General features: G+C 42.6%; 1 protein-coding gene across 1 annotated transcript; it reads right to left on the bottom strand.

Annotated features, from left to right (window-relative positions):
- Positions 1-23,582: 23,582 nt before the first annotated feature.
- On the bottom strand, positions 23,583-70,898 carry LOC142717127 (uncharacterized; the record flags this gene model as incomplete). Its single annotated transcript, XM_075848732.1, has 10 exons — positions 23,583-23,768; positions 23,861-23,948; positions 33,427-33,519; positions 34,315-34,426; positions 41,985-42,082; positions 43,824-43,947; positions 44,032-44,196; positions 44,663-44,889; positions 70,526-70,637; positions 70,801-70,898. Coding segments are annotated over 10 exons (1,130 nt in total), but the record flags the coding sequence as incomplete, so codon positions are not given.
- Positions 70,899-72,089: the final 1,191 nt, after the last annotated feature.

The following is a 72,089-nucleotide window of genomic DNA, read 5'->3' as shown; positions in this document are numbered from 1 at the left end:
AGAGGCTCTGTCACCACATTATAAGTGTCCTATCTCCTATATAAGTAAAGAGGCTGTCACCACATTATAAGTGCCCTATCTCCTATATAAGTAAAGAGGCTCTGTCACCACATTATAAGTGTCCTATCTCCTATATAAGTAAAGAGGCTCTGTCACCACATTATAAGTGTCCTATCTCCTATATAAGTAATGAGGCTCTGTCACCACATTATAAGTGTCCTATCTCCTATATAAGTAAAGAGGCTGTCATCACATTATAAGTGTCCTATCTCCTATATAAGTAAAGAGGCTCTGTCACCACATTATAAGTGTCCTATCTCCTATATAAGTAAAGAGGCTCTGTCACCTCATTATAAGTGTCCTATCTCCTATATAAGTAAAGAGGCTCTGTCACCACATTATAAGTGTCCTATCTCCTATATAAGTAAAGAGGCTCTGTCTCCACATTATAAGTGTCCTATCTCCTATATAAGTAAAGAGGCTCTGTCACCACATTATAAGTGCCCTATCTCCTATATAAGTAAAGAGGCTCTGTCACCTCATTATAAGTGCCCTATCTCCTATATAAGTAAAGAGGCTCTGTCACCTCATTATAAGTGCCCTATCTCCTATATAAGTAAAGAGACTCTGTCACCACATTATAAGTGTCCTATCTCCTATATAAGTAATGAGACTCTGTCACCACATTATAAGTGCCCTATCTCCTATATAAGTAAAGAGGCTCTGTCTCCACATTATAAGTGCCCTATCTCCTATATAAGTAAAGAGGCTGTCACTACATTATAAGTGCCCTATCTCCTATATAAGTAAAGAGGCTCTGTCACCACATTATAAGTGTCCTATCTCCTATATATGTAATGAGACTCTGTCACCACATTATAAGTGTCCTATCTCCTATATAAGTAAAGAGGCTGTCACCACATTATAAGTGTCCTATCTCCTATATAAGTAAAGAGGCTCTGTCACCACATTATAAGTGTCCTATCTCCTATATAAGTAAAGAGGCTGTCACCACATTATAAGTGCCCTATCTCCTATATAAGTAAAGAGGCTCTGTCACCACATTATAAGTGTCCTATCTCCTATATAAGTAAAGAGGCTCTGTCACCACATTATAAGTGTCCTATCTCCTATATAAGTAAAGAGGCTGTCACCACATTATAAGTGTCCTATCTCCTATATAAGTAAAGAGACTGTCACCACATTATAAGTGCCCTATCTCCCATATAAGTAAAGAGGCTCTGTCACCACATTATAAGTGCCCTATCTCCTATATAAGTAATGAGACTCTGTCACCACATTATAAGTGTCCTATCTCCTATATAAGTAATGAGACTCTGTCACCACATTATAAGTGTCCTATCTCCTATATAAGTAAAGAGGCTCTGTCACCACATTATAAGTGTCCTATCTCCTATATAAGTAATGAGACTCTGTCACCACATTATAAGTGTCCTATCTCCTATATAAGTAAAGAGGCTGTCACCACATTATAAGTATCCTATCTCGTATATAAGTAAAGAGACCCTGTCACCACATTATAAGTGTCCTATCTCCTATATAAGTAAAGAGGCTCTGTCACCACATTATAAGTGTCCTATCTCCTATATAAGTAAAGAGGCTCTGTCACCACATTATAAGTGTCCTATCTCCTATATAAGTAAAGAGGCTCTGTCACCACATTATAAGTGTCCTATCTCCTATATAAGTAAAGAGGCTCTGTCACCACATTATAAGTGCCCTATCTCCTATATAAGTAAAGAGGCTCTGTCACCACATTATAAGTGTCCTATCTCCTATATAGGTAAAGAGACTCTGTCACCACATTATAAGTGCGCTATCTCCTATATAAGTAAAGAGGCTCTGTCACCACATTATAAGTATCCTATCTCGTATATAAGTAAAGAGACCCTGTCACCACATTATAAGTGTCCTATCTCCTATATAAGTAAAGAGGCTCTGTCACCCCATTATAAGTGTCCTATCTCCTATATAAGTAAAGAGGCTCTGTCACCACATTATAAGTGTCCTATCTCCTATATAAGTAAAGAGGCTCTGTCACCACATTATAAGTGTCCTATCTCCTATATAAGTAAAGAGGCTCTGTCACCACATTATAAGTGCCCTATCTCCTATATAAGTAAAGAGGCTCTGTCACCACATTATAAGTGCCCTATCTCCTATATAAGTAAAGAGGCTCTGTCACCACATTATAAGTGCCCTATCTCCTATATAAGTAAAGAGGCTCTGTCACCACATTATAAGTGTCCTATCTCCTATATAAGTAAAGAGACTCTGTCACCACACTATACGTGCCCTATCTCCTATATAGGTAAAGAGGCTCTATCATCACATTATAAGTGCCCTATCTCCTATATAAGTAAAGAGACTCTGTCACCACATTATAAGTGCGCTATCTCCTATATAAGTAAAGAGGCTCTGTCACCACATTATAAGTGTCCTATCTCCTATATAAGTAAAGAGACCCTGTCACCACATTATAAGTGTCCTATCTCCTATATAAGTAAAGAGGCTCTGTCACCACATTATAAGTGTCCTATCTCCTATATAAGTAAAGAGGCTGTCACCACATTATAAGTGCCCTATCTCCTATATAAGTAAAGAGGCTCTGTCACCACATTATAAGTGTCCTATCTCCTATATAAGTAAAGAGGCTCTGTCACCACATTATAAGTGCCCTATCTCCTATATAAGTAAAGAGGCTCTGTCACCACATTATAAGTGTCCTATCTCCTATATAAGTAATGAGGCTCTGTCACCACATTATAAGTGTCCTATCTCCTATATAAGTAAAGAGGCTGTCACCACATTATAAGTGTCCTATCTCCTATATAAGTAAAGAGACTGTCACCACATTATAAGTGCCCTATCTCCCATATAAGTAAAGAGGCTCTGTCACCACATTATAAGTGTCCTATCTCCCATATAAGTAAAGAGGCTGTCACCACATTATAAGTGTCCTATCTCCTATATAAGTAAAGAGACTGTCACCACATTATAAGTGCCCTATCTCCTATATAAGTAAAGAGGCTCTGTCACCACATTATAAGTGTCCTATCTCCTATATAAGTAAAGAGGCTCTGTCACCACATTATAAGTGTCCTATCTCCTATATAAGTAAAGAGGCTCTGTCACCTCATTATAAGTGTCCTATCTCCTATATAAGTAAAGAGGCTCTGTCACCTCATTATAAGTGCCCTATCTCCTATATAAGTAAAGAGGCTCTGTCACCTCATTATAAGTGTCCTATCTCCTATATAAGTAAAGAGGCTCTGTCACCTCATTATAAGTGTCCTATCTCCTATATAAGTAAAGAGGCTCTGTCACCTCATTATAAGTGCCCTATCTCCTATATAAGTAAAGAGGCTCTGTCACCACATTATAAGTGTCCTATCTCCTATATAAGTAATGAGACTCTGTCACCACATTATAAGTGCCCTATCTCCTATATAAGTAAAGAGGCTCTGTCTCCACATTATAAGTGCCCTATCTCCTATATAAGTAAAGAGGCTGTCACTACATTATAAGTGTCCTATCTCCTATATAAGTAAAGAGGCTCTGTCACCACATTATAAGTGTCCTATCTCCTATATAAGTAAAGAGGCTCTGTCACCACATTATAAGTGTCCTATCTCCTATATAAGTAAAGAGGCTCTGTCACCACATTATAAGTGTCCTATCTCCTATATATGTAATGAGACTCTGTCACCACATTATAAGTGTCCTATCTCCTATATAAGTAAAGAGGCTGTCACCACATTATAAGTGTCCTATCTCCTATATAAGTAAAGAGACTCTGTCACTACATTATAAGTGCCCTATCTCCTATATAAGTAAAGAGGCTCTGTCACCACATTATAAGTGCCCTATCTCCTATATAAGTAAAGAGGCTCTGTCACCACATTATAAGTGTCCTATCTCCTATATAAGTAAAGAGGCTCTGTCACCACATTATAAGTGCCCTATCTCCTATATAAGTAAAGAGGCTCTGTCACCACATTATAAGTGTCCTATCTCCTATATAAGTAAAGAGGCTCTGTCACCACATTATAAGTGTCCTATCTCCTATATAAGTAAAGAGGCTCTGTCACCACATTATAAGTGTCCTATCTCCTATATAAGTAAAGAGGCTGTCACCACATTATAAGTGTCCTATCTCCTATATAAGTAAAGAGACTGTCACCACATTATAAGTGCCCTATCTCCCATATAAGTAAAGAGGCTCTGTCACCACATTATAAGTGCCCTATCTCCTATATAAGTAATGAGACTCTGTCACCACATTATAAGTGTCCTATCTCCTATATAAGTAAAGAGGCTCTGTCACCACATTATAAGTGCCCTATCTCCTATATAAGTAATGAGACTCTGTCACCACATTATAAGTGTCCTATCTCCTATATAAGTAAAGAGGCTCTGTCACCACATTATAAGTGTCCTATCTCCTATATAAGTAATGAGACTCTGTCACCACATTATAAGTGTCCTATCTCCTATATAAGTAAAGAGGCTGTCACCACATTATAAGTGTCCTATCTCCTATATAAGTAAAGAGACTCTGTCACTACATTATAAGTGCCCTATCTCCTATATAAGTAAAGAGGCTCTGTCACCACATTATAAGTGCCCTATCTCCTATATAAGTAAAGAGGCTCTGTCACCACATTATAAGTGTCCTATCTCCTATATAAGTAAAGAGGCTCTGTCACCACATTATAAGTGCCCTATCTCCTATATAAGTAAAGAGACTCTGTCACCACATTATAAGTTCCCTATCTCCTATATAAGTAAAGAGGCTCTGTCACCACATTATAAGTGCCCTATCTCCTATATAAGTAAAGAGGCTCTGTCACCACATTATAAGTGTCCTATCTCCTATATAAGTAAAGAGACTCTGTCACCACATTATAAGTGCCCTATCTCCTATATAAGTAAAGAGGCTGTCACCACATTATAAGTGTCCTATCTCCTATATAAGTAATGAGACTCTGTCACCACATTATAAGTGCCCTATCTCCTATATAAGTAAAGAGACTCTGTCACCACATTATAACTGCCCTATCTCCTATATAAGTAAAGAGGCTCTGTCACCACATTATAAGTGTCCTGTCTCCTATATAAGTAAAGAGGCTCTGTCACCACATTATAAGTGCCCTATCTCCTATATAAGTAAAGAGGCTCTGTCACCACATTATAAGTGTCCTATCTCCTATATAAGTAAAGAGGCTCTGTCACCACATTATAAGTGTCCTATCTCCTATATAAGTAAAGAGGCTGTCACCACATTATGAGTGTCCTATCTCCTATATAAGTAAAGAGGCTCTGTCACCACATTATAAGTGTCCTATCTCCTATATAAGTAAAGATGCTCTGTCACCACATTATAAGTGTCCTATCTCCTATATAAGTAATGAGACTCTGTCACCACATTATAAGTGTCCTATCTCCTATATAAGTAATGAGACTCTGTCACCACATTATAAGTGCCCTATCTCCTATATAAGTAAAGAGACTCTGTCACCACATTATAAGTGTCCTATCTCCTATATAAGTAAAGAGGCTCTGTCACCACATTATAAGTGTCCTATCTCCTATATAAGTAAAGAGGCTCTGTCGCCACATTATAAGTGCCCTATCTCCTATATAAGTAAAGAGGCTCTGTCACCTCATTATAAGTGTCCTATCTCCTATATAAGTAAAGAGGCTCTGTCACTACATTATAAGTGCCCTATCTCCTATATAAGTAAAGAGGCTCTGTCTCCACATTATAAGTGCCCTATCTCCTATATAAGTAAAGAGGCTGTCACCACATTATAAATGTCCTATCTCCTATATAAGTAAAGAGACTCTGTCACCACATTATAAGTGTCCTATCTCCTATATAAGTAAAGAGGCTCTGTCACCACATTATAAGTGTCCTATCTCCTATATAAGTAAAGAGGCTCTGTCTCCACATTATAAGTGTCCTATCTCCTATATAAGTAAAGAGGCTCTGTCTCCACATTATAAGTGTCCTATCTCCTATAGAAGTAAAGAGGCCCTGTCACCACATTATAAGTGCCCTATCTCCTATATAAGTAAAGAGGCTCTGTCACCACATTATAAGTGTCCTATCTCCTATATAAGTAAAGAGGCTGTCACCACATTATAAGTGTCCTATCTCCTATATAAGTAAAGAGCCTCTGTCACCACATTATAAGTGTCCTATCTCCTATATAAGTAAAGAGGCTCTGTCACCACATTATAAGTGTCCTATCTCCTATATAAGTAAAGAGGCTCTGTCACCACATTATAAGTGCCCTATCTCCTATATTAGTAAAGAGACTCTGTCACCACATTATAAGTGTCCTATCTCCTATATAAGTAAAGAGACTCTGTCACCACATTATAAGTGTCCTATCTCCTATATAAGTAAAGAGACTCTGTCACCACATTATAAGTGTCCTATCTCCTATATAAGTAAAGAGACTCTGTCACCACATTATAAGTGCCCTATCTCCTATATAAGTAAAGAGGCTCTGTCACCACATTATAAGTGTCCTATCTCCTATATAAATAAAGAGGCTCTGTCACCACATTATAAGTGTCCTATCTCCTATATAAGTAAAGAGGCTCTGTCACCACATTATAAGTGTCCTATCTCCTATATAAGTAAAGAGACTCTGTCACCACATTATAAGTGCCCTATCTCCTATATAAGTAAAGAGGCTCTGTCACCACATTATAAGTGTCCTATCTCCTATATAAGTAAAGAGACTCTGTCACCACATTATAAGTGTCCTATCTCCTATATAAGTAAAGAGACTCTGTCACCACATTATAAGTGCCCTATCTCCTATATAAGTAAAGAGGCTCTGTCACCACATTATAAGTGTCCTATCTCCTATATAAATAAAGAGGCTCTGTCACCACATTATAAGTGTCCTATCTCCTATATAAGTAAAGAGGCTCTGTCACCACATTATAAGTGTCCTATCTCCTATATAAGTAAAGAGGCTCTGTCACCACATTATAAGTGCCCTATCTCCTATATAAGTAAAGAGGCTCTGTCACCACATTATAAGTGCCCTATCTCCTATATAAGTAAAGAGGCTCTGTCACCACATTATAAGTGTCCTATCTCCTATATAAGTAAAGAGGCTCTGTCACCACATTATAAGTGCCCTATCTCCTATATAAGTAAAGAGGCTCTGTCACCACGTTATAAGTGCCCTATCTCCTATATAAGTAAAGAGGCTGTCACCACACTATAAGTGCCCTATCTCCTATATAAGTAATGAGACTCTGTCACCACATTATAAGTGTCCTATCTCCTATATAAGTAAAGAGGCTGTCACCACATTATAAGTGTCCTATCTCCTATATAAGTAAAGAGGCTCTGTCACCACATTATAAGTGTCCTATCTCCTATATAAGTAAAGAGGCTCTGTCACCACATTATAAGTGCCCTATCTCCTATATAAGTAAAGAGACTCTGTCACCACATTATAAGTGTCCTATCTCCTATATAAGTAATGAGACTCTGTCACCACATTATAAGTGCCCTATCTCCTATATAAGTAAAGAGGCTCTGTCTCCACATTATAAGTGCCCTATCTCCTATATAAGTAAAGAGACTGTCACCACATTATAAGTGTCCTATCTCCTATATAAGTAAAGAGACTCTGTCACCACATTATAAGTGCCCTATCTCCTATATAAGTAAAGAGGCTGTCACTACATTATAAGTGCCCTATCTCCTATATAAGTAAAGAGGCTCTGTCACCACATTATAAGTGTCCTATCTCCTATATATGTAATGAGACTCTGTCACCACATTATAAGTGTCCTATCTCCTATATAAGTAAAGAGGCTGTCACCACATTATAAGTGTCCTATCTCCTATATAAGTAAAGAGACTCTGTCACTACATTATAAGTGCCCTATCTCCTATATAAGTAAAGAGGCTCTGTCACCACATTATAAGTGCCCTATCTCCTATATAAGTAAAGAGGCTCTGTCACCACATTATAAGTGTCCTATCTCCTATATAAGTAAAGAGGCTCTGTCACCACATTATAAGTGCCCTATCTCCTATATAAGTAAAGAGGCTCTGTCACCACATTATAAGTGTCCTATCTCCTATATAAGTAAAGAGGCTCTGTCACCACATTATAAGTGTCCTATCTCCTATATAAGTAAAGAGGCTCTGTCACCACATTATAAGTGTCCTATCTTCTATATAAGTAAAGAGGCTGTCACCACATTATAAGTGTCCTATCTCCTATATAAGTAAAGAGACTGTCACCACATTATAAGTGCCCTATCTCCCATATAAGTAAAGAGGCTCTGTCACCACATTATAAGTGCCCTATCTCCTATATAAGTAATGAGACTCTGTCACCACATTATAAGTGTCCTATCTCCTATATAAGTAAAGAGGCTCTGTCACCACATTATAAGTGCCCTATCTCCTATATAAGTAATGAGACTCTGTCACCACATTATAAGTGTCCTATCTCCTATATAAGTAAAGAGGCTCTGTCACCACATTATAAGTGTCCTATCTCCTATATAAGTAATGAGACTCTGTCACCACATTATAAGTGTCCTATCTCCTATATAAGTAAAGAGGCTGTCACCACATTATAAGTGTCCTATCTCCTATATAAGTAAAGAGACTCTGTCACTACATTATAAGTGCCCTATCTCCTATATAAGTAAAGAGGCTCTGTCACCACATTATAAGTGCCCTATCTCCTATATAAGTAAAGAGGCTCTGTCACCACATTATAAGTGTCCTATCTCCTATATAAGTAAAGAGGCTCTGTCACCACATTATAAGTGCCCTATCTCCTATATAAGTAAAGAGGCTCTGTCACCACATTATAAGTGTCCTATCTCCTATATAAGTAAAGAGGCTCTGTCACCACATTATAAGTGCCCTATCTCCTATATAAGTAAAGAGACTCTGTCACCACATTATAAGTTCCCTATCTCCTATATAAGTAAAGAGGCTCTGTCACCACATTATAAGTGCCCTATCTCCTATATAAGTAATGAGACTCTGTCACCACATTATAAGTGCCCTATCTCCTATATAAGTAAAGAGACTCTGTCACCACATTATAACTGCCCTATCTCCTATATAAGTAAAGAGGCTCTGTCACCACATTATAAGTGTCCTGTCTCCTATATAAGTAAAGAGGCTCTGTCACCACATTATAAGTGTCCTATCTCCTATATAAGTAAAGAGACTGTCACCACATTATAAGTGTCCTATCTCCTATATAAGTAAAGAGGCTGTCACCACATTATAAGTGCCCTATCTCCTATATAAGTAAAGAGACTCTGTCACCACATTATAAGTGCCCTATCTCCTATATAAGTAAAGAGACTCTGTCACCACATTATAAGTGTCCTATCTCCTATATAAGTAAAGAGGCTGTCACCACATTATGAGTGTCCTATCTCCTATATAAGTAAAGAGGCTCTGTCACCACATTATAAGTGTCCTATCTCCTATATAAGTAAAGATGCTCTGTCACCACATTATAAGTGTCCTATCTCCTATATAAGTAATGAGACTCTGTCACCACATTATAAGTGTCCTATCTCCTATATAAGTAATGAGACTCTGTCACCACATTATAAGTGCCCTATCTCCTATATAAGTAAAGAGACTCTGTCACCACATTATAAGTGTCCTATCTCCTATATAAGTAAAGAGGCTCTGTCACCACATTATAAGTGTCCTATCTCCTATATAAGTAAAGAGGCTCTGTCGCCACATTATAAGTGCCCTATCTCCTATATAAGTAAAGAGGCTCTGTCACCTCATTATAAGTGTCCTATCTCCTATATAAGTAAAGAGGCTCTGTCACTACATTATAAGTGCCCTATCTCCTATATAAGTAAAGAGGCTCTGTCTCCACATTATAAGTGCCCTATCTCCTATATAAGTAAAGAGGCTGTCACCACATTATAAATGTCCTATCTCCTATATAAGTAAAGAGACTCTGTCACCACATTATAAGTGTCCTATCTCCTATATAAGTAAAGAGGCTCTGTCACCACATTATAAGTGTCCTATCTCCTATATAAGTAAAGAGACTCTGTCACCACATTATAAGTGTCCTATCTCCTATATAAGTAAAGAGGGTCTGTCACCACATTATAAGTGCCCTATCTCCTATATAAGTAAAGAGGCTCTGTCACCACATTATAAGTGTCCTATCTCCTATATAAGTAAAGAGGCTCTGTCTCCACATTATAAGTGTCCTATCTCCTATATAAGTAAAGAGGCTCTGTCTCCACATTATAAGTGTCCTATCTCCTATAGAAGTAAAGAGGCCCTGTCACCACATTATAAGTGCCCTATCTCCTATATAAGTAAAGAGGCTCTGTCACCACATTATAAGTGTCCTATCTCCTATATAAGTAAAGAGGCTGTCACCACATTATAAGTGTCCTATCTCCTATATAAGTAAAGAGCCTCTGTCACCACATTATAAGTGTCCTATCTCCTATATAAGTAAAGAGGCTCTGTCACCACATTATAAGTGTCCTATCTCCTATATAAGTAAAGAGGCTCTGTCACCACATTATAAGTGCCCTATCTCCTATATTAGTAAAGAGACTCTGTCACCACATTATAAGTGTCCTATCTCCTATATAAGTAAAGAGACTCTGTCACCACATTATAAGTGTCCTATCTCCTATATAAGTAAAGAGACTCTGTCACCACATTATAAGTGTCCTATCTCCTATATAAGTAAAGAGACTCTGTCACCACATTATAAGTGTCCTATCTCCTATATTAGTAAAGAGACTCTGTCACCACATTATAAGTGTCCTATCTCCTATATAAGTAAAGAGGCTCTGTCACCACATTATAAGTGCCCTATCTCCTATATTAGTAAAGAGACTCTGTCACCACATTATAAGTGTCCTATCTCCTATATAAGTAAAGAGACTCTGTCACCACATTATAAGTGTCCTATCTCCTATATAAGTAAAGAGACTCTGTCACCACATTATAAGTGTCCTATCTCCTATATAAGTAAAGAGGCTCTGTCACCACATTATAAGTGTCCTATCTCCTATATAAGTAAAGAGGCTCTGTCACCACATTATAAGTGCCCTATCTCCTATATAAGTAAAGAGGCTCTGTCACCACATTATAAGTGCCCTATCTCCTATATAAGTAAAGAGGCTCTGTCACCACATTATAAGTGTCCTATCTCCTATATAAATAAAGAGGCTCTGTCACCACATTATAAGTGTCCTATCTCCTATATAAGTAAAGAGGCTCTGTCACCACATTATAAGTGTCCTATCTCCTATATAAGTAAAGAGACTCTGTCACCACATTATAAGTGCCCTATCTCCTATATAAGTAAAGAGGCTCTGTCACCACATTATAAGTGTCCTATCTCCTATATAAGTAAAGAGACTCTGTCACCACATTATAAGTGTCCTATCTCCTATATAAGTAAAGAGACTCTGTCACCACATTATAAGTGCCCTATCTCCTATATAAGTAAAGAGGCTCTGTCACCACATTATAAGTGTCCTATCTCCTATATAAATAAAGAGGCTCTGTCACCACATTATAAGTGTCCTATCTCCTATATAAGTAAAGAGGCTCTGTCACCACATTATAAGTGTCCTATCTCCTATATAAGTAAAGAGACTCTGTCACCACATTATAAGTGCCCTATCTCCTATATAAGTAAAGAGGCTCTGTCACCACATTATAAGTGTCCTATCTCCTATATAAGTAAAGAGGCTCTGTCACCACATTATAAGTGCCCTATCTCCTATATAAGTAAAGAGGCTCTGTCACCACGTTATAAGTGCCCTATCTCCTATATAAGTAAAGAGGCTGTCACCACACTATAAGTGCCCTATCTCCTATATAAGTAATGAGACTCTGTCACCACATTATAAGTGTCCTATCTCCTATATAAGTAAAGAGGCTGTCACCACATTATAAGTGTCCTATCTCCTATATAAGTAAAGAGGCTCTGTCACCACATTATAAGTGTCCTATCTCCTATATAAGTAAAGAGGCTCTGTCACCACATTATAAGTGTCCTGTTTCCTATATAAGTAAAGAGACTCTGTCACCACATTATAAGTGCCCTATCTCCTATATAAGTAAAGAGGCTCTGTCACCACGTTATAAGTGCCCTATCTCCTATATAAGTAAAGAGGCTGTCACCACATTATAAGTGTCCTATCTCCTATATAAGTAAAGAGACTCTGTCACCACATTATAAGTGCCCTATCTCCTATATAAGTAAAGAGGCTCTGTCACCACATTATAAGTGCCCTATGTCCTATATAAGTAAAGAGGCTCTGTCACCACATTATAAGTGTCCTATCTCCTATATAAGTAAAGAGGCTCTGTCACCACATTATAAGTGTCCTGTTTCCTATATAAGTAAAGAGACTCTGTCACCACATTATAAGTGCCCTATCTCCTATATAAGTAAAGAGGCTCTGTCACCACATTATAAGTGTCCTATCTCCTATATAAGTAATTAGACTCTGTCACCACATTATAAGTGTCCTATCTCCTATATAAGTAAAGAGGCTGTCACCACATTATAAGTGCCCTATCTCCTATATAAGTAAAGAGGCTCTGTCACCACATTATAAGTGTCCTATCTCCTATATAAGTAAAGAGGCTGTCACCACATTATAAGTGCCCTATCTCCTATATAAGTAAAGAGGCTCTGTCACCACATTATAAGTGTCCTATCTCCTATATAAGTAAAGAGACTCTGTCACCACATTATAAGTGTCCTATCTCCTATATAAGTAAAGAGGCTCTGTCACCACATTATAAGTGTCCTATCTCCTATATAAGTAAAGAGGCTCTGTCACCACATTATAAGTGCCCTATCTCCTATATAAGTAAAGAGGCTGTCACCACATTATAAGTGTCCTATCTCCTATATAAGTAAAGAGGCTGTCACCACATTATAAGTGTCCTATCTCCTATATAAGTAAAGAGGCTGTCACCACATTATAAGTGTCCTATCTCCTATATAAGTAAAGAGGCTCTGTCACCACATTATAAGTGTCCTATCTCCTATATAAGTAAAGAGGCTGTCACCACATTATAAGTGTCCTATCTCCTATATAAGTAAAGAGGCTCTGTCACCACATTATAAGTGCCCTATCTCCTATATAAGTAAAGAGGCTCTGTCACCACATTATAAGTGTCCTATCTCCTATATAAGTAAAGAGGCTCTGTCACCACATTATAAGTGCCCTATCTCCTATATAAGTAAAGAGGCTCTGTCACCACATTATAAGTGCCCTATCTCCTATATAAGTAAAGAGACTCTGTCACCACATTATAAGTGTCCTATCTCCTATATAAGTAAAGAGACTCTGTCACCACATTATAAGTGTCCTATCTCCTATATAAGTAAAGAGACTCTGTCACCACATTATAAGTGCCCTATCTCCTATATAAGTAAAGAGACTCTGTCACCACATTATAAGTGTCCTATCTCCTATATAAGTAATGAGACTCTGTCACCACATTATAAGTGTCCTAGCTCCTATATAAGTAAAGAGGCTCTGTCACCACATTATAAGTGTCCTATCTCCTATATAAGTAAAGAGACTCTGTCACCACATTATAAGTGCCCTATCTCCTATATAAGTAAAGAGGCTCTGTCACCACATTATAAGTGCCCTATCTCCTACATGATGTGATCGGCGCTGTAATGTTGGTGACAGTAATGCTTTTTATTTAGAAAAACGTTCTATATTTATCACGTTAGGAGCGATTTTAGCTTTATGCTAATGAGTTTCTTAATGCCCAACTGGGCGTGTATTTCCATTAGACCAAGTGGGCGTTGTAAAGAGGAGTGTATGACGCTGACCAATCAGTGACCAATCAGCATCATGCACTTCTCTCCATTCATTTAGTCACCGCATAGTAAGGGTATGTTCACACAGCTTATTTACGGACGTAATTCGGGCGTTTTCCGCCTCGATTTACATCCGAAAATGCGGCTCGATAGCATCGGCAAACATCTGCCCATTGAAAGCAATGGGTTTTACGTTGGTCTATTCCCACGAGGCGTAAATTTACGCGTCGCTGTCAAAAGATGGCGCGTAAATAGACGCCCGCGTCAAAGAAGTGCCTGTCACTTCTTCAGACGTAAATGAAGCCGTTTTCCATTGACTCCATGGAAAAACAGCTTCATTTACGTCCGTAATTGACGCCGCGAAAAAGCGCCTCAACATGCCATGTCGGCTGAAATTACGGAGCTGTTTTCTCCTGAAAACAGCCCCGTAATTTCAGCCGTTACGGACACTGCCGTGTGAACATACCCTAACACTGCGTTGTTCACTATGTGCTGTCTTAGGCTATGTTCACACGGGGTATTTTGCCGAGTTTTTTTACGCAGAAACCGCGTCGCAAAACTCGGCAAAAACGGCCCGAGAACGCCTCCCATTGATTTCAATGGGAGGCGTCGATGTCTTTTTCCCGCGAGCAGTAAAACTGCCTCGCGGGAAAAAGAAGCGACATGCCCTATCTTCGGGCGCTTCCGCCTCTGACCTCCCATTGACTTCAATGGGAGGCAGGAGAAAGCGTATTTCTCGCTGTTTTATGCCCGCGGCGCTCAATGGCCGCGGGCGAAAAACGGCGCGATAATCGCCGCGAAAATCGGCGTGCAGGGAGAGGAATATCTGCCTCAAAGTTCCAAACGGAATTTTGAGGCAGATATTCCTCCCCCAAAATACTCCGTGTGAACATAGCCTGTTTAGACAGCCCAGCCAGGAAGGGATGTCTATTCACAATCCCGACACTTCGTTAACGTATCTGTGGTACTTACAGCAGAGCAAGCGTAATCTCCCTGTAACCTGTGATTTATAGCGAGATCTCGCTATTTAAGTAATAGTACGTCCTGGTAAAAACTGCCATTCCGCCCCCATCCCATCTGTGAGCAATGACAACTGCTGTCACAAACAGCAGTTGTCACATCTCCTTCCCCAGGGTCCCCGCCGATTAACTCCTTAGAAGCCGCGTTCAATAGCGTTTGCGGCTTCTAAGTGGTTAGAACACAATCGACGGCCCCGCAAAGTGATTACATATGCCCTGATGTACTCCGCATAGTTTACATATATCCTGATGTACTCCTCACAGATTACTTATACCCTGATGTACTCCGCACAGATTACATATACCCTGATGTACTCCTCACAGATTACATATACCCTGATGTACCCCGCTCAGATTACATATACCCTGATGTACTCCTCACAGATTACATATACCCTGATGTGCTCCTCACAGTTTACATATATCCTGATGTACTCCTCACATATTACATATACCCTGATGTACTCCTCACAGATTACATATACCCTGATGTACTCCTCACATATTCCATATACCCTGATGTACTCCTCACATATTACATATACCCTGATGTACTCCTCACAGATTACATATACCCTGATGTACTCCTCACAGATTACATATACCCTGATGTACTCCTCATTGATTACATATACTCTGATGTACTCCTCACATATTACATATACCCTGATGTACTCCTCAGATTACATATACCCTGATGTACTCCTCACATATTACATATACCCTGATGTACTCCTCACATATTACATATATCCTGATGTACTCCTCACAGATTACATATACCCTGATGTACTCCTCACATATTACATATACCCTGATGTACTCCTCACATATTACATATACCCTGATATACTCCTCACATCTTACATATACCCTGATGTACTCCACACAAATTACATATACCCTGATGTACTCCTCACAGATTACATATACCCTGATGTACTCCTCACACCTTACATATACCCTGATGTACTCCTCACAGCTTACATATACCCTGATGTACTCCTCACAGCTTACATATACCCTGATGTACTCCTCACAGCTTACATATACCCTGATGTACTCAACCCAGCTTACATATACCCTGATGTACTCCTCACAGATTACATATATCCTGATGTACTCCTCATAGATTACATATATCCTGATGTACTCCTCACAGTTTACATATACCCTGATGTACTCCTCACAGATTACATATACCCTGATGTACTCCTCACAGATTACATATACCCTGATGTACTACTCACAGATTACATATACCCTGATGTACTCCTCACATATTACATATACCCTGATGTACTCCTCACATATTACATATATCCTGATGTACTCCTCACAGATTACATATACCTTGATGTACTCCTCACATATTACATATACCCTGATGTACTCCTCACATATTACATATACCTTGATGTACTCCTCACATATTACATATACCCTGATGTACTCCTCACATATTACATATACCCTGATGTACTCCTCACATATTACATATATCCTGATGTACTCCTCACAGATTTTATATATCCTGATGTACTCCTCACAGTTTACATATACCCTGATGTACTCCTCACAGATTACATATACCCTGATGTACTCCTCACAGATTACATATACCCTGATGTACTACTCACAGATTACATATACCCTGATGTACTCCTCACAATTTACATATACCCTGATGTACTCCTCCCAGCTTACATATACCCTGATGTACTCCTCACAGATTACATATATCCTGATGTACTACTCACAGATTGCATATATCCTGATGTACTCCTTACATATACCCTGATGTACTCCTCACATATTACATATACCCTGATGTACTCCTCACAGATTACATATACACTGATGTACTCCTCACAGATTACATATACACTGATGTACTCCTCACAGATTACATATACCCTGATGTACTCCTCACAGATTACATATACCCTGATGTACTCCACACAGATTACATATATCCTGATGTACTCCTCATTGATTACATATACTCTGATGTACTCCTCACATATTACATATACCCTGATGTACTCCTCAGATTACATATACCCTGATGTACTCCTCACATATTACATATACCCTGATGTACTCCTCACAGATTACATATACCCTGATGTACTCCTCACATATTACATATACCCTGATGTACTCCTCACATCTTACATATACCCTGATGTACTCCACACAAATTACATATACCCTGATGTACTCCTCACAGATTACATATACCCTGATGTACTCCTCACAGATTACATATACCCTGATGTTCTCCTCACATCTTACATATATCCTGATGTACTCCTCACAATTTACATATACCCTGATGTACTCCTCACAGATTACATATACCCTGATGTACTCCGCACAGATTACATATATCCTGATGTACTCCTCACAGATTGCATATATCCTGATGTACTCCTTACATATACCGATTTACTCCTCACATATTACATATACCCTGATGTACTCCTCACAGATTACATATACACTGATGTACTCCTCACAGATTACATATACCCTGATGTACTCCTCACAGATTACATATACCCTGATGTACTCCACACAGATTACATATATCCTGATGTACTCCTCACAGATTACATATACCCTGATGTACTACTCACAGATTACATATACCCTGATGTACTCCTCACAATTTACATATACCCTAATGTACTCCTCACAGCTTACATATACCCTGATGTACTCCTCACAGATTACATATATCCTGATGTACTCCTCACAGATTGCATATATCCTGATGTACTCCTTACATATACCCTGATGTACTCCTCACATATTACATAAACCCTGATGTACTCCTCACAGATTACATATACACTGATGTACTCCTCACAGATTACATATACCCTGATGTACTCCTCACAGATTACATATACCCTGATGTACTCCACACAGATTACATATATCTTGATGTACTCCTCATTGATTACATATACTCTGATGTACTCCTCACATATTACATATACCCTGATGTACTCCTCAGATTACATATACCCTGATGTACTCCTCACATCTTACATATACCCTGATGTACTCCACACAAATTACATATACCCTGATGTTCTCCTCACATATTACATATACCCTGATGTACTACTAACAGATTACATATACCCTGATGTACTCCTCACAGATTACACATACCCTGATGTACTCCTCACAGATTACATATACCCTGATGTACTCCTCAGATTACATATATCCTGATGTACTCCTCACATATTACATATACCCTGATGTACTCCTCACACCTTACATATACCCTGATGTACTCCTCACAGCTTACATATACCCTGATGTACTCCTCACAGCTTATATATACCCTGATGTACTCAACCCAGTTTACATATACCCTGATGTACTCCTCACATATTACATATATCCTGATGTACTCCTCACAGATTACATATATCCTGATGTACTCCTCACAGTTTACATATACCCTGATGTACTCCTCACAGATTACATATACCCTGATGTACTCCTCACAGATTACATATACCCTGATGTACTACTCACAGATTACATATACCCTGATGTACTCCTCACAATTTACAAATACCCTGATGTAATCCTCATAGATAACATATATCCTGATGTACTCCTCACAGTTTACATATACCCTGATGTACTTGTCACAGATTACATTTACCCTGATGTACTCCTCACATACTACATATACCCTGATATACTCCGCACAGCTTACATATACCCTGATGTACTCCTCACAGTTTACATATACCCTGATGTACTCCTCACAGATTACATATATCCTGATGTACTCCGCCCATCTTACATATACCTTGATGTACTCCGCACAGCTTACATATACCCTGATGTACTCTGTCCAGCTTACATATACCCTGATGTACTCCGCTCAGATTACATATACTCTAATGTACTACGCAGATTACATATCCTGATGTACTCCGCCCAGTTTACATATACCCTGATGTACTCAGCACAGATTACATATATCCTGATGTACTCCTCACAGTTTACATATACTCTGATGTACTCCGTCCTGCTTACATATACCCTGATGTACTCCGCTCAGATTACATATACCCTGATGTACTCCTCACAGCTTACATATACCCTGATGTACTCCTCACGGCTTACATATACCCTGATGTACTCAACCCAGCTTACATATACCCTGATGTACTCCTCACGTATTACATATATCCTGATGTACTCCTCACAGATTACATATATCCTGATGTACTCCTCACGTATTACATATATCCTGATGTACTCCTCACAGATTACATATACCCGGATGTAATCCTCATAGATAACATATCTCCTGATGTACTCCTCACAGTTTACATATACCCTGATGTACTCGTCACAGATTACATATACCCTGATGTACTCCTCATAGATAACATATATCCTGATGTACTCCTCACATATTACATATACCCTGATATACTCCGCACAGCTTACATATACCCTGATGTACTCCACACAGTTTACATATACCCTGATGTACTCCTCACAGATTACATATATCCTGATGTACTCCGCCCATTTTACATATACCCTGATGTACTCCGCTCAGATTACATATACCCTAATGTACTACGCAGATTACATATCCTGATGTACTCCGCCCAGTTTACATATACCCTGATGTACTCAGCACAGATTACATATAGCCTGATGTACTCCTCACATATTACATATACCCTGATGTACTCCTCACATATTACATATACCCTGATGTACTCCTCACAGATTACATATATCCTGATGTACTCCTCACAGATTACATATACCCTAATGTACTCCTCACATATTACATATACCCTGATATACTCCTCACATCTTACATATAGCCTGATGTACTCCTCACATATTACATATACACTGATGTACTCCTCAGATTACATATACCCTAATGTACGCCTCACAGATAACATATACCCTAATGTACTCCTCCCATTTTACATATATCCTGATGTACTCCTCACATATTACATATACCCTGATGTACTCCTCACAGATTACATATATCCTGATGTACTCCTCACATATTACATATACCCTGATGTACTCCTCACAGATTACATATTCCCTGATGTGCTCCTCACATATTACATATACCCTGATGTGCTCCTCACATATTACATATACCCTGATGTACTCCTCACATATTACATATACCCTGATGTACTCCTCACATATTACATATACCCTGATGTACTCCTCACATATTACATATACCCTGATGTACTCCTCACATATTACATATACCCTGATGTACTCCTCACATATTACATATACCCTGATGTACTCCTCACATATTACATATACCCTGATGTATTCCTCACAGATTACATATACCCTGATGTACTCCGCACAGCTTACATATACCCTGATGTACTCCTCACATATTACATATACCCTGATGTACTCCTCACAGCTTACATATACCCTGATGTACTCCTCACATATTACATATACCCTGATGTACTCCTCACAGATTACATATACCCTGATGTACTCCTCACATATTACATATACCCTGATGTACTCCTCCCATATTACATATATCCTGATGTACTCCTCACAGATTACATATACCCTGATGTACTCCTCACATATTACATATACCCTGATGTACTCCTCCCATATTACATATACCCTGATGTACTCCTCACATATTACATATACCCTGATGTACTCCTCACATATTACATATACCCTGATGTACTCCTCACATATTACATATACCCTGATGTACTCCTCACAGATTACATATACCCTGATGTACTCCTCACAGATTACATATACCCTGATGTACTCCTCACATATTACATATACCCTGATGTACTCCTCACATATTACATATACCCTGATGTACTCCTCACATATTACATATACCCTGATGTATTCCTCACAGATTACATATACCCTGATGTACTCCTCACATATTACATATATCCTGATGTACTCCTCACATATTACATATACCCTGATGTGCTCCTCACATATTACATATATCCTGATGTACTCCTCACATATTACATATATCCTGATGTACTCCTCACATCTTACATATACCCTGATGTACTCCTCACATATTACATATACCCTGATGTGCTCCTCACATCGTACTCCTCACATATTACATATATCCTGATGTACTCCTCACAGATTACATATACCCTGATGTACTCCTCACATATTACATATACCCTGATGTACTCCTCACAGATTACATATACCCTGATGTACTCCTCACATATTACATATACCCTGATGTACTCCTCACATATTACATATACCCTGATGTACTCCTCATATATTACATATACACTGATGTACTCCTCACAGATTACATATACCCTAAAGTACTCCTCACAGATAACATATACCCTGATGTACTCCTCCCATTTTACATATATCCTGATGTACTCCTCACATATTACATATACCCTGATGTACTCCTCACAGATTACATATATCCTGATGTACTCCTCACATATTACATATACCCTGATGTACTCCTCACAGATTACATATTCCCTGATATGCTCCTCACATATTACATATACCCTGATGTACTCCTCACAGATTACATACACCCTGATGTACTCCTCACATATTACATATACCCTGATGTGCTCCTCACATATTACATATACCCTGATGTACTCCTCACATATTACATATACCCTGATGTACTCCTCACATATTACATATACCCTGATGTACTCCTCACATCTTACATATACCCTGATGTACTCCTCACATCTTACATATACCCTGATGTACTCCGCACAGCTTACATATACCCTGATGTACTCCTCACATATTACATATACCCTGATGTACTCCTCACATATTACATATACCCTGATGTACTCCTCCCATATTACATATACCCTGATGTACTCCTCACATATTACATATACCCTGATGTACTCCTCACATATTACATATACCCTGATATACTCCTCACATATTACATATACCCTGATATACTCCTCACATATTACATATACACTGATGTACTCCTTGTTATCGTTTCTTTCTTTTTAAATATAAATAAATTTTGAGCTAAAACGACTTTATTTCCACTGCTCAATTCTAATACAATCGATGTAACACTTGTGGTGTCAAAATGCTCACTGCAGCCCTAAATGCTCGCCCTGAGGGGTGTAGAATCCAAAATGTGGTCATTTGGGGAGGGTCTCCATACCTCCGAACACTCCCAGATTCCAGGTGGTATCCCGATCGGCCGCTGGCATGTCCCGGTGTCAACTGCATCTACGTTCTCAGGACACAGACCAGGGCCAGCGTCCACACATGGTCGAATCGGGCAAATGCCGGGGCCCCCTGCTCTTATAGGAGGGACCACTCAGCTGACGGGTGCTTTATGCTGCCCAGCTCAATTTCACTTTGCACAAACTGGGGGTCTTTCATATTTGTTCTCCCGTTTCTGCCGCCGCGTGAGTTGCTCCGCAAAGAGTCCAATAAGTCACATGGCACACTAGGGCCACATATGTCATATCACTAAACACTGCAGAATCGGGGTAATAAATATTGAGCTGTGATTCTCTGTTATCATCTGCTGTGTTAGTGAAATAAAGGAATAAAATTATATCTGCAGAATAAGAGAAACATTCGGACATTTCACCCCCACTTTTTATGGGGGGGGGGGTAATATATTGTCCCTTGTTGGCATTACTTTATCTGTCCTTCTGTTTTATGTCGTTAGAAAATGTATAAATTTACCAGCAATTGTTTATATTTTCAAGAAAAATTCCAAAAAGCCTCCAGACAGATACAGAGTGATATATTCTGCAGATTATTACACCACTGACCTGTCTACAGATCTGCAGAACATTGCTCTGTCCTCTACTGATAGATACAGAGTGATATATTCTGCAGATTATTACACCACTGACCTCTCTACAGATCTGCAGAACATTGCTCTGTCCTCTACTGACAGATACATAGTGATATATTCTGCAGATTATTACACCACTGACCTCTCTAGAGATCTGCAGAACATTGCTCTGTCCTCTACTGACAGATACAGAGTGATATATTCTGCAGATTATTACACCACTGACCTCTCTACAGATCTGCAGAACATTGCTCTGTCCTCTCCACCTCCTGACAGATACAGAGTGATATATTCTGCAGATTATTACACCACTGACCTCTCTAGAGATCTGCAGAACATTGCTCTGTCCTCTCCACCTCCTGACAGATACAGAGTGATATATTCTGCAGATTATTACACCACTGACCTGTCTAGAGATCTGCAGAACATTGCTCTGTCCTCTACTGACAGATACAGTGTGATATATTCTGCAGAGTATTACACCACTGACCTCTCTAGATATCTGCAGAACATTGCTCTGTCCTCTCCACCTCCTGACAGATACAGAGTGATATATTCTGCAGATTATTACACCACTGACCTCTCTACAGATCTGCAGAACATTGCTCTGTCCTCTCCACCTCCTGACAGATACATAGTGATATATTCTGCAGAGTATTACACCTATAACCTTCGGACCCCCATAGAACACAGGTTCCCTGGATAAATTCCCCAATCTAGAAATGAAAACACTAAAAATGGTAAAAATAAATCTGCTTATTATAGAATCTGGTAGAATTTCTGTGCGGTTTTCTGTGTCTCCGGCCCTTTAACATGCGATGATCGGTGAGATGAAGAGGGGGAGGGTCCTTCTTCACCCGTGGATATGGCCGCCAGTCCACCCTTACACAGCTCGATCCTGGATCAGAAGAAACCGGAAACGTTTTTCATATTTTTCAAAGTCGGATCCTAGAAAAGGAAAAAATACAAATAAGCAAAAAAATTCACAAAACCTTCACCACAAGGAGAAGATGAAGACGAGCGGAAGACGTCAGACTTACCGGATCTCGCGTCTGCTCATCACTGGAGGAGTCTTCATGGGAATTTCTGATGGTTTAGGTGGTAAAGACCACAATATTGGGGTGACAACTGCAAAACAAATCAGAAATTCAGTGTCCAGGCGGCTGTAGAAGAGTCGTGAGGTGAGAAGATCATCAGTGGACGGCACTTACTTCACCTAAAGATGGTAAATGGGCCCCGAGCGGCAGATGGAAATAAGATGGCCGCTATCTCTCCCGGGGGTTGGGGGCCCTGATGGTAAATGGGCCCCAAGTGGCAGATGTTACTAAAATGGCCACTTTCTCTTTCGGGGGTTGGAGGCCCTGATGTTAACCGTAGCCCCCGAAAGGTCGTCCATCTCCACATCAGGAGCTGGAAATTGGCGTCCGCCAACCTCCATCTTCCCATCCTCCATCTCCACGTCCTCTGGAAACTGGCGTCCGCCAGCCTCCATCTTCTCATCCTCCTCCTCCATCTCCGCGTCCTCTGGAAACTGGCGTCCGCCAACCTCCATCTTCTCATCCTCCTCCTCCATCTCCACGTCCTCCGGAAATTGGCGTCCGCCAACCTCCATCTTCTCTACAACACTCATCATTGGAAACATCACCATCCTCCTCTTCTTCATATGAGACACGTCCATGATGAGAGCCAGCAAGAGAAACTGACACCGCGGTCAATGTGTGACCCCAATTTATAAACTTGATGATGTCACAACCTGAGGGCCATTATGTGCAAACGGAACACATGCAGATCACAGGCCCCGCCCTTCACATGACATCACGCTCAGATTCTCTAGAGGACGTCACGCTCAGAGAAATAGAATCTGCCCACATTCTAGATGACATCACAAGAAGCGTATCCCAGTGAACCGTTACAACAGAGCGGCCATTTATAACGTAATATGGTAGAAGAATACAGACAGTCGGGGGTTTTAAATAAAACATTTTTACACCGTTCACTGTGTGAGTCAAATAATGCTATGTTGTAATAGTTCCGGACTTTTACAGATGCAGCGATACCAATTTTATTATTATTTTTTTATTTTTACATTGTGCTTGGTGAAAATGGGAAATGTTTTTTTTAACTTTAGATTATTTTTTTTTACACACATTTTATTAGTTCCCCTAGGGGACTTGAACCAGTGATCATTAGATCGCTGGTACAATACACTGCAATACATGGATGAGTTACGGAAACAGCGTAACTCGCTGAGCTACGCTGTTTCCGGAACTCCCATAGTAGTGAATGTCCGTTATAGAAGCAGCGTAGCGTGCTACTCTGTAGCCGTAACTACTATTCAGTTCTATGGGAGATGCGGAAACTGCGTAGCTCAGAGAGTTACGCTGTTTGCGTAACTCGAACATGTAACCAGGAAGTGAAGTGGCCGGAAGACCGCGGAGCCGGGTAAGATGGAATGGGGCTTAGGGGGCCCCGTTCTAGAGATATTACACCTGTGGATATGTCATAAATGTCCTTCGTAGGAAAACCAATATAAATGCTGCGGTCGCTATTGACCACAGTATTTAACTAGTTAAACAGCGCCATCTCTGTTCCTAGCCGGTAGAGCAGCGTGTCAGAAGCTGACACCTGCAGTGTATGGAGCAGGCTCAGCGCGTGAGCCCGCTCCATACATCATCCCCTCCCCGCCTGATGATGTGCTGGCACATCATGGGTCGGGAAGGGGTTAAGTAAGGAGCGGTCAGGGGGCCCGGCACTGCCGACTAGAACACGCAGGGACTTTTTAGCAAGATTTATTCTTGCTAAAAACTGCGCCTTATAGTCCGAAAAATACGGTATATATATATATTGATTGTAGATTTTGTCAATTGTATTTTCGGTACATAATTAACCCTTTCATGACCAGGGGTCATTGATGCCCCTGCGTCCAGGGCAAATTTTCCATTTCTGATTTGCACTTCTTTAGACGATAATAACTTTGCAACCGCTTTGAATATCACAACTATTTTAACTTTGATTTTTACAAGACTTATGAGGCTTTCATTTTCTAGATTAGTTTAATTAATTCCATGTTTTACAATTTTATTATGAGCAGAAAAATCACAAAAAAAATTGAAAAATAAACAATTTTGTAATTTTTTAAAATAGATTTACCCGTTATTTATGTGTGTGTGTGCGTATGTTATATATATATATAAATATATACACATATATACACACATACATATATACACATACATACATATATATACACATACATACACACATACATATATACACACACACACACACACACATACATATATACACATACATACACACATACATACATATACACATACATATATACACATACATATATACACATACATACATACACATATATACACATACATACACACATACATATATACACACACACACACACATACATACATACACATACATACACACACATACATACATACACATACATACACACACATACATCCACATACATACACACACATACATACATATATATACATACATATATACACATACATATATACACACTGTTGCAGTTCTTTAACCCCTTAACGCTCCATGACCTACTATTAGGTCATGCTAACTGTAGCGTTCGTGCTCAGTGACCTAATAGTAGGTCATGGAGTAAACACGGCGCCGTTCGCGCGGGGCGCGTTCATGAGCTGTGATAGCTGCTGTTTCCGACAGCAGACTATCACAGCTCAATGTGCCGGGACCGATCGCGGAGCTTCCCCGCCGATTAACCCCTCAGAAGCCACGTTCAATAGCGATCGCGGCTTCTTAGGGGTTAATCCGCCATCGCCGGCCTGCTACACGATAGCGGCCGGCGATGGTGACTATGGCAACCGGACACCAAACAATGGCGTCCGGCTATGCCATAGACGGAAGCCTAGTGGTTCCTGACAACGTCAGGACCCACTATGCTTGCTGTCAGTGAGTAGCTGACAGTTCTAATACACTGCACTACGCATGTAGTGCAGTGTATTAGAATTGCGATCAGGGCCTCCTGCCCTCAAGTCCCCTAGTGGGACAAAGTAATAAAGTTAAAAAATAGTTAAAAAAAGATGTGTAAAAATAAGAAAATAAAAGTTTTAAAAAGTATTAAAAGTAAAAATCCCCCCTTTTCCCTTATCAGTCATTTATTATTAATAAAAATATATAAACAAACAAATAAACTATACATAATTGGTATCGCCGCGTCCGTAACGGCCTGAACTACAAAATTATTTCGTTATTTATCCCGCGCGGTGAAAGCCGTAAAATAAAATAATAATAGACCGTACCAAAATCACAATTGTTTGGTCACTTCACCTCCCAAAAAATGGAATAAAAAGAGATCAAAAAGTCGCATGTACCGAAAAATGGTCCTGATCGAAACTACAGTTCGTTACGCAAAAAATAAGTCCTCGCACGGCTTTATTGATGGAAAAATAAAACCGTTCTGGCTCTTAGAATAAAGTAACACAAAAAGTGAGTGATTGTTTACAAAACGTATTTTATTGTGCAAACGCCATAAGACATCAAAAAACTATAAACATCTGGTATCGCCGTAATCGTATCGCCCCGCAGAATAAAGTGAATGTCATTTATAGCGCACGGTGAACGCTGTAAAAAAAAAAGAATGAAAAAACAATAGTAGAATTGCTGTTTTTTAGTCACCGCGCCACCTAAAAATAGAATAAAAACTGATCAAAAAGCCGCATGCACCCCAAGAAAACTACAATGGATTCCTCAAGGGGTCTAGTTTCAAAATTGGGGTCACTTTTGGGGGGTTTCCACTGTTTTGGCACCACAAGACCTCTTCAAACCGGACATGGTGCCTAATAAAAAGGAGGTCTCATAATCCACTAGGTCTTCCTTTGCTTCGGAGGCCGGTGCTTCAGTCCATTACCGCACTAGAGCCACATGTGGGATATTTCTCAAAACTGCAGAATCTGGGCAATACATTTTGAGTTGCGTTTCTCTGGTAAATCCTTTTGTGTTATAGAAAAAAAATTGCATAAAAAGGATTTTCTGACAAAAATAAATATGTAAATTTCACCTCTACTTTGCTCTAAATTCCTGTGAAACACCTAAAGGGTTAATAAACTTTCTAAATGCTGTTGTGAATACTTTGAGGGGTCTAGTTTCTAAAATGGGGTGTTTGATGGGGGTGTCTAATATATGGGCCCCTCAAAGCAACTTCAGAACTGAAGTGGAACCTAAAAAATAAATAAATGAGGCAATACTTCGCTTCTTACATTATACTGATAATGAGCCGTGCCCACCCAGAGATGACCCCAGTTTTGACCGTTTGTATAAACGGAGACCCCTATTAGACCGTGCCAGTGCCCGGTTTTCCCAGCATACACCACCGAGACGTTTATTTCTATTGATGAGTCCCTGGTACATTTTAAAGGGAGGGTTCAATTCCGCGAGTACCTGCCGGGTAAGAGGGCAAGGTATGGCGTGAAGATGTATAAGCTGTGAGAGTGCATCAGGGTATACCTACAGGTTTAGGATACATGAAGGAAAGGCCAACCCCAAACCAGACTGCATCCTGGACTACAATAGGTACATGGGAGGGGTGGACTTGTTAGATCAAGCCCTGAAGCCCTACAGCGCCATGCGGTGTGGTATAAGAAGCTGGCCGGGCACATCACACAGATGCCTTTGTACAATGCGTACGTGCTACGTCGATGTGCAGGCCAGACGGGAACTTTCCTGGAATTTCAAGAGGTGGTTATCAAGAAACTAATCTTTAGGGACCAGGAAGGGGGGGCACCCAGTACTTCTGGAAGCGAGGCCACACGCATCGTACCAGGGCAACACTTTCCAGGAGAAGTTCCCAAACCGGTGGAAAGGGAAAGAGTCAAAAGGGGTGCAGAGTCTGCTATAAGAGGGCGATAAGGAGGGACACAATATATCAATGTGACACGTGTCCTGAAAAACCAGAGCTCTGTATAAAAGATTGTTTTAAAATTGATCATACATCCCTTGATTTTTAATTTAGCCCAGTTTTACTTACCCTGATGCACTCCGCACAGCTTATCCCCCGTCGTCTTTCCCTTCTGAGCCCTGCTGTGTGCCCAGGCAGCTGATAACAGCCACATGTAGGGTACTACCGTACCCAGGAGAACCCACATTACATCTTAAGGGTTGTATATCTCCGGTGGCGCATGCTGGGCACACTATATCGGACACTGACATGCCATATATATATATAAAATTGCAAATCTCACTCTGCACCATCTGCTGCGCATTATCTTTTACACAGTACCTGTGGGGTCAAAATGCTCACTACACCTCTAGTCTTAAGGGGTGTCGTTTTTAAAATGGGGTCACTTCTCTGGGGTTTCAACTGTACTGGTGCCTCAGGGGCTTCTGCATACATGACTTAGCACCAGAAAAGCTTCAGTAGGCCAAATGGTGGTCCTTTCCTTCTGAGCCCACCCCCCCCCATGGGCCCAAACGTCAGTTTATCGCCACAAATTGGGCATTGCCGCACTCAGGACAAATTGGGCAACAAAATGGGGTATTTTATTTCTTGTGAAAATAAGACATTTTCACCCAAAACTACATATTATTGGAAAAAATTAATTTTGTTTGAATTCCCAGTCCAATTCAAATAAGTTATGTGAAAAAACTATGGGGTCAAAATGGTCACAACACCCATAAATGAATTCCTTGAGGGGTGTAGTTTCCAAAATGGGGTCACTTCTGGTGGGTTTTCATTGCTTTGATACCTCTGGGGCTCTGCAAATGCGACATGGCACCGAAAACCAATCCAGCAAAATCTGCACTCCAAAGAACACACAGCGCTCCTTCCCTTCTGAGGCCTCCCATGGGCCCAAACGGCAGTTTATCACCACAAATGGGGTATTGCTGCACTCAGGAGAAATTGGGCAACAAAATGGGGTATTTTGTTCCCTGTGAAAATAAGAAATTTTTATCAAAAATGACATCTTATTGGAAAAAATTTCATTTTTTTAATTTCATAGCCCAATTCAAATATGTGCTGTGTAAAAACTGTGCGGTCAAAATGGTAACAACAACCATAAATGAATTGCTTGAGGGGTGTAGTTTCCGAAATGGGGTCACATTTTGGGGATTCCTACTGTTTTGGCACCTCAACACCTCTCCAAACCTGGCATGCTGCCTAAAATATATTCTAATAAAAAAGAGGCCTCAAAATGCACTAGGTGCTTCTTTGCTTCTGGGGCTTGTGTTTTAGTCCACGAGCGCACTAGAGCCACATGTGGGACATTTCTAAAAACTGCAGAATCTGGTCAATACATATTTAGTAGTGTTTCTCTGGTAAAACCTTCTTTGTTACAGAAAAAAATTGAATAAAATTGAAATTCAGCAGAAAAAATTAAATTTGCAAATTTCATTTCCACTTTGCTTTAATTCCTGTGAAATGCCTGAAGGGTTAAAAAACTTCTAAATGCTGATTTGAATACTTTGAAGGGTCTAGTTTTTAAAATGGGGTGTTTTATGGGGGTTTCTAATACATAGGCCCCTCAAATCCACTTCAGAACTGAACTGGTACCTTCAAAAAAAGGCTTTTGAAATTTTCTTAAGAATATGAGAAATTGCTGTTTATGTTCTAAGCCTTGTAACGTCCAAGAAAAATAACAGAATGTTCAAAAAACAATGCCAATCTAAAGTAGACATATGGGAAATGTGAACTAGTAACTATTTTGGGTGGTATAACCGTCTGTTTTACAAGCAGATGCATTTAAATTCTGAAAAATGCTATTTCTTGTAAATTTTCTCAAAATTTTGCAATTTTTCACAAATGAAGACTGAATATATCGTCCAAATTTTACCACGAACATAAAGCCCAATGTGTCACAAGAAAACAATCTCAGAATCGCTTGGGTAGGTTTAAGCATTCCGACGTTATTACCACATAAAGTGAAATATGTCAGATTTGAAAAATCTAGGCTGCGTCCTTAAGGTGTCACGGAAAATTTTATTTTTTATATAATATTGCTTTTAGTAGGTCATTAAAATAAATTGTATTTATTTGTGTTGTACTTTTTATTTTTTTCTTTCTTTTTCTTCTCTATGGGGGCTACCATTTTTTTTTTCATCTCTGTATGTGTTGATTAACGACACATACAGAGATGGAATACGGCAGCTACAATGCATAGGAGTCAATGAACGGCTCCCGTCCATTGTATCTGCTCTCTGGCTCTGTACTGAGCAGACGCAGGTCAGAGTCACACAGCAGAGCAGCTGTTTGCAGGGAGAGAGCAGGCGCCATCATGAAGACCAGCTGCACTGCATGTAAGATGTGTGTGTCTGTCCCACTCTCTATCTCACAGACCCCCGCTCTCGTGACCCCCCCCCACCCGACGGCCCCCCCTGTAGTCGTGCAGGAGACTCTGTATAAAGGACACATGATGTAACTGTCCTGGGAATGCTGGGTGATAATATGCCTGGTGTTAGTGTGGTCACCCAGCTTTCCCAGACCCCTGTCACATTCCCAAACAGTCTCAGCACAACTAGAGAGATTTACCGTTCAGGGGTCTGGGAAAGCTGGGTGACGACAATTACCCCTCCTACTGGAGTATGTTTGGGGATGTGACTAATGAACCTCTCACACTCCAGTAGGAGGGGTAATGGTGGTCACCCAGCTTTCCCAGAAGCAGATATAACCAGGAAAGGGCTGGATTGATGGGCTGAGGGTTCACAGGGTTTTTGGTGATCCCCCTCTGTCATGTGATCGGACCTAGGTTACCGGTTCATCAGACGGGGTTCATGTGACTATAAATCTGTCCATAACAAGAGACAGTGCACTCAGGACAAGCCCTGCCCTCATGCCGTAGTTGTGGTTCTGTCTGCAGTGATGGTGGTGGGTGGCTCTGACACCCTCCTCCCCCGTCGGGTCATCTCAGGACAGAAGGGGTGTCCGGATTGGAGACACAGCGCCGCACCTGTCCTCAGGTTGTGTCTGGTATTGCAGTTCACCTCCATTGAAGTGAATAGGACAGAGCTGTAATACCACACCCGACCTGAGGACAGGTGCGGCGCCATGTTTTACTGGACGATCCCTTTAACACTTTTCTCGTGTCTGCAGAGCTGTGTGTGGGGCAGAGCGGAGTGTTAACGCGCGCCGCTGATACTTCATAGCCGCTTATCAGCTCTTTTGAAGAATCAGCGGCAAGCACCCCCCCCCCCCCACACACACAAACACAAACACGCAAAATCAAGTGTAATCAAGAGGTTTTTGATGTGGTTTTTATAGCAAAAAAGGGAAAGGGAGACCCCGCTGGCTGGCAGGCACAACACTGTAACAAAGTGAAACTAATCTGCGGTTAGGCAAAATAGAGAAGGGTTGCCCTTGTTTCCAGCCAGATACAGGAGTATTCAATAAGATAAAATATAACTTTTATTAGGTATGATTAAATAAGTAAATGATCAAAGACAAAACGACACTCGTTTAAAAACGAGCCAATGCTCACTGGCAGTAGAAGATCTGCGTGCTGAGATGCAAACAGTCAGTCCAGTGTAATGGGTCAGTGTTTAGACAGCGTCTGCAGTACGCTGAAATTGCAAAACAAGATCATAGCAGCGGCTGACAGTCAGTGAGACATTGCGTATAAAACATAGCGAGAAGCCCCCCCGACATGTTTCGCTACGAACGTAGCGTCCTCAGGGGTTCATATGGGGCTACTGACGGCGTATTGTGCATCCACACCCTTTTAAAGCCTCGGTCCGCCATGACAGTGGGCGTCGGTCCGCAGGGACCCAATGAAAAGAGGCTAAACAGACCGGCCGTCAATAGTGAGACGAGCGGGTCGTAAGGCCAATCAGAATGGCCAATGGACTGCACCAATCAGAAATCCAGGAGGGCGCGCCTGCGCACAAAAAGTCGGCGCACATCCTTAAAGGGTGGGAAGACCTTCTAACCGATAATTCTCTACGCATGCTTCACTACCCCTTGGACTTTGAAAAAAGTGCCTTTGATCAAATTAACCTCCAGTTGCAAAAGGAAATTGAGGATATTAAAATCTTCAGTACCACATCCGAATATAACAACTGTGAAATCAAACTACAAAGAAATATGGAAAGCCTGCAAAGAGAAATTAAGGAACGCAACACCGTAAATATATACGAGACCGCAAAGACTTTGAAACGGGACAAGCGTATTCATTCCGTAAACACACACACCCCCTGTTATCCATCGTGAAATTAGATCTACTGACTACTCTGAATCTGATATCTCCGGTACAGATGACCCTAGGCCATCCCTTGAGGATAAGAGACTGGGGACAAAGCGAAAAACCAATAACAGGAGATATAATCCTCCAAAAAGAACCGTTTTACCTCTTAAAGTAAATAAACAAATATGCCCTATACAGGGTAATCCTACCTGTGATGATGAGACGAGTGCTGAGAAATGATCTCTACAGAACAGGAAGGGTCAGTCCATTATGAATGGTGGATTCTGTATTATCTATATATAGATGTTACCTGTCAGTGTAATCCTGCCTGTGATGAGACGAGTGCTGAGAAATGATCTCTACAGAACAGGAAGGGTCAGTCTATTATGAATGGTGGATTCTTTGTTATCTACATATATAGATGTTACCTGTTAGTGTAATCCTGCCTGTGATGATAATGAGATGACTGCTGAGAACTGTAAGGAGCAGTCTACTATGAGACTCATTGGCCAGAGGGCAAACTGCAAGATTAGATAAAGACAAAAAAATAATATAAAAAAAACCACCAAAAAAATCATAAAAAATATGTTTAACAGAAACTTGATTTAAACAATAGATCATTTTCTGATGACACATTCTCTGTAAGTGGTTGAACTGAGCTTTCCTAGATCTCGGCCTAGAGTGCAGCTGTTAATCGCAGCCGCTGCCCCCCAAAATCTGATGCTAAACCTAGTGCATGACCGGATTCATAGAACACCTTGTAGAGAACTTCTATGTGCAGTCACAGCTCCCTCAGGTGCTGCACTATGTATAACACATTGTCTGACGTGTTACTGTAATGTAGAACTAAGGAGGAACCCCACCTTAAAGAGAACAGAAAGGAGAAGACCTTTTCTCTCCTCAGTAGATGTTGACTCGCTCATTGCTGTGACGCTATCTAATCATAGTGGACAGCCTCACAGCGATGCAAAAGACCTGCAGGAAATTTCACAAAATCAGCAGGTTTTCTGCATCGCTGTGAAGCGATCCGCTCTGATTGGACAGCGTCACAACAAAAAGTGAGGCAACGCCTACTGAGGAGAGATGGTGTCTCCTCTTTGTACCTTTAATTACAACACGCATATGTTAGGTGCAAAACGGAGTAAGGGCTGTAGTGGAACAACATGGAGGGGGGCAAAAAAGAAAAAGACAGCGTTGGAATCTGGAGGACGCCAAGTATAAGGGGAGGAATGTGGTTAAAAAAACAACAACAAATAACACAGCAGGTCCTGCTTAATAAACCACGGAGTTCACTTTCTAAATTCATTATTACTGACCTCTGGTAACACCTCCTGGAATTTCCTCCTCCGGTTCACTCTTACACGGTTGATCGACCCTCACTCGCTCTTCTTCTTCATCCTCTGTTTTAATAATAGTCAGATCTTCCCCCTGATTTCACATATGTAACAATTCAGTACAATACAGCAGAGAGTGCGAAGAATCTAACAGATCAACATAAGAAACCACCAAACTCTATGACCCCATCTATGACCGTTAGGGATGCACGATGCCTCGAAACTTCCATACTGTTTCGATACCGTTATGTCATGTATTTCGATACTTGGCTGTGCGGCCGCACAGCTCAGTATAGTAACACATGAATGTATGAGAGCGGGGCTGCGGCTGTGTGATAGTCATTGCCCCGCTCCTGAGTCCTGACGAGTGCGCGGGGTCAGGATGATGCGATGCGGCCAGCGCTGCACTAATGATTGCCGGCACTGAAGACAGAACATGGCGGGCACGCTGCAAAACACCCCCATGTTCTGTCTTCAGTGCCTGCACCGCCGCTTATTATAGTGCAGCGCCGGCCGCATCACCTCATGCTGACCGCGCTCTCACTTATGTCAGGAGCGGGGCAATGGTTGTATTACACAGCCACAGCCCCCCTCTATAACGGCGGAGATCAGAGAAACCTCTCATCTCCGCCGCTATTCCCCTGAATGCTGCGATCACAGCGGACTGCAGCATTCAGGAGAAAGGGAGATGCCCCTTGGATCGCATCGCAGGAATCCCTGTGACGCGATTGAGGGACATACCATATATGGGCAGACAGCCCAGGGTCCATTGAAGGACCCCAGGGCTGTCCTACCATATTTCCTGTTGTTAGGGCATATTGAGGTATGTCCTAACAGGTGCCTCTGTACTATCCGTACACAGGCTAATATACTGGTATATAGATATATGCCTGTGTACTATCAGTGAATAGCTGTATGCCTGTGTACTATCAGTATATAGATATATGCCTGTGTACTATCAGTATATAGATCTATGCCTGTGTACTATCAGTATATAGATATATGCCTGTGTACTATCAGTATATAGATATATGCCTGTGTACTATCAGTATATAGATATATGCCTGTGTACTATCAGTGTATAGATATATGCCTGTGTACTATCAGTATATAGATATATGCCTGTGTACTATCAGTATATAGATCTATGCCTGTGTACTATCAGTATATAGATATATGCCTGTGTACTATCAGTATATAGATATATGCCTGTGTACTATCAGTGTATAGATATATGCCTGTGTACTATCAGTATATAGATATATGTCTGTGTACTATCAGTATATAGATATATGCCTGTGTACTATCAATATATAGATATATGCCTGTGTACTATCAGTATATAGATATATGCCTGTGTACTATCAGTATATAGATATATGCCTGTGTACTATCAGTATATAGATATATGCCTGTGTACTATCAGTATATAGATATATGCCTGTGTACTATCAGTATATAGATATATGCCTGTGTACTATCAGTATATAGATATATGCCTGTGTACTATCAGTATATAGATATATGCCTGTGTACTATCAGTATATAGATATATGCCTGTGTACTATCAGTATATAGATATATGCCTGTGTACTATCAGTATATAGATATACGCCTGTGTACTATCAGTATATAGATATATGCCTGTGTACTATCAGTATATAGATATATGCCTGTGTGCTATCAGTATATAGATATATGCCTGTGTACTATCAGTATATAGATATATGCCTGTGTACTATCAGTATATAGATATATGTCTGTGTACTATCAGTATATAGATATATGCCTGTGTACTATCAGTATATAGATATATGCCTGTGTACTATCAGTATATAGATATATGCCCGTGTGCTATCAGTATAGATATATGCCCGTGTGCTATCAGTATATAGATATATGCCTGTGTGCTATCAGTATATAGATATATGCCTGTGTACTATCAGTATATAGATATATGCCTGTGTACTATCAGTATATAGATATATGCCTGTGTACTATCAGTATATAGATATATGCCTGTGTGCTATCAGTATATAGATATATGCCTGTGTACTATCAGTGTATAGATATATGCCTGTGTACTATCAGTATATAGATATATGGCTGTGTACTATCAGTATATAGATATATGCCTGTGTGCTATCAGTATATAGATATATGCCTGTGTACTATCAGTATATGGATATATGCCTGTGTGCTATCAGTATATAGATATATGCCTGTGTACTATCAGTGTATAGATATATGCCTGTGTACTATCAGTATATAGATATATGCCTCTGTACTATCAGTATATAGATATATGCCTGTGTACTTTCAGTATATAGATATATGCCTGTGTACTTTCAGTATATAGATATATGCCTGTGTGCTATCAGTGTATAGATATATGCCTGTGTACTATCAGTATATATATATATATATATGCCTGTGTACTATCAGTATATAGATATATGCCTGTGTACTATCAGTATATAGATATATGCCTGTGTACTATCAGTGTATAGATATATGCCTGTGTACTATCAGTATATATATATATGCCTGTGTACTATCAGTATATAGATATATGCCTGTGTACTATCAGTATATAGATATATGCCTGTGTACTATCAGTGTATAGATATATGCCTGTGTACTATCAGTATATAGATATATGCCTGTGTACTTTCAGTATATAGATATATGCCTGTGTACTATCAGTATATGGATATATGCCTGTGTGCTATCAGTATATAGATATATGCCTGTGTACTATCAGTGTATAGATATATGCCTGTGTACTATCAGTATATAGATATATGCCTCTGTACTATCAGTATATAGATATATGCCTGTGTACTTTCAGTATATAGATATATGCCTGTGTACTTTCAGTATATAGATATATGCCTGTGTGCTATCAGTGTATAGATATATGCCTGTGTGCTATCAGTATATAGATATATGCCTGTGTGCTATCAGTATATAGATATATGCCTGTGTACTATCAGTGTATAGATATATGCCTGTGTACTATCAGTGTATAGATATATGCCTGTGTACTATCAGTGTATAGATATATGCCTGTGTACTATCAGTATATAGATATATGCCTGTGTACTATCAGTATATAGATATATGCCTGTGTACTATCAGTGTATAGATATATGCCTGTGTACTATCAGTGTATAGATATATGCCTGTGTACTATCAGTGTATAGATATATGCCTGTGTGCTATCAGTGTATAGATATATGCCTGTGTACTATCAGTATATAGATATATGCCTGTGTACTATCAGTATATAGATATATGCCTGTGTGCTATCAGTATATAGATATATGCCTGTGTACTATCAGTATATAGATATATGCCTGTGTACTATCAGTATATAGATATATGCCTGTGTACTATCAGTATATAGATATATGCCTGTGTACTATCAGTATATAGATATATTGCTGTGTACTATCAGTATATAGATATATGCCTGTGTACTATCAGTATATAGATATATTGCTGTGTACTATCAGTATATAGATATATGCCTGTGTACTATCAGTGTATAGATATATGCCTGTGTACTATCAGTATATAGATATATGCCTGTGTACTATCAGTATATAGATATATGCCTGTGTGCTATCAGTGTATAGATATATTGCTGTGTACTATCAGTATATAGATATATGCCTGTGTGCGATCAGTATATAGATGTATGCCTGTGTACTATCAGTATATAGATATATGCCTGTGTGCTATCAGTATATAGATATATGCCTGTGTACTATCAGTATATAGATATATGCCTGTGTACTATCAGTGTATAGATATATGCCTGTGTACTATCAGTATATAGATATATGCCTGTGTACTATCAGTATATAGATATATGCCTGTGTACTATCAGTATATAGATATATGCCTGTGTACTATCAGTATATAGATATATGCCTGTGTACTATCAGTGTATAGATATATGGCTGTGTGCTATCAGTATATAGATATATGCCTGTGTACTATCAGTATATAGATATAGGCCTGTGTACTATCAGTATATAGATATATGCCTGTGTGCTATCAGTATATAGATATATGCCTGTGTACTATCAGTGTATAGATATATGCCTGTGTACTATCAGTGTATAGATATATGCCTGTGTACTATCAGTGTATAGATATATGCCTGTGTACTATCAGTATATAGATATATGCCTGTGTACTATCAGTATATAGATATATGCCTGTGTACTATCAGTGTATAGATATATGCCTGTGTACTATCAGTGTATAGATATATGCCTGTGTACTATCAGTGTATAGATATATGCCTGTGTGCTATCAGTGTATAGATATATGCCTGTGTACTATCAGTATATAGATATATGCCTGTGTACTATCAGTATATAGATATATGCCTGTGTGCTATCAGTATATAGATATATGCCTGTGTACTATCAGTATATAGATATATGCCTGTGTACTATCAGTATATAGATATAGGCCTGTGTACTATCAGTATATAGATATATGCCTGTGTGCTATCAGTATATAGATATATGCCTGTGTACTATCAGTGTATAGATATATGCCTGTGTACTATCAGTGTATAGATATATGCCTGTGTACTATCAGTGTATAGATATATGCCTGTGTACTATCAGTATATAGATATATGCCTGTGTACTATCAGTATATAGATATATGCCTGTGTACTATCAGTGTATAGATATATGCCTGTGTACTATCAGTGTATAGATATATGCCTGTGTACTATCAGTGTATAGATATATGCCTGTGTGCTATCAGTGTATAGATATATGCCTGTGTACTATCAGTATATAGATATATGCCTGTGTACTATCAGTATATAGATATATGCCTGTGTGCTATCAGTATATAGATATATGCCTGTGTACTATCAGTATATAGATATATGCCTGTGTACTATCAGTATATAGATATATGCCTGTGTACTATCAGTATATAGATATATGCCTGTGTACTATCAGTATATAGATATATTGCTGTGTACTATCAGTATATAGATATATGCCTGTGTACTATCAGTATATAGATATATTGCTGTGTACTATCAGTATATAGATATATGCCTGTGTGCGATCAGTATATAGATGTATGCCTGTGTACTATCAGTGTATAGATATATGCCTGTGTACTATCAGTATATAGATATATGCCTGTGTACTATCAGTATATAGATGTATGCCTGTGTACTATCAGTGTATAGATATATGCCTGTGTACTATCAGTATATAGATATATGCCTGTGTACTATCAGTGTATAGATATATGCCTGTGTACTATCAGTATATAGATATATGCCTGTGTACTATCAGTATATAGATATATGCCTGTGTGCTATCAGTGTATAGATATATTGCTGTGTACTATCAGTATATAGATATATGCCTGTGTGCGATCAGTATATAGATGTATGCCTGTGTACTATCAGTATATAGATATATGCCTGTGTGCTATCAGTATATAGATATATGCCTGTGTACTATCAGTATATAGATATATGCCTGTGTACTATCAGTGTATAGATATATGCCTGTGTACTATCAGTATATAGATATATGCCTGTGTACTATCAGTATATAGATATATGCCTGTGTACTATCAGTATATAGATATATGCCTGTGTACTATCAGTATATAGATATATGCCTGTGTACTATCAGTGTATAGATATATGGCTGTGTGCTATCAGTATATAGATATATGCCTGTGTGCTATCAGTATATAGATATATGCCTGTGTACTATCAGTATATAGATATATGCCTGTGTGCTATCAGTATATAGATATATGCCTGTGTGCTATCAGTATATAGATATATGCCTGTGTACTATCAGTATATAGATATATGCCTGTGTGCTATCAGTATATAGATATATGCCTGTGTACTATCAGTGTATAGATATATGCCTGTGTACTATCAGTATATAGATGTATGCCGGTGTACTATCCGTGTATATATATATGCCTGTGTACTATCAGTGTATAGATATATGCCTGTGTGCTATCAGTATATAGATATATGCCTGTGTACTATCAGTGTATAGATATATGCCTGTGTGCTATCAGTGTATAGATATATGGCTGTGTGCTATCAGTGTATAGATATATGCCTGTGTACTATCAGTGTATAGATATATGCCTGTGTACTATCAGTATATAGATATATGCCTGTGTACTATCAGTATATAGATATATGCCTGTGTGCTATCAGTATATAGATATATGCCTGTGTGCTATCAGTATATAGATATATGCCTGTGTACTATCAGTATATAGATATATGCCTGTGTACTATCAGTATATAGATATAGGCCTGTGTGCTATCAGTATATAGATATAGGCCTGTGTGCTATCAGTGTATAGATATATGCCTGTGTGCTATCAGTGTATAGATATATGGCTGTGTACTATCAGTATATAGATATATGCCTGTGTACTATCAGTATATAGATATATGCCTGTGTACTATCAGTATATAGATATATGCCTGTGTGCTATCAGTATATAGATGTATGCCTGTGTGCTATCAGTATATAGATATATGCCTGTGTACTATCAGTATATAGATATATGCCTGTGTACTATCAGTATATAGATATATGCCTGTGTACTATCAGTATATAGATATATGCCTGTGTACTATCAGTATATAGATATATGCCTGTGTACTATCAGTATATAGATGTATGCCTGTGTACTATCAGTATATAGATATATGCCTGTGTATTATCAGTGTATAGATATATGCCTGTGTACTATCAGTATATAGATGTATGCCTGTGTACTATCAGTATATAGATATATGCCTGTGTATTATCAGTGTATAGATATATGCCTGTGTACTATCAGTATATAGATATATGCCTGTGTACTATCAGTATATAGATATATGCCTGTGTACTATCAGTATATAGATATATGCCTGTGTGCTATCAGTATATAGATATATGCCTGTGTGCTATCAGTATATAGATATATGCCTGTGTACTATCAGTATATAGATATATGCCTGTGTACTATCAGTATATAGATGTATGCCTGTGTACTATCAGTGTATAGATATATGGCTGTGTGCTATCAGTATATAGATATATGCCTGTGTACTATCAGTATATAGATATATGCCTGTGTACTATCAGTATATAGATGTATGCCTGTGTACTATCAGTATATAGATATATGCCTGTGTGCTATCAGTATATAGATATATTGCTGTGTACTATCAGTATATATTTCTGTCACTTATTATTGTGGGGCACGAGGCGTGATGATGAATTTAACCTCCATGTGCCTCAGTAATAGTAATTAACCCCATCATGTACCTCACACATTAACCCATTATGACTGAGAAACATGATGGGGTTAATTACTATTAATGAGGTACATGGAGGTTACATTCATCATCACGCCTCGCGCCTCACATCAGAAAATGGAAGAACTTTTTTTATTATTTTTTATTACTGTTGGTAAAGTATCGTTTTGGTATCAAAATCGCAATACTACACGAAGTATCGGTATCGGAGTCCAAATTCTGGTATCGTGACATCCCTAATGACTGCAGGACCGAAAAGCTCCGCACCCCCCTATATAGATCTGGTATACGGCTCAGCTTCATCTACCTGATGATTCTCTGGCACATTGGGATTTTCCTCTGGACAGTCCTGGGAATACAGAGGACTGGGACATCTCTCTGGTGGATTTCTCCTACTGGATCCATCTGTAGGAAACACACAGGGACTGAATACATGACTACTGTATATCTGTCTATATATCACACACTTCTCTCTACACTTCTATGTGTACTGATCAGAGCCGGAATTACAATGTTGAGGTCCTCACTACCGGTGTCGATGTTCCTGCACCTTGTAAGCCGCCGGCCTAAAGGAGACTGTGCCCTACCAGAGCGAACGGCGGGGCGTAACTGGCTCCCTGCTCCACCATAGTATTTACCTGTATCTGCCCTCTGTGGACGCGGATACACATGAAAGTGGCGGGACACAGGACGCCTCTATTTAGTTACCTGCAACCAAAAATGGTCTGGGTGTCACTTGCTTATTAGCCTCTTAAAGGCTGTGTACACCTCTGTAGGCAATATTTTCTATACATATTAATTAACCCCTTCACGACATGGCTATATACTTTCCAACTCCTGATGCCCTGGGCAGGTGTCACATAAATAAATATTGGCAGAATGGAACAGGGTTGTACTTTCCTGTCCGCCGGCTCTCTCCACAAGTGCCGGCACATCTCCCCCTTAGTTTAATCAAACTTATGCCAAACCCCTGCAGATAGCACCTCATCCCCTGTAGATAGCGCCACTGAAGCTCCCTCTAGGAGCGGAATCATTTGCCAGAGCGTTGCCGTCAACTTGGCTGGAAATTGTGCTTCTAGAGGGAGCCCCTGACGTCTCTGTCCATATATGGACAGTGATGTCAGGGACTCCTCTGGGAGTGGAATCCATGGCCTATTTTTGACCTGTTTAAGAGAACCATTTCTCAAATCTGACGTGTTACTTTAAGGGTATGTGCACACGGGGCTGATAAGATGCAGATTTTCTGCAAAGTATTTAATTGCGAGAAAATCTGCAGCGTATTACAGTAGTAGCAATGAGGATGAGATTTTAACAAATCTCATCTACACGTCGCGCCAAAAATGAGTTTTGGACGTTCCGCCGTGTTTACGCCATGTGGAGACGTATCAGAAGTGGGAATAAGATTTTACTTATCCAAGACATTGTGAGATTGTTTTTTCGGAACACGTTGTACTTTATATTCGTGGTAAATTTAGCTTCATACATTCTGTGTTACAGTTACTAAGGATGAAAAAAGACACAAGTCCATCAAGACCAACCTATAATCCGACCGTGTTGATCCAGAGGAAGATAAACCCCCATGAGGTGGATGACAATTGTCTCATTAGGGGAAAACTCCTCCCCGACTCCAAATCTGGAAATCAGAATAAATCCCTGGATCAGCGTCCCATCTCCAGAATCTAGTGCCCAGAACTTGTAATATTAAAGAGAACCTCCGATTATACGGACATTATATAGGAAACTATTATACTGCCGGAGTGTGCCGATAATCGTCTTTCTACATGACTTGTATTACCAGGTTTACTTCTGACTACAGCACGACTGCCCATAGTCCTCGCTGCCGGCTGCCCATAACTCTGCATTAGGAGACAGCGCGTCCTGCCCGTCTTCATGGCTCCTGTATCCAGAACGGCCGCCAGCGCTGTACAATGTAATGTGACCTCTAATGCAGAGTTATGAGCAGCCGGCAGCACGAAACACAGGGATCTAATGTCATGTAAAAGGAGCCGAAATTGTGGAGCTCCTACATTACATGTCATTGTACACACGTGTATATGTGCTGCACATGACGGTATTAAGGCCTCAACATGACCGCCAGTCCAGCCTGTGCCCACAGTAATGCCAATATATATCTGTCTCTTCTCACCTTGTGATGTGCGGGGCCGGTAGTCCTCCATCATGACCTCCTCGTACCGATCCTTGTGTCCTTCTAGATACTCCCACTCCTCCATGGAGAGATAGACAGTGACATCCTGACACCTTATAGGAACCTGACACACACAATGATACAGTCATTACCCAGACACCTCCAGTGCTGTTACTGGAGAATTTCCCAGCATTCCCAGCAGTGTCACCTCTCCAGTCAGCAGCTCCGTCATCTTGTAGATCAGTTCTAAGATCTTCTCATGTATCCCGGAGTGAGGGGGAGGCTCTGTGATGGGACTACTGCTCCATCCTCCTGACTCATGGATGATGGGAGTCGTACAGTCACACGATGTCTTCTGCACTATTGTGTACTCCTGTGTATGGAGAGAGACACTTAGAGAACTGAACACAGTATTCCCCCCTCAGTAGAAAGAGGGAGATTGTGACCCCGCTGTATAGACCTCTAGTGACCCCACATCTGTAATACTGGAGACCTCACCTACAAAAAGACATTGAGAAAATAGAACGAGGCCAAAACTAAAAAGGAAATAATATTGGGGGGACTAGATGGACCATGTGCTCTCCTCCTGCCGTCATCTCCTATGTTTCTATATAGAGGTCATCCTGATCCTCCTGGTTCCTGGTCATTATCATTGCTCTACAACATTACTATTGCTGCATTGGTGACATGACACATAACTGACCATATTGGTGGCTGACCTGCAGCTTCTTGACGTCACTTGGAAGGTCTGGACGTTGTTATACAGGACACTGGATTCTTCCTATTATGTATTCTCCCTTCCCTATGTGTGACTTGTTCTATAATGTAGAAAAGTTTACCTCTCCGCTCAACAGGTAGATGATCTCCAAGGTGAAGTCTAATATTCTTCTGCTCATCTCATTCCTGTCCTTGTCCATTCTTGGTGGGTCATTCAGGGGAAGGAACGTTGTGGAGGAGAAGATGAGAAAACTGGAGGAACTGGAGGATCTAGTACTGCAGACGTCTTTATGAAGAAAGGAGAAGATGAGAAAACTGGAGGAACTGGAGGATCTAGTACTGCAGACGTCTTTATGAAGAAAGGAGAAGATGGAGATCATACAGGGGACATCATCATGTGTGACATACAGAACCTCACTTATTCATCATTGAGAGAAACATCTTCTCAGAGCCGTCACCACATGGAATAAAGGGGTATTCCCAGCACGGACATTTCCCCCCGGGATATGCCAGAAATGTCTGATAGATGCGGCTCCACCTCTGGGTGGCCTTGTTAGGCGGTTCCTGTAACTCCTATAGAAGTGAATGGAGAGACGCAATCTGCTCAGGTCCTCCTGCTATATAATCTGCTGCCAACAGATCAGACGGGTGGTCAGTGTGACAGATGCCCTTTATGAATGAATACACCCCTAATATACGTTTTTACAGATATTAGAAGTTACCTCAGAGATCCTGGATCTTCAGAGACATCTAAAATTCTTAATTATTATAGTATTCCCCTTTTCCTTGTAGATTATTTTACCTGATAGTAACTTTATTCACATCTGAAAGACAGATACTAACCATGGTTAATAGAAACCGGCTGTCAAGTGTGCAGGCGCGGAAGGTCCCGCCAGACCAGTGTGCAGGCGCGGAAGGTCCCGCCAGACCAGTGTGCAGGCGCGGAAGGTCCCGCCAGACCAGTGTGCAGGCGCGGAAGGTCCCGCCAGACCAGTGTGCAGGCGCGGAAGGTCCCGCCAGACCAGTGTGCAGGCGCGGAAGGTCCCGCCAGACCAGTGTGCAGGCGCGGAAGGTCCCGCCAGACCAGTGTGCAGGCGCGGAAGGTCTCGCCAGACCAGTGTGCAGGCGCGGAAGGTCCCGCCAAACCAGTGTGCAGGCGCGGAAGGTCCCGCCAAACCAGTGTGCAGGCGCGGAAGGTCCCGCCAGACCAGTGTGCAGGCGCGGAAGGTCCCGCCAGACCAGTGTGCAGGCGCAGAACATCCCACCAATACAGTGTGTATGTCCTGGTAGTTTAGTGTGAGGAAGCAGCATGTATTGTGCGGTGTGTGCAGGATCTCTGCATCATCTTATCACTTAGCAGTCACATCTTACACACAGACTTCTGTAAAGCGTGACCTGTCCTCCATCGTCTACATTACTCGGTGCTTTTCCTTTTAAACCTGTTCCCCCACTTCTTCCTTATTCTGTGCTCCTTCTAGACCTGTCCTCTGCTTCTACATTACTCTGTGCTCCTCCTTCTAGACCGGTCCTCTGCTTCTACATTACTCTGTGCTCCTCCTTCTAGACCTGTCCTCTGCTTCTACATTACTCTGTGCTCCTCCTTCTAGACCTGTCCTCTGCTTCTACATTACTCTGTGCTCCTCCTTCTAGACCTGTCCTCTGCTTCTACATTACTCTGTGCTCCTCCTTCTAGACCTGTCCTCTGCTTCTACATTACTCTGTGCTCCTCCTCCAAGACCTGTCCTGTGCTTCTACATTGCTCTGTGCTCCTCCTTCTAGACCTGTCCTCTGCTTCTACATTACTCTGTGCTCCTCCTTCTTCTAGACCTGTCCTCTGCTTCTACATTACTCTGTGCTCCTCCTTTTAGACCTGTCCTCTGCTTCTACATTACTCTGTGCTCCTCCTTCTAGACCTGTCCACCACCTTCGGCACAGTCGATCACACCCTCCTGATACAAATTCTCTAGTCCCTTGACATCACAGACTTGGCCCTCTCCTGGATCTCCTCATACCTTACCAACTAAAGATTTACTATCGCTCCCTCATGGGTCTCAGTGTTCTGTTTTCAATAGTTTTTTATTAAACAGTTTTTTGTAATATAATAATAACACAGACTCGCAGAGTCTCAACTTTTGCATATCAATAATACAATTAAACAAAGTATTAGACCAACATGGTCTCCAATAAATCTCACATTATATATCATTCATGATGTCAACACTTCTGCCAAATATATAGTATATAAATGCCTTCATTACTAACATAGGTAACCAATCTTGACATCACATTGCTTTATAGAGTACCTTAACATGGCCTCTAAGGAAAAAATATAAGAGAGAAAAACAAAACACACACAATAAACAAAAGAAGGATAAGGAGGGGGGGAAGGAAAGGTGTAGGGTAGAAGGGTCTCCTAGCCATCTCTATGTATTCACGAAAATGTGTGGTTCCTCCATGGGTCCCAAATGGCATCAAATTTGTCTAATGTACCCGCCAGCTGATGTGTTAGGCGGTCATTAACCATTATCCATGAGATCTTAGCGATCAACATATCCATAGACAACGTGGGTGTTCGCCAGGCCCTAGCAATAGTTATTTTAGCTGCCTGAAACACATATCGGAGAAATTTACATGCGGGGGCCCGAACCTCGGGAATAGGACCGCATAGCAGAGCCGTAATCACATCCCTGGGGGGTTTGACTTGGATCACTGTGTTAATAAGCTGGTATACCTGGTTCCAAAATGTGGCAACCACTGGACACTCCCATAGAATATGCATTAGTGTACCCTCCGCACCACATTGTCTAAAGCAGTGCTTATCCACCAATGGGTTAAAGCGAGCTATACGAGTAGGGACCATATACCATCTCATTAATACTTTATAACCCGCTTCCACCAAGGATGTATTGATAGATAGTTTTGAGGTCGTACATGCCATCTCCCGCCACTGCTCCAATTCCACTCCCGTACCTAGATCATGTTCCCATCGTGTCATGTAAGGGAGTTTACCTTCCGGAGTAACCAGATCGGAATATATCGTGGAAATTTTATGTCGTAAGCCAGGAAGCCAACACAGCCGTTCAAAAGTGGTCAATGTGCTGATGTCCCCCCTCCTGGATTTCCAGTTCAACAAGAAGTGGTGTATCTGGATATATCTAAAATGCTCCGATGGGGGCATCGAGTGTGAGTCCTTAAAGTAATCCAGAGTTCTGATGTCCCCCCCTACAAAAAAGTCCTTAATCCTGTAAAACCCCTTATTGAGCCACCACCGGAATTCCATTCTACGCAGACCCGGAGGAAAGGCAGAATTACCCGTGATGGTCATGAGCGGATTATGGAGTGATTTAATATGGAATCTCTTTCTAAGCGAGTCCCACAGCTGTAACATCTGAGAAAGCACAGGGGAGAGAACCGGAGGCCTGTCCGAGGACTCCATCCACAGTAGCGTTTCCAGCGGGAAACTGGTACATGCGGCCGTCTCAATTTGCGTCCACTGGGGACAGTATGGTCTCGCATACATATCTGTAAATTGCGCCAGACGTGCTGCGTGATAGTATTGTTGGATATTGGGAACCCCCAGACCCCCCGCCGTTTTAGGGGTGAATAAAGTTTGTCTCTGTATTCTCGGTCTTTTAGAACCCCAAATAAACCCCATGATGAGCCCTTGGATTTGTCTAAGCGCCTTCTGAGGGACCACAATAGGGAGCGTGCGAAAATAATATAGCAATCTGGGCAATATCGTCATTTTGATGGAGGCAATGCGGCCAAACCATGAAAGATTAAGAGGGGACCATCTAGTGAGATCCGTAGCTATTTGTTGAAAAAGTGGAGGGAAATTGTCCTCGTAAAGGGACTCTATGATAGGTGTCAATTTAATACCCAAATACGTCAATCTACGTGCATCCCAATGAAAATCAAAGTTAATTTTTAGGAGCTTCACTACCCCTATTGGCAATGTAAGATTCATTGCCACCGACTTGGAGTGATTGACCTTAAGCCCAGACAGCTTGCCAAACTGATCAAGAATATGAAAGAGATTCGGCAATGATGTGAGAGGTGTCGATATGAAAAGCAGTATGTCATCCGCAAACAAGGCACATTTGTGTTCTACTCCTCCCACCTTCACCCCCCTAATGTCGGGAGAATCTCGTATGAGGTTGGCCAATGGCTCAATAGCCAGCGCAAACAGGGAAGGCGATAGCGGGCACCCCTGTCGCGTTCCTCTGCATATTGGAAAAGCTCCCGACATAAATCCCCTAGAATTTATTTTTGCTGTAGGAAGACAATATAAGATCTTAAGAATAGACAAAAATCCCGTACCGAAGCCCATTCTCTCAAGGACATAAAACAAATAGTCCCAGGATAGCGAGTCAAAGGCTTTCTGGAGGTCAAGGCTTAATAACATACTTTGACGTCCGGAAGTGCCATCCCACCCCGAACGAACAGCTGAGATAATGTCCACAGCCCGTCTCGTCTGGTCTTCCGCCTGGCGGAGGGGTATAAATCCCGCCTGATCCTTATGTATATATGTGGCTAGGAATGAATTCAATCTAACCGCCAGAATTTTTGTCATAATCTTAAGATCCACATCAAGAAGGGATATCGGGCGATAGTTAGCCTGATCTGTATGATCCTTATGAGGCTTGGGGATAAGATGTATATAGGCTAGATTCGAAAAAGGGGGCAAATTGTTACCCTCCCGATAAGCATTGAACAATTCAACCATGTGCGGGGCCAGGACCTCCCTAAAGTGTTTGTAATAACCTGAGGAAAACCCATCTGGCCCCGGGGCTTTGTGAGCCTTCAGATTTTTAATAACATCCAATACCTCCTCCAATCTAAATTCAGCATCCAGTGTTTCTCTATCCCCTTGGGAAAGTTTAGTAGGGAATGTTTTTTCCAACAAGACCCTAGCCTTATTTTTATCAAACTGAGGTGGAGCTGAGTACAACGCTGAATAAAAATCCTGAAAGGCCTTTACAACTTTTGTGGGATTCTGTGATAAAGATCCATCCGCCAATCGCAGTTTCGGTGGTGTTGAGGTGTTAAATCGGGGCGTGAGGCGTCTAGAGAGTAATGTTCCCGGTTTATCCCCTTGTGTAAAAAACTTATGTTGTGACCAACGCAGACTTTTTTCCGCCCAACTTGTCAGACATAAATTTAATTCTGTTCTAGCTTCTGCTAATTTTGCTTTAATAACTGCTGAGGGGTCTGTTTTAAATTTCTTAGACAGGTCCGCAAAATTCCTCTCCTTTAACGCCAGAACCTCCTTCAACCGTTTCTTATTACGCGAGGCTATCTGGATGAATTTCCCCCTAATCACTGCTTTGTGAGCCGCCCAGTTGGACATAATTGAGGTGTCTGGTGTCTTATTAAGTAGAAAATATGTGTCCAATTCCCTTTGGATTTCTTTAACTATCTCCTGATCCGATAGTAATGACTCATTCAATCTCCAAGAGGAGATAGGCGGTCTCCCACATAAATCTGACAACCGAACCACAATCGGGTCATGATCAGACCAGGGTGTAGCTAAAATCCTAGCATCCGTGAGGTCTCAGTGTTCTGGATCCCTTACTCTTCTCCATCTAAATCTTTGGTCAAATTTACCTCTGGTCTTGATGTTACCTCCCTGTTATCTAGAGTGTCTAACAGTTATCTCCTCCTTCTCCTCCCACTTCCTTAAGATTAGCATGGAGAAAACGGAATCATCTTTTCCCCATTTCACTCAACCCCCTTACCAGAACTATCAAATCACAGTTAATGGCTCCACACATTTCCCCGTCTCACAGGTCCGCTGCATTGGGATAATCCTTAATTTCAAATAGCACAGCCAAGCGCTTACCACTTCTTGCTGCCTCAACCTCAAAAACTCTCTTGAAGTCAGTCTTTCCTCGAACAGACATAAATGCTAGTATATATGCCCTCATCATCTACTGTCTAGACTACTCCAACATCCTTCTCTGTGGCTTCCCATCTAAGACTATTGCACCTCTTCTACCCATTCTCAACTCAGCTGCAAGGGTAAATCTACCTTGTCCCCTCATTCCACCTCTGCGGTCACTGGCCACCCATTGCCTACTAAATTAAGTTATACATATTAAAAATGACATGCAAGGCTGTCAACAACCCGTCCCCTCCATACATCTCTGCCCTAATCTCCCAATACCTACCCACACCTAATCTCCGGTCCTCACAAGACCTTCTTTGTTCTCATTTTATCTGTTCCTCACATCATCATCTAGATTTCTCCCGTGCTTCCCCCACATTCTGACCTCTTTAGCCCAACTCATCAGATCTCTCCCACTATCCAAACCTTCACTAGTAACCTGAACATCCCCTCCTCAGAAAAGCTTACACCCTAAAATAACCGGCTGCCACTACTCCACCGGATGACCAGCTTCTACCCTCACCTACTGTCTCCTCTTGTAGTGTCTATGCGGGCAGGGTCTCTCCTATTGTAGAGTGCAGTCTATGTGGGCAAGGTCTCTCCTTCTCTTGTAGAATGTAGTTTATGTGGGCAGGGTCTCTCCTTCTCTTGTAGAGTGCAGTCTATGTGGGCAGGGTCTCTCCTTCTCTTGTAGAGTGCAGTCTATGTGGGCAGGATCTCTCCTTCTCTTGTAGAGTGCAGTCTACACGGGCAGGGTCTCTCCTTCTCTTGTAGAGTGTAGTCTACACGGGCAGGGTCTCTCCTTCTCTTGTAGAGTGTAGTCTACGAGGGCAGGGTCTCTCCTTCTCTTGTAGAGTGTAGTCTATGTGGGCAGGATCTCTCCTCTTGTAGAGTGCAGTCTACACGGGCAGGATCTCTCCTTCTCTTGTAGAGTGTAGTCTATGTGGGCAGGGTCTCTCCTTCTCTTGTAGAGTGTAGTCTACGCGGGCAGGGTCTCTCCTTCTCTTGTAGAGTGCAGTCTACGCGGGCAGGGTCTCTCCTCTTGTAAAGTGCAGTCTATGTGGGCAGGGTCTCTCCTTCTCTTGTAGAGTGCAGTCTACGCGGGCAAGGTCTCTCTCCTATTGTAGAGTACAGTCTACGCGGGTAGGGTCTCTCCTTCTCTTGTAGAGGGCAGTATATGTGGGCAGGGTCTCTCCTTCTCTTGTAGAGTGCAGGCTACGCGGGCAGGGTCTCTCCTTCTCTTGTAGAGTGCAGTATATGTGGGCAGGGTCTCTCCTTCTCTTGTAGAGTGCAGTCTACGCGGGCAGCGTCTCTCCTTCTCTTGTAGAGTGCAGTCTATGTGGGCAGGGTCTCTCCTTCTCTTGTAGAGTGCAGTCTACACGGGCAGGGTCTCTCCTTCTCTTGTAGAGTGCAGTCTACACGGGCAGGGTCTCTCCTTCTCTTGTAGAGTGCAGTCTACGAGGGCAGGGTCTCTCTCCTTCTGGACCAGTCTGTCATTCATTAATATTTGTCTCTTCTTATGTACTTAACCCCTTGGACACGCAGCCAATTCAAATTTTTCCTCCCTCCTTCCAAAAGCCAGAACTTTTTTGTTTTTCCGTTGACATAGCCGTATGAGAACAGGTCTTGTGCTGGACGTGAAGTAATTTTAAAAGGGGTTTTACACGATCAGACAACGGATGACCTCCACTGGATAGGTCATCAGTATATGATGGTGGGGGTCCGACACCCGGACCCCGAACAGATCAGCTGCTCCGGCTGCCGGATGTTTTGAACGGTATGCAGCAGTTGGAGCCGGAAGCAAATGGCTCCGACCACTGCACAGCGGATGTTCTGCAGAACTAAAGGCTCTGCTCCTATTCACTTTAAGGCCTCATTTACACGAGCGTGTGCATTTTGCGCGCGCAAAAAATGCAGCGTTTTGCGTGCGCAAAAGGTACTTGACAGCTCCGTGTGTCATCCGTGTATGATGCGCGGCTGCGTGATTTTCGCGCAGCCGCCATCATAGAGATGAGGCTAGTCGACATCAGTCACTGTCCATGGTGCTGAAAGAGTTAACTGATCGTCAGTAACTCTTTCAGCACCCTCGACAGTGCATTCCGATCACCATATCGAGTAACCTGTTTAAAAAAAAAAAAAGAGGTTCGTACTTACCGAGAACTTCCCGGCCGTTGCCATGGTGACGCGTCCTTGGTGACGCGCCTCTCTTGACATCTGGCCCCACCTCCCTGGATGACGCGGCAGTCCATGTGACTGCTGCAGCCAGTGCTTGGCTTGTGATTGGCTGCAGCTGTCACTTGGACTGAATTGTCATCCCGGGAGGTCAGACTGGAGGAAGAAGCCGGGAGTTATCGGTAAGTCAGAACTTTTTTTTTTTTTTACACGTTCACGTATATTGGAATCGGAAGTCACTGTCCAGGGTGCTGAACCAGTTTAACTCTTTCAGCACCCTGAACAGTGACTGTCTCCTGCCGGGTTCGGTCAAAACGAGTTCGGCCGAACCCGGTAAAGTTCGGTTCGCTCATGTCTAAGACACTCCGTTCGGATGTTTGTAAACAGAAAAGCACGTGGTGCTTTTCTGTTTACATTCAGTTTGACAGCTCTTGCGCGAATCACGCAGTTCACACGGAAGTGCTTCCGTGCGACCTTCGTGGTTTTCACGCACCCATTGACTTCAATGGGTGCGTGATGCGCGAAAAACGCACAATTATAGAACATGTCGTGAGTTTTACGCAACGCACTCGCGCTGCGCAAAATTCACGCATCGTCTGCACTGCCCCATAGAGTAATATAGGTGCGTACGACACGCGTGAAAAGCACGCGCGTATATTACGCTCGTGTAAATGAGGCCTAACACTGCAGCACGACCGCTCTATTCCGTGACCGGAGCATCTGCTTTCAGCATGGACGTCTGGTGCCCGGAGGCAGCCGGAGGAGTTGAGCGGTGTGGGGTCCGGGTGTCAGACCCCCACAGATCATATAACGATGACCTATCTGGTGGAGGTCATCAGTTGTCCGATCGTGGAAAACCCCTTTATTGTCCCCTATAATGTGCTGGGAAAGAGGAAACAATTGTGGGCTGGAATAGAGGAAAACGCAGTGAATCCTATTGATTTTTAGGTTTAGTTTTTGCGGCGTTCACCATGCGGTGAAAATGACTTGTTACCTTTATTCTCCGGCTCAATACGATTACGACGACACAAAATTTATAGATTTATCTTCGACAAGGAAAGAAAAATTTGTTCAAAAAAGAAAACAGTTTTGCGTCGCCATTTTGTGAGACAGAACGTTTTATATTTCCGGTGATTGCGCGGTGTGAGGGGTTTATATTTCCGGTGATTGCGCGGTGTGAGGGGTTTTATATTTCAGGTGATTGCGCGGTGTGAGGGGTTTTATATTTCCGGTGATTGCGCGGTGTGAGGGGTTTATATTTCCGGTGATTGCGCGGTGTGAGGGGGTTTATATTTCCGGTGATTGCGCGGTGTGAGGGGTTTTATATTTCCGGTGATTGCGCGGTGTGAGAGGTTTTATATTTCCGGTGATTGCGCGGTGTGAGAGGTTTTATATTTCCGTTGACTGCGCTGTGTGAGGGGTTTTATATTTCTGGTGATTGCGCGGTGTGAGGGGTTTATATTTCCGGTGATTGCGCGGTGTGAGGGGGTTTATATTTCCGGTGATTACGCGGTGTGGGGGGTTTTATATTTCCGGTGATTGCGCGGTGTGAGGGGTTTTATATTTCCGGTGATTGCGCGGTATCAGGGGTTTATATTTCCGGTGATTGCGCGGTGTGAGGGGTTTTATATTTCCGGTGATTGCGCGGTGTGAGGGGGGTTTATATTTCCGGTGATTGCGCGGTGTGAGGGGGTTTATATTTCCGGTGATTGCGCGGTGTGAGGGGTTTTATATTTCCGGTGATTGCACGGTGTGAGGGGTTTTATATTTCCGTTGATTGCGCGGTGTGAGGGGTTTTATATTTCCGCTGATTAAGCGGTGTGAGGGGTTTTATATTTCCGGTGATTGCACGGTGTGAGGGGTTTTATATTTCCGTTGATTGCACGGTGTGAGGAGTTTTATATTTCTGGTGATTGCGCGGTGTGAGGGGTTTTATATTTCCGGTGATTGCGCGGTGTGAGGGGTTTTATATTTCTGGTGTGAGGGGGTTTATATTTCCGGTGATTGCGCGGTGTGAGGGGTTTATATTTCCGGTGATTGCGCGGTGTGGGGGGTTAATTACATAGTTACATAGTTAGTACGGCTGAAAAAAGACACATGTCCATCAAGTTCAACCAAGGGAAGGGAAAAGGGAAGGAAAAATTTCTACACATAGGAGCTAATATTTTTTTGTTCTAGGAAATTATCTAACCCTTTTTTAAAGCCATCTACTGTCCCTGCTGTGACCAGCTCCTGCGGTAGGCTATTCCATAAATTCACAGTTCTCACTGTAAAGAAGCCTTGTCGCCTCTGCAGCTTGAACCTTTTTTTCTCCAGACGGAGGGAGTGCCCCCTTGTTTTTTGAGGGGGTTTTACAAGGAACAGGATTTCACCATATTTTTTGTATGTGCCATTAATATATTTATATAAGTTAATCATGTCCCCCCTTAGTCGTCTTTTTTCAAGGCTAAATAGGTTTAATTCTTTCAATCTTTCCTCATAACTTAAATTCTCCATGCCCCTTATTAGCTTCGTTGCTCTTCTTTGTATTTTTTCCAACTCCAGGGCATCCTTTCTATGAACTGGAGCCCAGAACTGAACTGCATATTCTAGATGAGGCCTCACTAATGCTTTGTAAAGTGGCATTATTACATCCCTGTCCCGCGAGTCCATGCCTCTTTTAATACACGACAATATCCTGCTGGCCTTTGAAGCAGCTGATTGACACTGCATGCTGTTAATGAGTTTATGATTTACAAGTACACCCAGATCCTTCTCAACAAGTGAATCCGCCAGCGTAGCTCCCCCTAGGACATATGATGCATGCAGGTTGTTGGTACCAAGATGCATAACTTTACATTTATCTACATTAAACTTCATTTGCCAAGTGGACGCCCAAACACTTAGTTTGTTTAAATCTGCCTGTAATTCATGAACATCTTCCATAGTCTGAACATTATTACATAGCTTGGTGTCATCTGCAAAAATAGAAATAGTGCTATTAATCCCATCCTCTATATCATTAATAAATAAGTTGAATAATAGTGGTCCCAGCACTGAACCCTGGGGTACACCACTTATTACCGGGGACCATTCAGAGAAGGAATCATTGACCACAACCCTCTGGATACGGTCCTTGAGCCAATTCTCAATCCAATTACAAACTATATTTTCTAAACCTATAGTCCTTAATTTACCCATTAGGCGTCTATGGGGGACAGTGTCAAATGCCTTTGCAAAGTCCAAAAACACTAAATCCACAGCGGCCCCTCTGTCTAGACTTCTGCTCACCTCTTCATAAAAACAGATTAGGTTAGTTTGACAACTTCTGTCCTTAGTAAAACCGTGCTGGCTGTCACTTATAATGCTATTTATTGTCACATAATCCTGTATATAGTCCCTCAATAGCCCCTCAAACATTTTCCCCACGATGGATGTTAAGCTTACTGGTCTATAATTACCCGGGGAAGACCTAGAGCCCTTTTTGAAAATAGGCACCACATTTGCCCTGCGCCAGTCCCTTGGCACTATACCTGTCACTAGAGATTCTCTGAATATTATGAAAAGGGGGACAGAAATAACTGAACTAAGCTCTTTAAGAATTCTAGGGTGTAACCCATCTGGTCCCGGAGCCTTGTGCACATTTATTTTATTTAATTTAGCTTGGACCATCTCTACATTCATCCAATTCAGTATATCAACTGATATATTAACAGCACTGGCACCGGCTACATCAGCTGCTCCTTCTTCAGTTGTATATACAGAGCTAAAGAACCCATTTAGTAACTCTGCCTTCTCTTGATCCCCTGTGATCAACTCCCCATTACCATTATCTAGGGGTCCTACATGTTCAGACCTTGGCTTTTTTGCATTTATATGCTTGAAGAATTTTTTAGGATTTGTTTTACTATCCTTGGCCACCTGCCTTTCATTTTGTATTTTTGCTAATTTTATTACATTTTTACAGATTTTATTAAGCTCTTTATATTTTACAAAGGCTACAGCTGTACCCTCAGATTTGTATTTTTTAAATGCCCTTTTTTTGTCATGTATTGCCCCTTTCACAGAAGGTGTAAGCCATGTGGGGTTTAATTTGAGTCGTTTATACTTATTACCTGTAGGAATAAATTTTGCACTATAATAACTCAAAGTAGATTTGAAAATCTCCCATTTATCATTTGTTCCATTATATGACATTAGTTCTTCCCAGTCTATATCCTGAATTGCAGCCCTCATCCTGGGGAAATTGGCTTTCTTAAAATTAAATGTTTTTGCCCTCCCAGCCTGCGTTTGTTTTTTACAGTATAGGTAAAATGTAACTATATTATGATCACTGTTACCGAGGTTTTCACGAACATTGACATTCCCAACAAGATCTGCATTATTAGAAATGACCAGATCCAACAGAGCTTCACCTCTAGTCGGGTCTTCCACAAACTGGCCCATAAAATTTTCCTGCAACAGGTTGAGGAAATGTCTCCCCTTTGCAGTTGAAGCCGAACCATGACACCAATTAATATCCCGGAAATTAAAATCTCCCATTATCACTACTAATATTTCGGGTGATTGCGCGGTGTGAGGGGTTTTAGATTTCCGGTGATTGCGCGGTGTGAGGGGTTTATATTTCCGGTGATTGCGCGGTGTGAGGGGGTTTATATTTCCGGTGATTGCGCGGTGTGAGGGGGTTTATATTTCCGGTGATTGCGCGGTGTGAGGGGTTTTATATTTCCGGTGATTGCACGGTGTGAGGGGTTTTATATTTCCGTTGATTGCACGGTGTCAGGGGTTTTATATTTCCGGTGATTTCGCGGTGTGAGGGGTTTTATATTTCCGGTGATTGGGCGGTGTGAGTGGTTTTATATTTCCGTTGATTGCGCGGTGTGGGGGGGGGGGGTTTTAGATTTCCAGTGATTTCGCGGTGTGAGGGGTTTTATATTTCCGGTGATTGGGCGGTGTGAGGGGTTTTATATTTCCGGTGATTGCGCGGTGTGAGGGGTTTTATATTTCCGGTGATTGCGCGGTGTGAGGGGTTTTATATTTCCGGTGATTGCGCGGTGTGAGGGGTTTTATATTTCCGGTGTGAGGGGGTTTATATTTCCGGTGATTGCGCGGTGTGAGGGGTTTATATTTCCGGTGATTGCGCGGTGTGGGGGGGGAGTTATATTTCCGGTGATTGCGCGGTGTGGGGGGTTATATTTCCGGTGATTGCGCGGTGTGAGGGTTTTATATTTCCCGTGATTGCGCGGTGTGGGGGGTTTTATATTTCCGGTGATTGTGCGGTGTGAGGGGTTTTATATTTCCGGTGATTGCGCGGTGTGTGGGGTTTTATATTTCCGGTGATTGCGCGGTGAGAGAGGTTTTATATTTCCGGTGATTGCGCGGTGTGAGGGGTTTATATTTCCAGTGATTGCGCGGTGTGAGGGGTTTATATTTCCGGTGATTGTGCGGTGTGAGGGGTTTATATTTCCGGTGATTGCGCGGTGTGAGGGGGTTTATATTTCCGGTGATTGCGCGGTGTGAGGGGGTTTATATTTCCGGTGATTGCGCGGTGTGAGGGGTTTTATATTTCCGGTGATTGCACGGTGTGAGGGGTTTTATATTTCCGTTGATTGCACGGTGTCAGGGGTTTTATATTTCCGGTGATTTCGCGGTGTGAGGGGTTTTATATTTCCGGTGATTGGGCGGTGTGAGTGGTTTTATATTTCCGTTGATTGCGCGGTGTGTGGGGGGGGGGTTTTAGATTTCCAGTGATTTCGCGGTGTGAGGGGTTTTATATTTCCGGTGATTGGGCGGTGTGAGGGGTTTTATATTTCCGGTGATTGCGCGGTGTGAGGGGTTTTATATTTCCGGTGATTGCGCGGTGTGAGGGGTTTTATATTTCCGGTGATTGCGCGGTGTGAGGGGTTTTATATTTCCGGTGTGAGGGGGTTTATATTTCCGGTGATTGCGCGGTGTGAGGGGTTTATATTTCCGGTGATTGCGCGGTGTGGGGGGGGAGTTATATTTCCGGTGATTGCGCGGTGTGGGGGGTTATATTTCCGGTGATTGCGCGGTGTGAGGGTTTTATATTTCCCGTGATTGCGCGGTGTGGGGGGTTTTATATTTCCGGTGATTGTGCGGTGTGAGGGGTTTTATATTTCCGGTGATTGCGCGGTGTGTGGGGTTTTATATTTCCGGTGATTGCGCGGTGAGAGAGGTTTTATATTTCCGGTGATTGCGCGGTGTGAGGGGTTTATATTTCCAGTGATTGCGCGGTGTGAGGGGTTTATATTTCCGGTGATTGTGCGGTGTGAGGGGTTTATATTTCCGGTGATTGCGCGGTGTGGGGTGGTTATATTTCCGGTGATTGCGCGGTGTGAGGGGTTTTATATTTCCGGTGATTGCGCGGTGTGAGGGGTTTTATATTTCCGGTGATTGCGCGGTGAGAGGGGTTTTATATTTCCGGTGATTGCGCGGTATGAGGGAATTATATTTCCGGTGATTGCGCGGTGTTAGAGGTTTATATTTCCGGTGATTGCGCGGTGTGAGGGGTTTATATTTCCGGTGATTGCGCGGTGTGAGGGGTTTTATATTTCCGGTGATTGCGCGGTGTGAGGGGTTTTATATTTCCGGTGATTGCGCGGTGTGAGGGGTTTTATATTTCCGGTGATTGCGCGGTGTGAGGGGTTTATATTTCCGGTGATTGCGCGGTGTGAGGGGTTATATTTCCGGTGATTGCGCGGTGTGAGGGGTTTTATATTTCCGGTGATTGCGCGGTGTGAGGTGTTTATATTTCCGGTGATTGCGCGGTGTGAGGGGTTATATTTCCGGTGATTGCGCGGTGTGAGGGGTTTTATATTTCCGGTGATTGCGCGGTGTGAGGTGTTTATATTTCCAGTGATTGCGCGGTGTGAGGGGTTTTATATTTCCGGTGATTGCGCGGTGTGGGGGGTTGTATATTTCCGGTGATTGCGCGGTGTGGGGGGTTTTATATTTCCGGTGATTGCGCGGTGTGGGGGGTTTTATATTTCCGGTGATTGCGCGGTGTGAGGGGTTTATATTTCCGGTGATTGCGCGGTGTGTAATGTTTTATATTTCCGGTGATTGTGCGGTGTGGGGGGCTTATATTTCCGGTAATTGCGAGGTGTGAGGGGTTTATATTTCCTGTGATTGCGCGGTGTGAGGGGTTTTATATTTCCGGTGATTGCGCGGTGTGAGGTGTTTTTTATTTCCGGTGATTGCGCGGTGTGAGGGGTTTTATATTTCCGGTGATTGCACGGTGTGAGGGGTTTTATATTTCCGTTGATTGGGCGGTGTGAGGGGTTTTATATTTCCGCTGATTAAGCGGTGTTAGGGGTTTTATATTTCTGGTGTGAGGGGGTTTATATTTCCGGTGATTGCGCGGTGTGAGGGGTTTATATTTCCGGTGATTGCGCGGTGTGAGGGGTTTTATATTTCCGGTGATTGCGCAGTGTGAGGGGGTTTATATTTCGGGTGATTGCGCGGTGTGAGGGGTTTTAGATTTCCGGTGATTGCGCGGTGTGAGGGGTTTATATTTCCGGTGATTGCGCGGTGTGAGGGGGTTTATATTTTTGGTGATTGCGCGGTGTGAGGGGTTTTATAATTCCGGTGATTGCGCGGTGTGAGGGGTTTTATATTTCCGGTGATTGCGCGGTGTCAGGGGTTTTATATTTCCGGTGATTGCGCGGTGTGAGGGGTTTTATATTTCCGGTGTGAGGGGGTTTATATTTCCGGTGATTGCGCGGTGTGAGGGGTTTATATTCCCGGTGATTGCGCGGTGTGAGGGGTTTTATATTTCCGGTGATTGCGCAGTGTGAGGGGTTTTATATTTCCGGTGATTGCGCGGTGTGAGGGGTTTTATATTTCCGGTGTGAGGGGGTTCATATTTCCGGTGATTGCGCGGTGTGAGGGGTTTATATTTCCGGTGATTGCGCGGTGTGGGTTATATTTCCGGTGATTGCGCGGTGTGTGGAGGGTTATATTTCCGAAGATTGCGCTGTGTGAGGGGTTTATATTTCCCGTGATTGCGCATTGTGAGAGGTTTTATATTTCCGGTGATTGCGCGGTGTGGGGGGTTTTATATTTCCGGTGATTGCGTGGTGTGAGAGGTTTTATATTTCCGGTGATTGCGCGGTGTGAGGGGTATTATATTTCCGGTGATTGCGCGGTATGAGAGGTTTATATTTCCGGTGATTGTGCGGTGTGAGGGCTTTATATTTCCGGTGATTGCGCGGTGTGAGGGGTTTTATATTTCCGGTGATTGCGCGTTGTGGGGGGGTTTTATATTTCCGGTGATTGCGCGGTGTGAGGGGTTTTATATTTCCGGTGATTGCGCGGTGTGAGGGGTTTATATTTCCGGTGATTGCGTGGTGTGAGGGGTTTATATTTCCGGTGATTGCGCAGTGTGGGGGGGTTTTATATTTCCGGTAATTGCGCGGTGTGAGGGGTTTATATTTCCGGTGATTGCGCGGTGTGAGGGTTTTATATTTCCGGTGATTGCGCGGTGTGAGGGGTTTATATTTCCGGTGATTGCGCGGTGTGAGGGGTTTATATTTCCGGTGATTGCGCGGTGTGGGGGATTATATTTCCGGTGATTGCGTGGTGTGAGGGGTTTATATTTCCGGTGATTGCGCGGTGTGTGGGGTTTTATATTTCCGGTGATTGCGCGGTGTGAGGGTTTTATATTTCCGGTGATTGCGCGGTGTAAGGGGTTTATATTTACGGTGTGAGGGGGTTTATATTTCCGGTGATTGCGCGGTGTGAGGGGTTTGTATTTCCGGTGATTGCGCGGTGTGAGGGGTTTTATATTTCCGGTGATTGCGCGGTGTGAGGGGTTTATATTTCCGGTGATTGCGCGGTGTGAGGGGGTTTATATTTTTGGTGATTGTGCGGTGTGAGGGGTTTTATATTTCCGGTGATTGCGCGGTGTCAGGGGTTTTATATTTCCGGTGATTGCGCGGTGTGAGGGGTTTTATATTTCCGGTGTGAGGGGGTTTATATTTCCGGTGATTGCGCGGTGTGAGGGGTTTATATTCCCGGTGATTGCGCGGTGTGAGGGGTTTTATATTTCCGGTGATTGCGCGGTGTGAGGGGTTTTATATTTCCGGTGATTGCGCGGTGTGAGGGGTTTTATATTTCCGGTGTGAGGGGGTTCATATTTCCGGTGATTGCGCGGTGTGAGGGGTTTATATTTCCGGTGATTGCGCGGTGTGTGGAGGGTTATATTTCCGAAGATTGCGCGGTGTGAGGGGTTTATATTTCCCGTGATTGCGCGGTGGGAGAGGTTTTATATTTCCCGTGATTGCGCGGTGTGAGGGGTTTTATATTTCCGGTCATTGCGCGGTGTGGGGGGTTTTATATTTCCGGTGATTGCGTGGTGTGAGAGGTTTTATATTTCCGGTGATTGCGCGGTGTGAGGGGTTTTATATTTCCGGTGATTGCGCGGTGTGGGGGGGTTTTATATTTCCGGTGATTGCGCGGTGTGAGGGATTTTATATTTCCGGTGATTGCGCGGTGTGAGGGGTTTTATATTTCCGGTGATTGCGCGGTGTGGGGGGTTTATATTTCCGGTGATTGCGCGGTGTGAGGGGTTTATATTTCCGGTGATTGCGCGGTGTGGGGGATTATATTTCCGGTGATTGCGTGGTGTGAGGGGGTTTATATTTCCGGTGATTGCGCGGTGTGTGGGGTTTTATATTTCCGGTGATTGCGCGGTGTGAGGGTTTTATATTTCCGGTGATTGCGCGGTGTGAGGGGCTTATATTTCCGGTGATTGCGCGGTGTGAGGGGTTTTATATTTCCGGTGATTGCGCGGTGTGGGGGGTTTATATTTCCGGTGATTGCGCGGTGTGAGGGGTTTATATTTCCGGTGATTGCGCGGTGTGGGGGATTATATTTCCGGTGATTGCGTGGTGTGAGGGGGTTTATATTTCCGGTGATTGCGCGGTGTGTGGGGTTTTATATTTCCGGTGATTGCGCGGTGTGAGGGTTTTATATTTCCGGTGATTGCGCGGTGTGAGGGGCTTATATTTCCGGTGTGAGGGGGTTTATATTTCCGGTGATTGCGTGGTGTGAGGGGTTTATATTTCCGGTGATTGCGCGGTGTGAGGGGGTTTATATTTCCGGTGATTGCGCGGTGTGAGGGGGTTTATATTTCCGGTGATTGCGCGGTGTGAGGGGTTTATATTTCCGGTGATTGCGCGGTGTGGGGGGGTTTTATATTTCCGGTGATTGCGCGGTGTGAGGGGTTTTATATTTCCGGTGATTGCGCGGTGTGGGGGGTTTATATTTCCGGTGATTGCGCGGTGTGAGGGGTTTATATTTCCGGTGATTGCGCGGTGTGGGGGATTATATTTCCGGTGATTGCGTGGTGTGAGGGGGTTTATATTTCCGGTGATTGCGCGGTGTGTGGGGTTTTATATTTCCGGTGATTGCGCGGTGTGAGGGTTTTATATTTCCGGTGATTGCGCGGTGTGAGGGGTTTATATTTCCGGTGATTGCGCGGTGTGAGGGTTTTATATTTCCGGTGATTGCGCGGTGTGAGGGGTTTATATTTCCGGTGATTGCGCGGTGTGGGGGATTATATTTCCGGTGATTGCGTGGTGTGAGGGGTTTATATTTCCGGTGATTGCGCGGTGTGTGGGGTTTTATATTTCCGGTGATTGCGCGGTGTAAGGGGTTTATATTTCCGGTGATTGCGCGGTGTGAGGGTTTTATATTTCCGGTGATTGCGCGGTGTAAGGGGTTTATATTTACGATGTGAGGGGGTTTATATTTCCGGTGATTGCGCGGTGTGAGGGGTTTTATATTTCCGGTGATTGCGCGGTGTGAGGGGTTTATATTTCCGGTGATTGCGCGGTGTGAGGGGGTTTATATTTTTGGTGATTGCGCGGTGTGAGGGGTTTTATATTTCCGGTGATTGCGCGGTGTCAGGGGTTTTATATTTCCGGTGATTGCGCGGTGTGAGGGGTTTTATATTTCCGGTGTGAGGGGGTTTATATTTCCGGTGATTGCGCGGTGTGAGGGGTTTATATTCCCGGTGATTGCGCGGTGTGAGGGGTTTTATATTTCCGGTGATTGCGTGGTGTGAGGGGTTTTATATTTCCGGTGATTGCGCGGTGTGAGGGGTTTTATATTTCCGGTGTGAGGGGGTTCATATTTCCGGTGATTGCGCGGTGTGAGGGGTTTATATTTCCGGTGATTGCGCGGTGTGTGGAGGGTTATATTTCCGAAGATTGCGCGGTGTGAGGGGTTTATATTTCCCGTGATTGCGCGGTGGGAGAGGTTTTATATTTCCCGTGATTGCGCGGTGTGAGGGGTTTTATATTTCCGGTCATTGCGCGGTGTGGGGGGTTTTATATTTCCGGTGATTGCGTGGTGTGAGAGGTTTTATATTTCCGGTGATTGCGCGGTGTGAGGGGTTTTATATTTCCGGTGATTGTGCGGTGTGAGGGGTTTATATTTCCGGTGATTGCGCGGTGTGAGGGGTTTTATATTTCCAATGATTGCGCGGTGTGGGGGGGTTTTATATTTCCGGTGATTGCGCGGTGTGAGGGATTTTATATTTCCGGTGATTCCGCGGTGTGGGGGGGGTTTATATTTCCGGTGATTGCGCGGTGTGAGGGGTTTTATATTTCCGGTGATTGCGCGGTGTGAGGGGTTTATATTTCCGGTGATTGCGAGGTGTGAGGGGTTTATATTTCCGGTGATTGCGCGGTGTGAGGGGTTTATATTTCCGGTGATTGCGCGGTGTGAGGGGTTTATATTTCCGGTGATTGCGCGGTGTGGGGGATTATATTTCCGGTGATTGAGTGGTGTGAGGGGGTTTATATTTCCGGTGATTGCGCGGTGTGTGGGGTTTTATATTTCCGGTGATTGCGCGGTGTGAGGGTTTTATATTTCCGGTGATTGCGCGGTGTAAGGGGTTTATATTTCCGGTGTGAGGGGGTTTATATTTCCGGTGATTGCGCGGTGTGAGGGGTTTGTATTTCCGGTGATTGCGCGGTGTGAGGGGTTTTATATTTCCGGTGATTGCGCGGTGTGAGGGGTTTTATATTTCCGGTGATTGCGCGGTGTGGGGGGTTCATATTTCCGGTGATTGCGCGGTGTGGGGCGGGGGGGTTTATATTTCCGCTGATTTCGCGGTGTGAGGGGTTTTATATTTCCGGTGATTGCGCGGTGTGGGGGGTTTTATATTTCCGGTGATTGCGCGGTGTGAGGGGTTTATATTTCCGGTGATTGCGCGGTGTGTAATATTTTATATTTCCGGTGATTGTGCGGTGTGGGGGGCTTATATTTCCGGTAATTGCGAGGTGTGAGGGGTTTATATTTCCTGTGATTGCGCGGTGTGAGGGGTTTTATATTTCCGGTGATTGCGCGGTGTGAGGGGTTTATTTTTCCGGTGATTGCGCGGTGTGAGGGGTTTTATATTTCCGGTGATTGCGCGGTGTGAGGTGTTTTTTATTTCCGGTGATTGTGCGGTGTGGGGGGCTTATATTTCCGGTAATTGCGAGGTGTGAGGGGTTTATATTTCCTGTGATTGCGCGGTGTGAGGGGTTTTATATTTCCGGTGATTGCGCGGTGTGAGGGGTTTATTTTTCCGGTGATTGCGCGGTGTGAGGGGTTTTATATTTCCGGTGATTGCGCGGTGTGAGGTGTTTTTTATTTCCGGTGATTGCGCGGTGTGAGGGGTTTATATTTCCGGTGATTGCGCGGTGTGAGGGGTTTTATATTTCCGGTGATTGCGCGGTGTGAGGGGTTTTATATTTCCGGTGTGAGGGGGTTTATATTTCCGGTGATTGCGCGGTGTGAGGGGTTTATATTCCCGGTGATTGCGCGGTGTGAGGGGTTTTATATTTCCGGTGATTGCGCGGTGTGAGGGGTTTTATATTTCCGGTGATTGCGCGGTGTGAGGGGTTTTATATTTCCGGTGTGAGGGGGTTTATATTTCCGGTGATTGCGCGGTGTGAGGGGTTTATATTTCCGGTGATTGCGCGGTGTGGGGGGGGGGGTTATATTTCCGGTGATTGCGCGGTGTGGGGGGGTTATATTTCCGAAGATTGCGCGGTGTGAGGGGTTTATATTTCCCGTGATTGCGCGGTGTGAGAGGTTTTATATTTCCCGTGATTGCGCGGTGTGAGGGGTTTTATATTTCCGGTGATTGCGCGGTGTGAGGGGTTTATATTTCCGGTGATTGCGCGGTGTGAGGGGTTTATATTTCCGGTGATTGCGCGGTGTGAGGGGTTTATATTTCCGGTGATTGCGCGGTGTGAGGGGTTTATATTTCCGGTGATTGCGCGGTGTGAGGGTTTTATATTTCCGGTGATTGCGCGGTGTGGGGGGTTTATATTTCCGGTGATTGCGCGGTGTGAGGGGTTTATATTTCCGGTGATTGCGCGGTGTGGGGGATTATATTTCCGGTGATTGCGTGGTGTGAGGGGGTTTATATTTCCGGTGATTGCGCGGTGTGTGGGGTTTTATATTTCCGGTGATTGCGCGGTGTGAGGGTTTTATATTTCCGGTGATTGCGCGGTGTGAGGGGTTTATATTTCCGGTGTGAGAGGGTTTATATTTCCGGTGATTGCGCGGTGTGAGGGGTTTGTATTTCCGGCGATTGCGCGGTGTGAGGGGTTTTATATTTCCGGTGATTGCGCGGTGTGAGGCGGGGGGTTTATATTTCCGCTGATTTCGCGGTGTGAGGGGTTTTATATTTCCGGTGATTGCGCGGTGTGGGGGGTTTTATATTTCCGGTGATTGCGCGGTGTGAGGGGTTTATATTTCCGGTGATTGCGCGGTGTGTAATGTTTTATATTTCCGGTGATTGTGCGGTGTGGGGGGCTTATATTTCCGGTAATTGCGAGGTGTGAGGGGTTTATATTTCCTGTGATTGCGCGGTGTGAGGGGTTTTATATTTCCGGTGATTGCGCGGTGTGAGGGGTTTATTTTTCCGGTGATTGCGCGGTGTGAGGGGTTTTATATTTCCGGTGATTGCGCGGTGTGAGGTGTTTTTTATTTCCGGTGATTGCGCGGTGTGAGGGGTTTTATATTTCCGGTGATTGCACGGTGTGAGGGGGTTTATATTTTTGGTGATGGCGCGGTGTCAGGGGTTTTATATTTCCGGAGATTGCGCGGTGTGAGGGGTTTTATATTTCCGGTGTGAGGGGGTTTATATTTCCGGTGATTGCGCGGTGTGAGGGGTTTATATTCCCGGTGATTGCGCGGTGTGAGGGGTTTTATATTTCCGGTGATTGCGCGGTGTGAGGGGTTTTATATTTCCGGTGATTGCGCGGTGTGAGGGGTTTTATATTTCCGGTGTGAGGGGGTTCATATTTCCGGTGATTGCGCGGTGTGAGGGGTTTATATTTCCGGTGATTGCGCGGTGTGGGGGGGGTTATATTTCCGAAGATTGCGCGGTGTGAGGGGTTTATATTTTCCGTGATTGCGCGGTGTGAGAGGTTTTATATTTCCCGTGATTGCGCGGTGTGAGGGGTTTTATATTTCCGGTGATTGCGCGGTGTGAGAGGTTTTATATTTCCGGTGATTGCGCGGTGTGAGGGGTTTATATTTCCGGTGATTGCGCGGTGTGAGGGGTTTATATTTCCGGTGATTGCGCGGTGTGAGGGGTTTATATTTCCGGTGATTGCGCGGTGTGAGGGGTTTATATTTCCGGTGATTGCGCGGTGTGAGGGGTTTATATTTCCGGTGATTGCGCGGTGTGGGGGGGTTATATTTCCGGTGATTGCGCGGTGTGAGGGGTTTTATATTTCCGGTGATTGCGCGGTGTGAGGGGTTTTATATTTCCGGTGATTGCGCGGTATGAGGGGATTATATTTCCGGTGATTGCGCGGTGTGAGAGGTTTATATTTCTGGTGATTGCGCGGTGTGAGGGGTTTTATATTTCCGGTGATTGCGCGGTGTGGGGGGGTTTTATATTTCCGGTGATTGCGCGGTGTGAGGGGTTTTATATTTCCGGTGATTGCGCGGTGTGAGGGGTTTATATTTCCGGTGATTGCGAGGTGTGAGGGGTTTATATTTCCGGTGATTGCGCGGTGTGAGGGGTTTATATTTCCGGTGATTGCGCGGTGTGGGGGGGTTTTATATTTCCGGTGATTGCGCGGTGTGAGGGGTTTATATTTCCGGTGATTGCGCGGTGTGGGGGGTTTATATTTCCGGTGATTGCGCGGTGTGAGGGGTTTATATTTCCGGTGATTGCGCGGTGTGGGGGATTATATTTCCGGTGATTGCGTGGTGTGAGGGGTGTATATTTCTGGAGATTACACACCACTTCTCTCAAAGGCTATCATGGTGCACAGCAAGACGGCAATGGAGGATGGAATGGAGGTCTAGTAGTCTCTTATAAATGGTGGATCCTGTGTTATCTATATATAGGGGTTACCGGTCAGTGTAATCCTGCCTGAGATGATAATGAGATGACTGCTGAGAAGCGATCTCTAAAGAACAGGAAGGATCAGTCTCTTATAAATGGTGGATCCTGTGTTATCTATATATAGGGGTTACCTGTCAGTGTAATCCTGCCTGAGATGATAATGAGGTGACTTCTGAGAAGCGATTTCTACAATAGGGTTGTCACAATACCAGAATTTGGACTTCAATACCGATACTTCATGTAGAATTACAATTTGAGATACCAAAACGATACTTTGCTAACAATAATAATAAATAAAAAAAACGCCCAAAAATAAAAAGTCCTTCCACTTTCTGATTTGAGCCTCATGGTCTTATGAATTTTGAACCTCCATTAATAGTAATTAATCCCATTATGTAGCTCACAGTCATAATGGGCAACATTGAGTTAATGTGCGAGAGAAGGTGTATGGGCAGCACAGTAGAACAAAAACCTCCAGGGCATAAGGGTGCCGGCCTCCAGGGATCCGACTTGTAAATCCCCAATGGTATACAAATGTAAGGAGAAAGAGGCAGCCTAGAGTGCTGCCTCTTTCTCCTTACATGAGTTAATGTGTGAGGTACATGATGGGATTAATTACTACTAATATGAGGCACGTCGAGGTTCAAAATTCATAAGACTCTGTGCCTCACATTAATAATTTCCCCCTTCATTTTCCGCACATAACGGCAACATTGGGGTTAAAAATGTTTTCCTCTTTATGTAATCCTGCCTGTGATGATAGTGAGATGACTGCTGAGAAGTGATCTCTACAGAACTGCAAGTGTCAGTCTATTGTGAATGGTGTATCCTGTGCAGGGCCGATCTTAGGGGTGCGCGAGCACACAGGGCGCTGCCCCCTCCAAGCATGTAGGGGGCGCCACTGGGCTCTGCCTCTACTCTGTGCTCTTCTCTTAGTTACACACACGGAGTAAATAGAGCCGAGGAGCAAGAGAAAAGGAGGAAGCTCCGCCCACAGCCTGTCCTGCAAGAAACCTGTGATCCTGTCAGCAAGGAGAGATGGTGAGAATCTATGTGTCTCTGTGTGTGTGTGTATGTGTGTATATGTTACAGTGTGTGTGTGTGTGTGTGTGTGTGTGTGTATGTATATACAGTATGTGTATATGTTACAGTGTGTGTGTGTGTGTCTCTGTGTGTGTGTATACAGTATGTGTATATGTTACAGTGTGTGTGTGTGTGTGTGTCTCTGTATACAGTATGTGTATATGTTACAGTGTGTGTGTGTGTGTGTGTGTGTGTGTGTATATGTTACAGTGTGTGTGTGTGTGTGTGTATGTGTGTGTGTGTATACAGTATGTGTATATGTTACAGTGTGTGTGTGTGTGTGTGTGTGTGTGTATGTGTGTGTGTGTGTATACAGTATGTGTATATGTTACAGTGTGTGTGCATGTGTGTGCGTGCGCCTGTATGTGTTTATGTCTCTTTGTAAAAGTGTGTGTTTAATATTAAAGTAGAACAGATAAAATGAAGATATCTGTGCTGCCACCTATATACCCTGCAGCCCCCTATATACCCTGCTGCCCCTTATATACTCTGCTGCCCCTATATACCCTGCTTCCCCTTATATAACCTGCTTACCCTTATATAACCTGCTTCCCCTTGTATACTCAGCTGCCCCTTATATATATGCCTCTGTGTGTACAGATAATGTAGTGGATGTTATCACTGTATTATCTGTTGTGTTACATAGGACTGCATGCGAAATCTGCTACATTATCTGTACTGGGTATATATGGGTCTGTTTGTGAATGTGTCTTTGTGCCTTTTATGTATTTGTATATGTTCCGGTCTGTGTATGTGTGTGTGTCTGTACATCTACATATTTACCTGTATGCATATATTCCAGATGTGTGTATGTATAATTGCCTGTATGTCTAAATATCTGTCTCTATGTATGCACAGTATATATGTTCCAGTATGTGCGTGTCTATATATGTGGTTCATATTTGGTTTGTGTAGGGGGCGGCAACAGGGAGTCCCGCACAGGGCGCCATCCAACCTAAGACCAGTCCTGATCATGTGATATCTATATATAGGTGTTACCTGTCAGTGTAATCCTGTCTGTAATGATAATGAGATGTCTGCTGAGAATTGATCTCTACAGAACAGGAAGGATCAGTCTACTATAAGACTCAGTGGCCAGAGGGAAAAATGCAAGATTTTAGGATTATTTTTAAATAAAGATTACTTTAAAAAAAAAGAAATCGTAAAAATATTTTTAACATAAAAACTTTAAACAATAGGTCATTTTCTGATGACACACGCCCTATAAGTGGTTAAACGGAGTTTCCTCAGATCCCGGCTGTTAATCGCAGCTGGTGCCTCCAAAATCTGACACTAAGCCTAGTGCATGACCGGATCCATAGAACACCTTGTAGAGAACTTCTATGTGCAGTCACAGCTCCCTCAGGGTCCTGCACTATGTATAACACATTGTCTGACGTGTTACTGTAATGTAGAACTAAGGAGGAACCCCACCTTAACAAACCTCCCAATTCACTTTCTAAATTCATTATTACTGACCTCTGGTAACACCTCCTGGAATTTCCTCCTCCACTTCACTCTTACACCGTTGATCGCCCCTCACCCGCTCTTCTTCTTCATCCTCCACTTTAATATCAGTCAGATCTTCCCCCTGATTTCACATATGTAACAATACAGTACAATACAGCAGAGTGCGAAGAATCTAACAGATCAACATAAGAAACCACCAAAATCTATGTCCACATCTATGACCGCTGGACCAAAAAGCTCCGCACCCCCTATATAGATCTGGTATACGGCTCAGCTTCATCTACCTGATGATTCTCTGGGACATTGTGATTTTCCTCTGGACAGTCCTGGGAATACAGAGGACTGGGACATCTCTCTGGTGGATTTCTCCTACTGGATCCATCTGTAGGAAACACACAGGGACTGAATACATGACTACTGTATATCTGTCTATATATCAGACACTTCTCTCTACACTTCTATGTTTACTGATCAGAGCCGGAATTACAAGGTTGAGGTCCTCACTACCGGTGTCGAGGTCCCTGCACCTTGTAAGCCGCAGGCCTAAAGGAGACTGTGGACTACCAGAGCGAACGGCGGGACACCAACAGCTCCCTGCTCCCCCATAGTATTTACCTGTATCTGCCTTCTGTGGACGCGGATACACATGAAAGTGGCGGGACACAGGGGCCTCTATTTTGAGAGTGCCCTGCAACCCAAAAAATTGTCAGTGTGTCAAATGCTTATTAGCCTCTTACAGGCTGTGTACACCTTTTATAGACAATATTTTCTACACGCTTTTATTAACCCCTCCATACGGCAATATTCTTTCAAACCGCTGATGCCCCGGGCAGTTGTCATATAAATAAACATTGGCAGAATGGAACAGGGTTGTACTTTCCTGTCCGCCGGCTCTCTCCACAAGTGCCGGCACATCTCCCCCTTAGTTTAATCAAACTTACATGCCAAACCCCTGCAGATAGCACCTCAGCACCTGTAGATAGCGCCACTGAAGCTCCCACTAGGAGCAGAATGCTTTGCCAGAGCGTTGCCGTCAACTTGGCTGGGAATTGTGATCCTAGAGGGAGCCCCTGACGTCTCTGTCCATATATGGACAGTCACGACAGGGACTCCTCTGGGAGTGGAATCCATGGCCTATTTTTGACCTGTTTAAGACAGATCCATTGCTCAAATCTGACGTGTCACTTTAAGGGTATGTGCACACGGGGCTGATAAGATGTAGATTTTCTGTTCTCCACATAGAGGTGGGACCCCCATATATCAGACATTTATAGCATATCTCTCAGATGAGAAGAGTAAAATGAAGACATTCCCCCCCCCCCCCAGACAATGAAGACCTGACTCCTGACAACCTGACACATGGCGGATACTGGGGAGACATTGCTGACATCGCACAAGACGTGGTGCACACTATGCAGTCAGTGTTTTGATATGAACTGTGAGGTTCTGCAGCAGCTGAGGTGACATTATATATAAAGGAAACATGCAGTGTGATCTCTTATCATCATGTTATAGCGCAGGTGGAGCGGAGCAGAGTGATACATTGTTTTGTGGGATAAGATTCAGTATAAAC

The sequence above is a fragment of the Rhinoderma darwinii genome, unplaced genomic scaffold (assembly GCF_050947455.1).
Source record: "Rhinoderma darwinii isolate aRhiDar2 unplaced genomic scaffold, aRhiDar2.hap1 Scaffold_4548, whole genome shotgun sequence".
Classification (NCBI taxonomy): domain Eukaryota; kingdom Metazoa; phylum Chordata; class Amphibia; order Anura; family Rhinodermatidae; genus Rhinoderma; species Rhinoderma darwinii.
This window is presented reverse-complemented; position numbering and strand designations above follow the sequence as displayed.